Source organism: Rhododendron vialii, chromosome 4a, assembly GCF_030253575.1.
Source record: "Rhododendron vialii isolate Sample 1 chromosome 4a, ASM3025357v1".
Taxonomy (NCBI): domain Eukaryota; kingdom Viridiplantae; phylum Streptophyta; class Magnoliopsida; order Ericales; family Ericaceae; genus Rhododendron; species Rhododendron vialii.
The window spans coordinates 41,039,986-41,109,869 of NC_080560.1; the positions used below are offsets into that span (position 1 = coordinate 41,039,986).

The window sequence follows — 69,884 nt, forward strand, 5'->3', positions numbered from 1 at the left end:
CAAGAATGCTCGATCGTTCTACGAGCAATTCAATAAGACAATTCCGATCGAATCGGTATACGTATATATGAAATGGGATTTCATTAATTTTATCTCAATTGAAGTAACGAGCCTCCCAATATATGGCACTAGAAAGTGCGAAGGGCATATCTCAGTCCACAAATGAGTGTGTAAGAGACTAGTCGCGACTATATGCATACTAATCTTTCCTACAAGAAAGAGGAGTGCGCCCTAATAATTGTCTTTATAATTAATTCCCGTAATCTCTATAGAGCATTTCCAAACAACATTCCCATTAGAGCATAATATCAAACGCGAACATATATTTGTTCATCCCCATATCATGAGGGTGAACAATTATACTCACCAAACGTTATATTTGGTACAATTGAGTAGGCCTTATTTGAAAGAAAAAAAAAGAAACAAAATTTGAGGGCTCTATAGTCCTTTTTAGAGCCAAATAGCACCGGCATCTTTGAGCATTTTCTTGAGTGAGCCATTGAGTTGAAGGGTCATGACATTGTTGGCGGAGCCTACAAACCTACCGCCGATGAACACGGCCGGGACGGCAGGGTTGCACCCTAGCCTCATGAGAGCCCACTCCATCTCCCTCCCTCTCGAGTCCTCATCGAGCTCGTGAACCATAGGGCTCACCCCTTGCTCGTAAAATAGCCTCTTGATCGCGTGGCACATGCAACACGAACTCTTGCTGAAGATCACCACCGCCTTCTGCGATGCCAATTTCCCTACGCGATCCATCAAAAACCCTAATCTCAAAAAACCAAAAAAAAAAAGAATTTTAAACAAATTTCTATGTTGGAAAATTATGAGAGAGGGTCGGGATATAGCTTGTGATGGTATGTGTTTGAAGTACACATGAAGCTCTATATATAGAGAGAGAGAGAGAGGAGAGAGAGAGAAGGTGGTGAGTTTGCAAAGTGATCAAGAAAAGGAGATGAAAAGGTGAAGGTTCTTTCAGATAATTGGATATAGATGCTGAGCAGCTCAAGACACATAACCCTCGAATTTTGATAGGGACTGACTTGTGTGGTTTACTGCGTAAGATTACGCTGTTAATTTGTGCTAAGAATCAATGAAATTGTGTATAAGAATTAATTCTAATGCTGCCCCAAAGCACAACCATGTGGAAAAAAAAAACTTATATATTAATTTCTAGAAGAAAAAAAAAAAAACTTCTAGAATTTCAAAACTCAGTAGAGCTATGTTAATTTCTATTTATGCATTTTTTGGCATGAAGTCAGGGTGTTAGGACCAGCTTACGCGGGTCTCAACTACTAAACTCATTTTCGATCCGGTCAAAGACAAACCATTTACGCATGGTCTAGAGAATATTGTAAACTGTGCATGTTCATTTATTTTGAAGCATGGAGATAAGACATACACCAATTACACACCTAGGGGTTGCCCCAGTGGTTTGGGCATCCGCCCAAGCTTCGAGAGTACTTCTTAAGGTCTGGAGTTCGATTTCCCAACATGCGAGTACCCTGAAGTAAGTTGGGTTTGCCGTGACCGGTGTGGCCGTGCTAGCTCTCCCGGAGATTTGGATTGCATAATTGGATCGATATAGTGGCTTGGGTGTGAGACCGTTCCTCCGTTAAAAAGAAAAAAAGAGGACGTACACGAATAGTTACATCACATATATCTGACGTGCAAGGTTCTGCGCATATTTCGAATAGCATTTTCTATATAGTAAAGTTGGTCCAATATCAGAGCACTTGGAATCAATATTCTAGTTGTTTGTTAAAAGTGATTGAAAGAAACAAAATAAAATAAAATAAAATTAAGAAGGTGGTGGTAATTTAGAACTTTCAGGGGAAAATGAAAAGTGAATTTGTCACATGTCACCCTTTTGGATTGAGGGAATATAGCACAAAAGGTTCTCACGTTTTGGGCCAAAATTCTATACATGTCACACCTCTTCCAGTGACGATAGACTCAGCGAAAAGTAAGACAATGAGACCATAAGAGTGGTTGCAGGGTGAATGGATGAGATGCTCGAGGAATAAGTGACCACTTAAAACTCGCGTGAAAGCTAATCAAAAGTCTTTTGCACAAAAATCTAGAAATGCTATCACTGTTTAAAATCAATGTCAGTGATGGCTTAATTAACACCCCTTATTATTATTATTATTTTGTAGTATTTTATTAGTAGTTACGTAATTTTAAATTTTATTTTAATACTCAACACAGGACATTATGAACGCCTATAAGCTCAAATAGTTTCATAATTGAACACTTAATACTTTAGCACAACCAAATCCCATACATGACTATATTAACAAAAATTTAAAAAACACAATTGATTCTATACCTCGCAAAAGATAGCATATCTTTAAAAATTATCCGAGATAATCTATTCGCTACAATTTCCATTAAAAGAACAATAGTGGAATTAATAGGCTGGTTTGATTCACACTTGGCTTAAAATAAGAAAATTTGCCGAGAACAATTGTAAAATCTCATGGATCTTTAAGTTTCTGATCGCACTATTCATGTTGATATATGAAATTTTGTACACAGATCGATTATTGGTATTCGCATGTTGTCCGGGAATTAAATTGAAAAACATTTTTCCCATTTTTCTCTCTCTATCTTTATCTACTAAAAGCGAAAAAAGAAAAGAAAAGAAGAGAAAAAGCATAAGATGAGAACGTAATGTGTCATTTGGTTCTCATTCGTTCTCTTCCACTAACTTTTACATCTCTTTCTTCTTTTAAGGACGGAATATGATGATTGTGAGCTATATGTATAAATTGGTACATACTCTGTACGACTGTACCAAATGCATGCGTTTCCGTAATCAACTCTTGCGCTGCACTCGCGCTCTTAATATTTGTTCTCTTTGCGAATTCTGGTAGTTTGACATATAATGCAAAAATGCTTTCGCGCTCACTTTTTCGCTCACGCACGCGCACGAATTATATGGATTAGCTATGCCGCACCTCACCAACTCTTACAAGCAATCTGTTTCATGCCACGAACCGCCCTCGCATTCTTCTCTCTCTCTCTCTCTCTCTCTCTCTTATCTTCAAAAAGTTGACATTCTTTCTGAAGTAGGCCGTTGTACCCACCTGGTTTCTATGAGTTCTTATTCTCTCTCTCAATCCTAAATTTGATGCATTTTTTAAAGAGAAAAGATTTTATTAACTTCGAATATAATAGTACATCAAGCTAATTAATACAAGGAAATATTGCAAAGGATTTGTTAGCAAGATACCAACAAACAAGTGTGGGCACGCGCCCCTGGGAATTTTATTCGTAAAATTGGGCGCGGCCCTTTTTGTTGGAAGAGCGCGGCGAAACGCCTCGATTCGGAGTCGCCACTCGGGTTTTAGCGGTAGGAGCACCCAAGGAACCGAACTCGAAAAACGTTTGCCACGTTTGTTTGATTTTGAAAAGGCGTAGACCGGTCCGTCGTCACCTTCGATATCTGAGGTTCGGGAGCCATGTTACGAGAGGGGAAGGGTTTTATGGCACCCCTCTCGCCCAATCCGGAGATCAGTCTCTACTCGGGCGTTTTATAAAACATTTGCATTTTTCTCTCATTTGATCATTTTTTAGCCAGTTAGGGCGGGGGAACAGTTAATGGGGGGTTAAAACTTTAACAAGTTGCAATTAGGCGACAAAATGTTTATGGATGATTTTGATTGCAATGCTAAACATAGATTGAGAACAAGTACTGAGTAGCTTGAATAAACTGAAGTACGCTGCCCTGAAGGAACGTAAGCAGGTTCCGTCAGCATGCACTGGCCGAGCCACTGCATGCTGATTGTACATGCGCACGCCACCTCATAACTGGCGTACTCCACTTGTTAAGCTTCACAGTCCCTATTTGCAATCCTCTGGGCTCTGGAAAGGGACCAGCGCACACCCAGGACAAACCATGCAGTTAAATAAGCAGGATATATACATTTACAGACAGATGAGATGGCTTGAAGCCATGAAAATAGACAGGAAACCCCCTAAACAATGTGGGGACAGAAAGGAGGCCAGGATTGAACTAAGATGCAAAGGGCCAGCCACTGGATCCTAGCTTTAACTGCCGTACGCCAGTCATGGACTGTCGTACGCACGTTGGACCCTAATCCAGTGCTTGGCTTTTGCATCATCTGGGCTCTGGAGCGTGACCAGAAGGATCCCAGGGGCCTTTTGAGCAGATAAGAAGCGAGTATTAACTACTACATCTAAACAGTTCTAAATATACAGAAAGCGGTAAACTGGTTATTTAGCATGCAAGGGTGACTGACAGAAAGATAAAATAAGAGGAATGACGATCCATGATCCCCACGCCAGTAGTGCTCGTTCTACCATGACTGGCGTACGGCATATGGTTACTGGCGTGCGCCATGTATCACCTCATACGTTTGTCGTATTTTGCCAGTTTGAGGCCAGGACTAGTATTACTTACTAGCCTGGGCCTCACTGGTTCCCCTCAGGGGCCAAAAACAGAAAGGGACACAAAGGTGGTATACCTTTTTGTTTGAGGATTGAAGGTGGTATTGAACTTTAAAGCTTGGAGATGGAAGCTTAGATGGTGGCTGGATGTCAGCAGGGTGTGTGGAAGTGGGCTGTTTTCTTTTCTCTTTCAATGGAAGAAAAAGGGATAGAGAGCAAGAAAGGAGGAAGGAGAGAGCTTCTACTTCTTAATGAGGCCAACCCCTTGCAAATGAATGCAAGGGGGGTATTTATAGGGGGGGAAGACTGAGATCAGTTAGGTGCTAAGGCCTGTTTGGCTGGCTAAGGCAAGGTTGGAGCCTCCCATGCATTAAATGCATGGGACTTGCCTTGATGGGGGGTGTAGGAGAGAGAGGGAACGTCTCTGCCGAAAGTAATCATCAGGGACGCTGTAGCCGACGTCAGGGTGGCACAAAAGTCCCGCCCAAGTTGCTGAATAAAGTTGATTTGACTGGGTTTGACTGGCGTGCGCCACTTGTAAATGGCGTGCGCCAGTAAAAGCTAAGCCACTGGTCGATGACTGACACGTGGCAGATAACTGGCGTACGCCTCCAGGACACTGGCGTATGCCAATTGGGTTTTGCTGGGGCTGTTTGGCTCTGGTTTGAAGGGTTTTGAAAGGTGTTTGAGAGAGGTTCGGGACGCTCAAAGCTCGACCACACCTTTGTCCTTAAACTGTTTTCGACTAAAATCATCATTGGGGAAATATAAGATCGACAAATAACGTTATCTGGACAGTCCAGAATGGGGTGTCTACAACAAGGATTTGTTCGTAGATGGCAAAGGTGAGTGGGTTAAAGCTCCTCCCTCCATATTTGCAGTTTGAGTACGACGCTAAGTAAGGATTTGTTCCCCACCCTTGTGGGACCTTGACTAGTTTCGCGTGGAGGGCCCTTTTGATAGGAATTGAACTTCTTGTTCAACTCATAATGCCCTAGAGATCTTGAAAATTAGGATCATAGAAAATCGCAAGCAAACAGAAATAGTGTGTAACGAATAAGAAAAGAAAGAACACAAGATATACGTGGAAAACCTCAACGCGAGGAAAAACCATGGGAGCCACACCAGTCTATTATGAAATCAAATCAAGAGTACAAGTCTTCTCGCAATCTCTTTGAGACTTGCGTTTTCTCTCGCCTCTCTCTGTTTTTCTCTAAAAATACGTTAACCTAATTACATACAAACTGCAGTGTAATATAGGTCGGGTCCTTTGCGGAAATTACACCCCAAGTCCTTGAAATATCCTTGAAATTACACCCGAGCTAAACCACTGTTGAAGGTTGTCTGCACCTCGAACACCTTCTCCATCTAGTAGTACCTAGGTGGTGTTGTAGTGAAGTTTAGATGGCAAAGGTGAGTGGGTTAAAGCTCCTCCCTCCATGTCTGCGGTTAGAGTCTCACGCCATGTAAGGATTTGTTCCTCGCCTTATAGGACTTTGATTGGTTTCGCGTGGAGGGCCCTTCTCCATCTAGTACCTAGGCGGTGTTGCGGTGACAACCTATCATCATGGATAGTAGCTATGGCTCGAACTGGACATTCCACAACGGGTCGGAAATCTTATGGTCACTGCCAGAGGGTTGGTACGTATGTTAGTCGCCACTTCCCACCCTTTTCACTCATTGTGCATACCTTATGGTTAGCTGTACGTAGCTGAATCAATATATTAGAACCCGGTCGAATGGTTTTTGGCCAAGTGCATGTGTTGGTGGGAGGAGATATTCACACAAAATAGTAATTAAGCACACTTTTATTGATAATGCACAGAATGATTGCAAAGCTCTCACACGTCTCTCTGTCTTTCACTCACTCAACTCCCATACTTTTACAATACAAGAATTACATGCAACCTATATATAGGCCAAACAAGAGAAGAAAATCAAAGATATGATGAACTCACTTTTATTGTTCAAATCACGAAGCGTATTACAGAAGTTCAAAAAGTCTTCAAGTCTGGTAAGGAACAGTACGTGCTCCACGTTTTTCTTCTCCCAATTATCCGCTTGCCCTTTGAAGCTTATCTGACTCAATCATAATCAAGCTGACTTTTCAATGTGGTCATGAAATTACGGATGCAGGATTTGAGTGTGGGTTGGGCGACTAACAATATAACAAATTAAGTTTAGAACCTATGAAAGGCAACACTAATTGAGCCTATAATAAAAGTTGCAAGACCATTATGAGCAAGATTATCATTATATAGTTTCGATCAACCTCTACGATTACAAAAATATGATCGTAAATAAGTACATGCATAAAATATAGATTGTATAGTGCATTCATTTATATTCCAAAAGCACAATGCAAAACCTAGCATTCCATCACTATACAAAAGTAAGAACTTATATAAAGCTGCGCTCGTCACACATTTATGATGTAATTAAAATGCATTTATAATGGAATCAACGCCAAAGCACCATTCCATGTTTTTCTCAATGTAAGTAAGCATATTCATAACTGAAAAATGCTCGCTCTGTTGTAGCCATGAAACTGGTAAAATTAACACCAGACGAATCAATCTATCAATGAAAAAATAAATTATTGCATGACATTGTTGTTGGCATAACTTAGAAATTGTGGACAAATTCTGAAACTCCGAATGCTTCAAAACATCAAGCTCATAATTTTGCTCCTGAAACTTCAAATATAATTTTTCTTGCTCGGTGAAGTCTTTGGGGTAGCATATGCTTGCAAGCTTCCAAATATTATCAATATCTACAGGTTCTATTCTACTCTAATACTACTATTCATTGAAAATGATAGGATGATGGATACTCCATTAAATTTTCAAACTCTCTTAGATGAGCAGGTAAAAAAAATATTGGTTGGGTGAACAGATATAGTTATAATTTTTTTTTAAATTTTTTTTGGGAATGATTATAAGAAAATTTTAAAATTTGGGTAGAGCAATTGCCTGGACTCATCCGCCCTTGCGTCGGTCCTTGAAAAGGCTTGTCCTCAAGAGGTCACAAGTTCTAATTCCATGAAGGCCAAACACACCAAACCTTAGGTCATTGGAAGTTTGTCCGGTCATTAACTTTAAGATCTCAGAATTAATCAAGATGCACATAAACTGGTCTGTACATCTGGTTATTAAAATAGAAAACTAGGTATCAAGTAATGTGATATAAGATAAGGGAAAATGACTGTCAATGGCGTGTTTTGATAATTAATACATTCTAAGGACAAGCTAAAAACATTTGTTAATGCTGAAAATTTCCTTGAAGAGTATTAATTATCAAAACACGTCTTGGGCCGTCATTTTCCCAAAAGATAACGAGTAACACTACATGCATGACTCGGTAATTGGACAAGAATAACCAGGCCCATTAAACATCTAACGAGGCCTTCGCCAGCCCACATCACTTTGCATATCAATGGGCTGGATTCCAAACCTTTTCAGCATTCCAACCCAAACTAATAGAACTCAAATAAAGTACCTCATTTGGTGTACACCAAATGCACAATATGTTGTCTAGAACTTATTCCGAAATCTCACATAGATGATCATAGCCTCTCAATTCTTTAAAGATGATTTTTTAAGAATTTAAATAAAAAATCAACTCAGTCGAATATCTATAAAAACTTGATCAGTTATTTGCTCAATTTCCTAACAAGACATTGAGCAAGAATCGATCATGCACTTAAAGATATTTGACTGAGCTGATTTTTTCAGCAATACTTAAAAATGGTCTTGCTAACCTCCGCCAACTAGGTAGAGGATAATATGCCAATAATTTCAAAACAAGTTCGAATATCAATATATATCTCATGGATATAAATATACTTTCACAAATCTCAATACATCTTTTTCAGATATCTATGCACCTTTTACCTATTATGGTAAACCTTTTGGGTGGAGGTTATAATAATTTCTTAAAAAATTATTTTAAATAAATTGAGGGCTCAGACCAATTGTATGAGATCCGAGATGGGTCGTATTGATGGTCCCATTTCGTATTGGGCTTATTGGGCCCCAACATCAACCACCTTTTTAACTTTGCATTCAACACGTGATTGGAGGAGAAATATCCAGACAACCCAATCCCAATACAACCGTGGGGCCCACGACGGCCCATATGCCGCACGTAATAAATGCCGTCTCTCTTTCTCTCTCTTCTCTCCCTCTCTCTCCTCGAGTCACAAAAAAACACATACTTACCAAACGGTCGCCTTTTCCACTGAAATCAGGGGATTCGTGCGCGCCTCTATCACCCCCGGCGCAATATAGAATCGCGCGACAGTATCACGATGTCAGGGGCAGTAAAAGACGTAGGCCATGTGAAAGGAAAAGACAAAAACGAAACCGATGCTATCTTACGCAGTATGCGGAAAAAACAAACAGGTCAGTACGAGTGTATACAGTCTGTATCTGTATGTGTATCGTCGTGTGCAGCGACATTGCGAAGACATTGTTGTGAATCTTGTGAATGACAATGCAAATCTGAAAACCCAGTTGGCTGGACATTGTTTTCGTCAAAATCTTGGTAGGATAGGTATTCGGATTTCAGAGCCTGGTTCGATGGTTTGTTTCGGTGCAATGTGCGTGGAGAAGCCGTAAGGATTACTGTCAGAGTTTGCTCCAGAGCCTGAGGTAATACTTTTCATGAACTTGTTGCTTCTGAATTTGTGTGTTTGGGTTCGAGAGAGAGAGAGTGTGTGTGTGTTTAATTTAGAGCTTTTCTTGGATTTAATGGGTTTATTTCTTTGATGCCAATGCTCTGACTCTTGTAAATGTACTATATGCTTCTATTTTGAAAACTCATCCATGAACTGGTTGCTTCTCAATTTGTGGAGAGAGAGAGAGAGAGAGAGAGAGAGAGAGAGAGAGAGAGAGAGAGAGAGAGATTGGGATTATGATGTGTTCATTTCTTTCTTGCCAGTGCTCTGACTCTTGTAAATGATATATGTTTCTTAGTTTGAAAGTTCACCACGAACTTGTTGCTTCTGGATTTTTGGAGAGAGAGAGAGAGTGTGTGTTTAAGTTAGAGCCTTGTTGGAGTCAATGAGTTCATTTCTTTGTTGCCAGTGCTCTGGCTCTTGCAAATAAGGCTGTGTTTCTTGTTTCTGGGAGGGAAAATGATTTTGGGAGTCCACTTTTTGATAACCACGCTCCAAAATATGTCTTTTAATGTTCAAAATACACATAGCAGAAAAGACAAATCTTTGGAGTGTGATTATCACCAAGTAGGGTTCCAAAATCGTTTCTCTAGATTATATTAACCAAGCTTGGAGGGCTTACGTAAGTGATGTGGGATAAAGTCACACAGTTCTTCTCACGTCCAGTTCGGTAGCACGTGCATGTATGACAAGGTGAGGGAATTGGCTCGGGCATAAACTTGACCACGTGAGAAGAGGCCACCGAAAGACCTGGCTCTAATATTAGAATTCTTGGAGGGTTCCAAACTAAAACTAATTGGCAATAGGTGGAATAGCCGCTATTTATATTAACCAAGCTTGGGTGGCTTAGGTGAGCGATGTGGAATATAGCCTGACATTTAGTTACATTTTTTGTCTGTGCTCCGACTCTTGTAAATGCCATGTTTCCTGCTTTTTGGGGCTTTCATTCATGTACTTGTTGCTTCTTATTCATGTACATCTGTATTTGTGTTGATGTGTGAGCGTGGTTGTATATGTGTAGAAAGAGAGTTTAAGAGCGGTTTTGGATGACAGCGTGGCTGCATTTGTCACTGTTCTACGTGGTTTGATTCTTGTAGATGTGAGGATTTGTTCCAATGAAGTTTTGTTGGTTTGTTGTCATTTATGATTTACACAGGTTTTAACTGTGGAAACTTCTGTAGAAGAAAATGTTTGGATTCTCTCGCAGAAGAACGAAGCTTGGGAGGTAAATCGTCCACCCTCACACATATTCTCTCTCTTTTGTGCATGTATGTACGAATTTGTATATGCTATTACATGGGATGGAAACTTGATGTCGTATGGTGTTTTGTGTAAGAAAACGTCGATACTATGTTGGTTAGTGCGGGTAATCCTCATGATTCATAACGGGATACAGGCAATTTGTCACTCATGGAGGTTGATGAATGAGAAGATTCACCAACATAGAACCACCTAGTGGGTTAGAGTAGACCTTGTACACCTTCACATTGGTTGTCCTTTTTGTCGTTTTTCTCTCAAATTTCATTTAATCCGTATCCTCTTGAATATCTGTAGAATCAGAATTAGGTTGTTATGAGGAAAGATCAGGGACGTGCGGCTAGTTGAAATGGGATGTTGAAATCAGAAATTTGCACCTAGGTTTCCTAGTGGCAATGTGGGGGTCTCCATTGATTAATTTCACATTCGGTTAATTGTCAGTGGAGGAGGTTTTCTTTTGCCCATCTGGGTGCTTTTGGTTTCGTTTCCATTGAATTGGAGATGCAATGTTCTGAAAGTCACTAGGCGCTAGTCGGCCACCTTCGAGCGATTAATCGGCGCATATTAATTAGGAGTCGACGATTAATCATTAGTTGGACCTAATCGGATAGGTCCCGCCAGCGATTACTTGCCAATTAATTGTCGATCATTTCCTTGTTTTTTGTTTTAGAACACTGGAGATGTAAGAGGTGGCTTGGACTTGTTAGTGGTGTGGCATTGGTGTTGATCACAGTGTGATTGTAGTCTACCATGGAGGTGATGGTGGTATTTGTGATGGTCGTAACTCGTAAATACAACATGTCCCTTCTTTGTTGAGTTTCCTGGGGTAGTCGAATTCGTTTACTTTACTCTCCTGAAATTGTGCTTATGCAAATGTGGATGGTTGCCTGCTTCAGAAAATAGTTCTTAGTTACATTTTTTATGCTTAGGATAGAGTACATAACGCAACCCTTTGAAATCACAAGTTAATTCTAATTCGAATTATATTCTATCTTTATGTCTTGGAGCAGATTGAAAATCCACCTTTCAGACTCTGCTCAGGGAACTAGAAGTCCACTAAGAAAGCCGAAACGCGCGAACAATTCCAATGTAAGGATCCCTTGCATGTGCGGTGCATCATCACTTGCTATGTGTGCATTAAATTCTTGCCATATTACAGGGTGAAGCTGTTACACCTGCAATTAGTAATTCTGATGACTTCATTGTCACTTCAAATATAACAGGGTGGAGGTGTTGAACCTGCAGTTGGTAGTTCTGATGAACTCAATTGTCAAGGCCCATCTGCTGCACCTGAGCTTAACAACTATACTTCGGGGAACTCTGAGAATTGGATGGTGCTGTCCATTGCTGGGGACAAGCCTACACCTCGCTTCAATGTAAAAAATTCCGAGCCAGCAAGATTATAGATTATATTCACACATTTTTTAATCAAAAGTTGAATTGTACTTTTATTCGTGTATAGCATGCAGCAACTGTAGCTGGAAACAAGATGGTGGTAGTCGGTGGTGAATCTGCAGATGGACTGTTGGAAGATGTGCAGGTTAAGGATTTGACTTTTTTTTATTAGAATGCATTACATGTAACGCTTGGATTAATTGGTTCTTAGGGGGACATTAGTCAAGCACTAGAGGATAATCAATTATGTAGGATTTCACTAACATTCCTGGTGATGGATTTCACAGTGTGGATCCCTATGCCCTGAGGTTGTAGCCACTCTATTTATTCTGTGATATTTGGTTGTTTACTTGTTTCTCTTCGCAGGTGCTTAATTTTGACTCGTTCTCTTGGACCACGGCTTCATCAAAGCTTTACCTTTCACCAACCAGTCTACCACTAAAGATTCCTGCTTGCAAGGGTCATAGTTTGGTATGTTGGAAGGTTTCTTTAGAAGGCAACAAATTCTTCTCTCTTTGTTCTTTTGATAAACAAAAAGGTAAGAAATTTGGTAGTATTTTGGCAAGATTATTAGATCTAGCTTTTGGAAATCTCTCCAATCTTGTACAAATAGGAAGTGAAGAAAAGTCACTATAAACTAACTATACTAATTTTGACCATAAATGTCAACACTTGGATCATTATTTGTAAATGTGACAATCTAAGGTAAGGTGTTAGAGCCACTAGAGTTGCTGCCATGTGTTTTGTAGTTTAGTCTCAGAGTCCTTGCATGCTATCTTTCCTGAATGAGCGTATTGCATGATTAAACTTGGATATTGAGCATATTGCACGACTTTTGAGTCAACGCTATCTCTTTAAGTTCGTTAACAGAATGATGATGGCATCTTACATTGGAGATGTGGGGAAAGAAAACTTTGGATTTTCCCTTTCTGAAAGTTTGGTTTGTTGTCCGTTCTTACCAGGTTTCTTGGGGGAAAAAGGTGCTCCTTATTGGTGGGAAAACTGACCCAGCCGGTGACAGAATTTCAGGTTGCATATCTTTCTGTTTACCACGGTTGTGATTCCTATCTGTTCTCTTACATGATCGTAAGTTATTCAAACTTTGGCTTCTGTAGTTTGGGCATTTGACACAGAAACCGAGTGCTGGTCGCTTATGGAAGCAAAGGGAAATACTCCGGTAATCTGTCTGCATTATTTTGAGAATTTAGCAACTTCTTGTCCTTGGGTTTCACTAACATTATAATATGTGGAAGTATCTGCTGAGACAGACACGAATGTTAGATCTTCCACTTAGAAGGAACATATGTTTTAACTTGATGTCTTAGAAATGTTCAGAAGGCAACGTTGAGCTAGGATAACATTTGTGGTAGCAATTTCTTCTAGTTGGTTGGGACTTCGGAAACTGTTTTGGGGTGGGGCATCTTTCTTCTCTTGTTGGCACAGTATCATTCCTTCCTAGTTCTTCTTGCTTCATAAAGCCAATTACTATGCAGTACTTTTTAATAGTTCCAACACATGGTACATATTGCATGAATATTTTCTCCTACGCTGATTCTACAGGAAGATGTTAGGGTGATGTTCACTGTGTTTGTCGCTTGGATTTTGTCTTTAAGGCTACGGAGAACTACTTTATTAACATGCTTTCTATCTCGCAGATCTTTTTATCGGGCTATTAACTTTAGGATAGAACACCTCTAGCAGTTGATGTTTTATTTAACGAATCTATCTTGGCTATAAGCACTCGTCGTTTAACAAAATCTAAAATGCTTGCAGGTTGCTCGCTGTGGCCACACGGTAGTTAGGGCAAACTCTGTTTTGATTCTTTTTGGAGGTGAAAATTCTAAAAGGAGAAAACTCAATGACTTACATATGTTTGATCTGAAGTCCTTGACTTGGCTCCCTCTTCACTGCACGTGAGTAGTCCTCAGCAATTGTATCATTTTCTTTGCCAATTTAACTTCTAGTACTGATGACCAAATTTTTTACCAGTCATCAGTTTTAGTCTTTTAGACTTTATTCCACTACCTTGAGCAACATTCAATTCAGAAGCTAATAACTTGGTCTGTCAATGCACTGTGATTGTGCAGCGGGCAGGGACCATCTCCGAGATCTAACCATGTGGCCGCTCTTTATGATGATAAAACGCTTCTAATTTTTGGAGGAGTATCAAAAGCTAAGACTTTGAATGACTTGTATTCACTTGACTTTGAAACGGTGGGTTGAGCTTTTGAATTTTTTAGTAATATATATAAGTGGTCTTTATGGTCAAAATTTGCTTAAGTGACGCGAAATCACATCTCAGCTGTAACTTTCTGATTCATGCTTGAGGATGTTTTCTCCAGATGATATGGTCGAGAATCAAGATACGAGGTTTCCATCCATCACCCAGAGCTGGCTGTTGTGGAGTCTTGTTTGGAACTAAATGGTATATTGCGGGGGGTGGTAGCAGGAAAAAACGTATGCCTCGCAATCTGAGAAATACAGATTCAAACTCTTGTGATCTATTTATTTGTCAATGGAACTCTTAATGAGGATCATATTCTAAATGGCGTGTTTCTTTGATGTTGAACTAGCAGCTTTTCTTCCCACTTGCTGATGTTGGGTTTAATGGGACAGTTTGGCCTAATGCTACTCTTTCAGTCAATTATCGTCTTAATGTTGACCATCTCATTCTTGGTTTTTGGTCATTGAGACTTATTTAGTTTGGAAATATTAGAAAATAAGTTTTTTAAAATGGCAATAAGAAACATTACTTTTCAAAAGCAGTGGGAAAAGTGATTGAATACACATTAAGGATAAGTGGACTGTATTTTCTACTATATTATTTGGAGGACACTGTTGCGAGGGTGGTTACAGTTGCTGGAGTAACATTTTGGTACTATAAGCTTCAAATTGTGCTGTGGCTATAGCAGCAGCCACTTTTTCTGTGGTAATATCATTTTCACTTCTTTGAGTTTAATGGTGTGAACCTGTTTTTACTTTTACAGTCATACAGACTTGAAGCTTTTCAAGTAAGTCTTGGTGTTTGATGCATTCAACTGTAATGCCGATGAGGAAAGCAAATTATTTCCAAAGCCCTGGAGGCAGTAGGAGATGCTAATACTTGTAGTCGGATCAACATAGCTTTTTGTTTGTGGAGCAATGCTCATTTCATTGATATTTACATCTTTCATCAAACTATCTATGATCAGAAGCATGCATTTGCTACAAGTTTTCGTAAACTTCTTTTCATCACTTCCACTTTCTAATTGACTTCTAGTATAGTTAGAAGGGAATCTTCAATACCCTGGCTCAGCATGAGATAACAGCGTTGGAGGGTAATTATGTAGATTAATGAATCACAAAGAAGTATACCGATAAATGCCTTAAATGCTTTGCACCTTTCTGTTTGCTCTTTCGCAGAGAATCGTAACATCTCTATATCATTTTCTCTGTTTTCCAGGACATGTAGAAACGTTGATATTTGATGTTGTAAAACACGAGTGGTCTGTTGCTGTTGCATCTCCCCCATCTTCCGTCACCACTAGCAAGGTTCAGTTTGTTGGTTTTGGTGCTTGTTGAACTTTTATTATAGCAGCTCTTGGCAACATTAATTTTATAGTTTCCTAGTTATTGCATGGGCAATAAGGCATAACTTGTTTCTTCTACAATTAATTAGAAGTTGACTGGAAACTGAGTTATCTAGAACTTATTTGCCGACCTTTTTGGAACAGCCTTTTTGGAATGTTATTTCACAGGGGTTTAGTCTTGTGCTAGTGCACCACGGGGAAAGGGATTTCCTTGTTGCATTTGGGGGATCCAAGAAGGAGCCTTCAAATCAGGTTAAAATAAAAACTCCGCTAATAAGCTTCGCTTGATACCAGATCTCCTATTTTATTTTGTGAACAATTTTTTTTGTTTTATGACAGGTTGCACTTTTGATATTGGAAAAGAATGAATCATCTGTTGGCCGGCGACTCGCTCCCAGTAAATTTGTAGCATCTTCACTATCTGAGAACCTGTCATCAGCCACAGGGTTGGCTACCCAACTAGGTAATGGTGCTTTCCCTGGGCCAGTTGATGCTGTTGCGAAACACTATCTGGCATCTGCATGTGAAAAACATGGCTCCGGTAGGAGATCTTTGTCAGAGTCGCTACTTGTGGACCAAAATCCTGCTTCTGGTAATGTCTCGCTCCGCAAGCAATTTCACAATGAGGAAGACAACACGTTTGTGCTTATGACAGAGAGTTCCGATGATGGAAGTCCTGTACAGGTTAACTATTTGACTTTGTATCTTACTGCTCTATTGTTTAGTTTCATTATTCTTTGAATTTCTGAATGTGGATGTCGTCTGTGAATCCATTTTATGCACAATGCATCTGTAGATTGCATGACGTTGCTGGATTCTTTTGCCTTCTTTGTGTTTTCCTGACCTAGGATGTGTTCTAGGCTGAAACCCATGAGAAGTTGGACAGTCACGTAACCTGTTTCCATAGTGTTTTATCTATCCACTTCGTAGCTGTAATTCTTTCCATCTAATCCATCTTAGGAACTGAATGATGTGGATTAATAGATTGCAACGTGTTTATTTTTATGCTCTCCATCATGATTCCCATGCATGAATCACAAATTGTGTGTAAATGATGTGGCGGGATGTGGGCCTCTAGGAAGATGGTGGGCTTCTTAGATGGTTGAAGGTGGAGTAGAGGAGAGCTGAGGTAATCTTAGTGGAGAGAGAGAACGACAGCAGAGATCTTTGACAAAAGCTTTCTAAATTTGATGGACATTCCAATTATACGTAGTAAAGATCTAATATGCATTATGAGAAAAATTAATATATTTGCTTAGAACCTCAAAAAACGAAGTTTTAGCTTGATTAACGAAATATCCTTAACTGGCGTGACAAATATTTTTGGTTCAGGTAGCAAAGCAGAAAACAAAGAAACTTATTATTGATGATGTTGATGTCCGTACCAACGTTAATGGAGGCAAAGGCAATGCTGAAGAAACATCAAATTTGCTAAAATCAGAAAGTTTGAACTCCCACAACAGACACGGAAATGGAAATCTTCCACCTGAAAGTGATGATATAGTCGTGTTGTTGGAAACTACTGGTAAATCCGGAGGTCAATCAGTTCCTTCAAATATCTATCAAATGCATGGAGCCAAAATGGCTGACTTGATAAAGAAGAATGGAATTTTGGAAGGACAGCTGGCAGTTGCATCAGCTTGCCGTGAAGCTGCAGAAAAGAACTTGTCTTCTGTTCTTAAGAGCAGACAAGAGATGGAGAAAAAATTGGCAGACACGGTGAAGGAGATGGAATTGCTGAAAGAGAAGCTAGCTAGTATTGAGCTGGCACAAGAGGAGGCTAATAACCTATCAAATATAATGCACTCCGACAATGTAAGGCTGGAGCATGATGTGGCATTTCTGAAGGCAGTTTTGGATGACACGCAGAAGGTACAATTCAAATTGAAGTTTACATGCTACCGTGTAGATTAGAATTGTGACTTATAAGCTTTAAGGTATCATCAGATGCAGAGTAATTTTTAATAGTTGGATTATTCAACCTTTGTTTCAGGAATTGCATTCGACTAGAGGAGTACTTACTGGGGAAAGGGCTAGAGCACTACAACTACAGGTATAGCTGGCATTTACTACAGTTTCTTATTCCATTGTTCTGATGTCTAAGACTCTAAATGCATGTTAGTTGCTTCCATTTTTTATAAGCAAAATTTTTTAAACAGCTGATGGGTGAACCTTCTACACTCAAAAGGCCATGAACAGAACAACTATGAGCTCGACAGAAAACGAAATAGGGAAACAATAGTCCTCTCTCATTCAGAACAAAAAAAGAAGATTATAATAGATGTAGTAAAAGATCCTTCCATACCATTTATGGGTAGCTCTTTTTTCCAACATTTACGAACTGTTACATGGACATGCAAGTCAGACTACTCTAAACACTCGGATCTAAGGTATATAGGATTGCAACCGACATGTTGAACATCCCCCTACCAAGCACTTTTTATATCTCTGATAACCATAAACTATGCAGAGATCGAACTCTTATACTGTGCCTAAAATATCCTTGAGACCTGTAATAGGAGAATTTTGGCGTGGTTTGGTGTCCCTAAGATGAATCTGACACATGAAACCCATGAACTCTCAGCTAGTATGAAGTAGACCAGGAATCAACGTGGCAATGCAAAGTTCAAGTCCCGATCAAATTATCCACCGCTTTCATGCGAGCTCTCTTTGCCAGAAATATCTCATTAGTTTTAGTATATTAATTGTTGGCTCATGATGTGGTCTCGTGCGTTCAATTTGCAGGTCGAAGTTTTCCATCTCAAACAAAGATTGCAATCTCTGGAGGACCGAGCACCAACCCCTAGGAAACCTTACCATGTACAGTAGTCCTGTTGTTGTCCATGCCATAGCTAGTCTTCTTGTACATGTCTATTTACACGTGCTATCAGTATCTTTTGAGAAGGTACCGTTCCCTCTGTTGTAAGATACAGATCTATGACCTCTGGCACCTTGTATCATAAATAGCTTGCGACTGATGCTGAAAAAACACACGTTCAAGGAGCAAGCAATTGTATCCGCTTATGAGGTTTTATTGGTGTCTGAGTTTGTATGAAGTATAGGCTCATTGGAATAGAACTTTCTCCATTTTAAGTGGGGGTTTGTTGATGCCCTCTCGCCTAAACAACGCATCGAATATTAGAACGCAATCAATGAAACCTTATGGTACTAAAACTGTACCTTGAGACAATGTATCAAAAGGACAAACCAAGTCGAGGCCCAAATTTTATCTGCTCCTTCAATTGTTTGTCGTGGAAATGGACGAATTTGTAAATGTTTTATATGATGCTGAATGCAACCATCTAACAAGAAATTTGCGTAGTTGATCTCTACCTATGGACTTCTACATGGAAATTGAGAATTCTATAACAAAAGATCGGAAGTAAATCTATACAGAATTATATTAGTACAATGGCCCCAAGAAAATAAGTCTCCTCTACTTTCAATCCATCCTCACCTCTAGTTTCAAAGCTACTACTAAACCTCTTGTCCTGTTGATAAATCCAAACAAAGCCGTGAAGTTGTAATCATGGCAGTCCTCACACGAGATGATGAAAGGATTCTTCCATCTCTCAATCACAAAAGCTCGGTCTCTATCTGATCTCCATCTGCATCCTCTACCTCATTTTCTTCATCTTCTTCGGGGGCATCTGGATCCACGCCCTGCAAAAATCACCACTTTAATTTTGTTGTACAGCCAAAACCAGCATTACATTGGAGCAAAATAACACTTCTACACCAAAAGTGAAACCAAAACTCTCGGGATACACAAATCGAGCTGTGGAAGGGAAAATGGCAAAAACTAGAGAGGAGAGAGATGCATGTCTATCGGGCCATAGTAAAGCATACAAAGCATAAAACGGACCTTCATTTGCTTCTCCAAGCGTTCTAATCCCTTTTTTGCAGCTTCATTCTGTGGGTTTATCCTGTTAAGTAAAATATATATTAGAAAGGTGCGCATTCAGAATGCAAGCAAGCAGTTCACGGGGAGAGGAGCATGATTCACGTTCACATTGAGGACGATATAACAGAATTGAAGTGGCAGAAAATGAAAAAAAATGAAAAAACAGTAACCTTAGTGCAGCCTGAAAATGAGACAAGGCCTCTTGCAGCATATTTGTGGCAGCATATACTTGAGCCAGCTTAACATGAAGAGAATCGTCAGCCCAATCTTTGAGATATCGCTCGAGGAGAGAGACAGCATCCCCGTTTCTTCCCTCAATGACATGGAGCTCAGCTAATGCTAATGCAGCTCCCAGGTAACCAGGTTCCAACCTGAGGGCTGACTCATAAAACTTTTTTGCCTGAAAAAAGGAAGATGAAAGTTCAAAGCACTATAAACCACGCAGTTCTCATGAGAAGTTATCTAATCAAACACACAATCTAAATTCCATCGATAGTTTTGTATGGATGTAAAATACTTCGATGAGCATATCAATATTCTGGTTAGAAGTGTTACTGTATCATTTCACATTAGTAACAGCAGCAGCACGTGTATCCGTTTTTACTGCTATTCTCCTAGTCGTTTCTTTCTTCGAAAGTTGACACAATATGGTGCTCAAAGTTTGACCAGCCTCAACTAAAATAGTAAAAAGTCACTTTGTTTGGTTTACATCTTAGAAAGTTATTTTTGAGAGTTGAGTGGTAATGAGTGGATAGAGATAGAGATAGAGAGAGATTTATTGAAAACTGTGCCGAGAGTTAAAAGTTACTCTCAAAAATGGGAACCAAGCGGAGTGACTGTGAGATGCATTACCCAACTTCCACAGGTATAGAATGCTAAAGTAGTGAGACATTAACCAGCTTACCTTCTCTCTTCCACCAGAGTTACTAGCATGCACATCACCCACTAATTTTAAAGCTTTCGCCGATTGAGGCATGGCCTTCATTGCCTCCCTCGCTGAATGCAAAGCTTCTTTGATTTTCGAAAGTGCCAAATAAGAACGAACCAAACCTGAAATCAGATATAGTTTTCAATCACTCAGAGCTTCCCCCATGTGTAGCTAACAGCCTTCCAATTGCCAGCAACAGCTGCCAAATTTGAAAATCCTATTTTGTCTCTGCATCGCTCATGTCAAGGCCCACACGTAGTGTTCGCATTTGGCATTAATGAGGAAGCAGAAAAAAGCATCCGCACCATTATTTTTTGGTTTTTCGCAAAAGCATTTGCACCATTATTTTTTTTTTCTTTTGAAAAAAGCATTTGCACCAATAGAGTGACATTCCTAAATATGGCATTTTGACATTCTTCATTGCTGAAGTTCATCTAAGCTTGGCAGGCAAGATTTCATGTATGCTGTTGAAATAAGTAACAGATAATCTTGCGACATCCCATGTCAATACAGTAATACTCAGTACCCACCTTGATAAGAACGAAGATCAGGTCTCAATGCCTGAGCTCCCCTGAAAACAAGTACAGCTGCTTCTGGCCGATTCATGGATAGGAACAAATTACCCTGAAAGTTTCCAACAACAATTTGTAATTAACTCTATGACGACGAGTTGAAATACGTAGGACTCATGTTGTGCCACTTCAATCAATATGAGCCAGATCAAATTTTAACTTCTGTAAATCTAAGCCAGGTCGAATCTCAAGAGCAGATCATACTTATTAAAAAGGGGGCATGATAGTACCTTCATTATATGACCTGGTATGTGCCTCTCATCAATTCGAATGCTCTGGTTGACAAAGATAGAATATGAGACCTATGAACATGTCAGGATAAAATCTGGTCCGACAAGAAGTAACAAAACTACCTTCTCGGCATAAGATAAAGCTCCCCTCTCATCTTTCCTCTCCCATAAAGCAGACAAAGATACAAAAACTTCTGGCCTGGTAGGATCAATACTGAGCAAATCATGCACTAATTTGTTCAGCTTTGAATGATCAGACTTTATCTTCAAAAGCATCGCATACTCATCCATATATGTGACAAGGTATGGATCAATTGATCGGACCTGCAAAGAATCAATATCCTTTGTCAATTGTCTCCAAAAGTAATGTATATAATGCATCCTTACAATTAATGAACTCTTACCTTTTCAAAATTCATGATGGCTTCATCATTCTTTCCAATAATGGCTTCAACCTTCATGTGATGGTTTATGTAAAAAAGTTACACATAAAAAGAAAGTATTAAAATCAAGAAGTTAAGGTAATAAAACAACACTACACCTACTAACTGTAAGTTTGCAGTCAAATTCAACATAGCTCTGACACCTACAAATCACTAGAAGGATCAATAGCGAATGATCATCTCGCATGCTATGCTATTGACAACTAAAAATACTTTATTGGCTTATTCCTTTCTGAGACCTCTTACCAAAATAGAACGAAATGCCTAGATCTATAAGCAGGTATCAAATTTAAGAAAACACAAATGCATCTTATATGCAGTTGCTTTCGGATAATACTTTATCACAGAACTTCCTAACATTGACATTTGCAGTTTAAGCTCATGTTCATGAACTGAGGCCAACTCCTCCAACGATGGTGGGATTGTCCCATTAGGATGTGACATTAAGATGCATTCCTTCCTTTGAGAAGAAGGTAAATCTCTATAAAATCTAAAGGTTCTTCCAATTCTACCATAATAACTTTTAGAGGATCCAAGAGTTTAATTGGAATAACTTCTGTCAAATGTAAGGCTACACAAGCACAACCAAAACGGAAGCTGAGCAACATCTAGAAATGATATATACATGCATTCGTGACTTTACAATATTCACCAATGTAGATGCATATTTAGTATTTACCAATGTTTGACATTTTTTCATGTCATGCACCAATCATAGATAGAAGATACCAACATATCGTAGTCCAAATGTCCGAAAACAAAGGCCAGAATGGTAACTATTTAGCATCAAATGAAAGTCATCCAAGTTGTAGCCACTCCAACAAAAAAGTGAGCAAAGTATCAATGCATGTTTTGCGTACTCAACAAACTTAACTTCACAAAAATCCATCCCTAACCTTCGCCATTTCAAGTAATACGTGTATGTTATTAGGAAAACGTTGTAGAAGTTCAGTGAAGAGTTCCAAACCACCTGCCAACAAAACAAATGAACGCATGAATAAAAATTAATGCAAAGAACCCAACGAAATCAACCTTCATGCATATTCCCTGAAATTAATGAGCTGACATCATCAAGATTACATGCCCTCAATCTATTTTTAAGCTACATCAATTATACATTCTTTCTGGGACAGAATCTGTACATGATCATTATGAGGAGTGCTACATCTAGTCATGAGCCGATAATAGAGTCAAACTAACTGCTGGCTTGAACAGTCCTGTAGCTGACCCCTGATAAAACTGGACGTGATTTTCCACAAGCAGAACAGTTCGAAGAATTCAGTGATTAAGGACCACATACATAACCAAACCAAATCAAACCAAACCAAACCAAGCCTTACGTCCCAATCACTTGGGGTCAGCTACATGAATTTTTTTCCTCCATTGAGCTCTGTCAAGGGCAAGGACCACATACATGGGGATAGACAATCTAATTTTCTAGGAGTAACCTCGTTTTTCTGAAACATAAATGTAGATGTATAATCTCACATGATGCCATAAGGACTGTGCCATTGCACTGCATACAGTATAAGTTTAGGTTCCCCATCTAGAACAACCATCAGAGGCTCACAATAGTGGAAAACTTGGAGTAGAATTTTTCTCCAACAGATCAGCATGTTGAGGACTTGGAGTTGAATTTTAGATCAGCTTGGAGTTCGAATTTTCTCCAACATATCAGGTTGAAGATTTGGACTTCAATTTTTCTCCAACAGATCAGCAACTTAAATCTTATATGAATCATACGAATACCTGACATTAAAATGCCACTTTGCACATGCATGTGGATTTCCTCCGGCAGTAAAAGAGTTATGGATGATGCATTTGAAAGAGGGACTACCAATCATAATAACATCAAAAATCTATAATGTTAATTACCCACAATAACTTAATCACAAAAATAAAAAATTTGTTTGACCTTTGTAATCATTTGAAGCAATGCAACATTGGGCTTCAACATAACGCTGCGCAGAAAGAAGAAAAATGAATTATTGCAACAGAAAACAGCATTCTGTACACATCAATCCCACAACATCATGAAGATCTACAAATCCTGGTATCAAAGAAATATAGCTCAGAATCAGGATTAGCAAACTTGTGTTCAACAAAGTCTAGCTACTACCAGCACGGGCAATTGGGCTCCTAGATATTCAGTATAGAGTAATATTCAAAAGATAAAAACAAACTCACTAACAAATCATGTTATTACCTGCAACCAGCGACTTGAGTCAATATGATCAAATGGAGGTCTCCCGCTTCTATTTGGCGTCTGGAACCACCACTCAAGAGCATCAAAAGATATTTAAAACTAAAAAAATAGCCGCAGTTAACAAGAACAAATACCTACAAGAAGTTTAAGCTTAAACAGTCTATTAGTTCTTGGGCAGTAGTGGAAATCTACATGGACAACTTCATATCTATCAGCTATAAGCGTTCAAAATATGTTCCTTGCAAGGATTTCCCCATGTGAACATTGACTACCATACCCTCTGCAGCTAGCAAAGTTTGCCTTTTATACTTTTCTATGGACAAAGTATATTCTTGACAATAGCATGGGGAAGACATGTCAAAGACTAGATTATGAGCTGGGATGTGCAATCACTGTCTTTTGGCAAAATGAGGCAGCAGTTTGAGTTCGCTTTTAGGAAATTCCTGGCCTGGAGTGTATTCAAGCAGCTGGTACTGATCTCTTAAGTTAAAATTTGGCTGCACATCCAGACCAACCCATTTTGAATGAGTAAGCCAATGAACCCACCAATGAAATTGGAAAAAAAAAATCTAGAATAAAAAATCATAATGGGCAAAAAACTGGAAAAAAAAAATCTAGAATAAAAACTCATAATGGGCAAAAAACTTGGTTAAATAATCACATGTAACCTATTATTAGATTATTGATCGTCATATTGGGATGTCCAAATGTTTAACCTTGAACGAGGTTGGTTCAAGTGTGGACCTTAGCCTTTCCGTTCAGGTGGATTGAACTGTCAATACTGGAACTTGAAGTCTTCATATAGCATGGTACTATTTAGATTTATACCAAACACAGTACAAAATAATACTAAAACACTTGATTATGATTTAACCAACAAACCTGAGGAAATAGGGAAATAATATCTTTAGCAGGAACTCCCAGTTCAGCCAAGGCTATGATAGCCTCAATAACATAATGGCAATGTCTGCAACAACCAAAACGACTAATAAGAACAAGTATACCCATAAGGTAATATTTCATCAATAACAAATAGAAAAGAAAAGCTCATAGTGAATACAAGAGTCACAATATAGTTACAGTGACAGTTGTTATTACATTAGCAATGGCACCAGCGGTAACAGTAGATTTGAATATATCTATGGGGCACTCACAGTCAATTCGAAACTACAAGTCGACCTAAATGGAAGCCCCGGGCATAATTCAATAACAAGTTGTCCTGATACAGGCTTAATTCAATAGCAAAAAAGGAAGTATGACACAACTTAACATGCTGTGACCCAAAAAAAGAAGTGAAATGATATGTTATAGCCCCATAATGATAAAATAATATTCTGCTTCAGAAATGATCAGCCATATGTTTTGTTGAACAATTGATTACAATCTGCGAAGTTATAATTACATCAGAAAACACCAATAGTGTGGTTTCTGAAGAACAAACATTGTCTTGATTTTTCGTCCACAATGGCAACAAAAATCACAAAGCATGAGGACGTGTAATCGGGAATGAAGCAAATAGAAGATGGAAAGAAGGTCACCAAGCAAGATGGCTTGAACATGTCTGCAAAAGTCGCAAGGATTCATTCATGACTACTGACTAGCAATAGGACAAGAAATGAACGAGATCTAAGTATCAGCATGTCTTAAAGGGGGAACCATCCATTTCAACAGTTAACTGTTTATCTTTTGAATTTTGGTAGGCGGCTACACAGCATCTGAACGCTATCATCAGATACTCAACAGCTAGTTGCACATCACGTTGAGCCTCAGAAGCCCAGAATTTCCACATCCTCAAAGGTGTTTCTAGTCCACTCCTTCCATATAAACCCAAAGAAACCAACTGAAACAAAAAGGGGTAACAATGAAAGCCTCTCACATTCTATGTCTAGCACAACAATGACAAAATCACATCTAGTACGGGATGACCTAAACAATACCAAAGAGTATTTAACCACATTACAACGAGAAAGAAGGTGATCCCCTGTCTCCTTCACTATTACGGTCAGGACAGCAATTGCAAGCATTCTCCCCCAATCCCAATTTCAATGGTCAACATTTCCCGCAACACTGGCACATGCAGAAAAGGAGACATTTGAAGGCAAATACATGCCAAATGACAGAAAGTAGGTCTCTAATCACCACAAAATTAGAAAGATGTATTTGTTGCACTACCAGCTTAAAGTTCCTATCCTAGACCACCAAGGAAGATTATTATAAAGAACCTCAAGGCATTCTAACTTCCCAATGTCCACCAACTGCAGACATGTAAGTTTCTTCTAGAATATGGCTTCCATGTCACCTTGATCACTTCATAATTGTCATCTATTGCTTTGCAAACTATTCTCACATATGTCTACATGCACTGATATTTAAACGACCACATCCACACATAAATTTTCAACCTAAGTCACAACTAAAATTTTCACAAACATGTGAGGTCCAAAGGAGAAAAGGTTACAACATACAGTTTATAAAATTGTCAGATAATGAAAAATCAAATTAAGGCATCCAACTTGACAAACCTCAAAGACTCCTTGTAACAGGCAATGGCAGCACGAGTTTGTGCAGAATTTCGATAAAGCTTTCCCATCAGTAGATTCATTTGCAAATTTCTAGATTTGCTTGGAATCCCCTCCATCTGTGAAACAACCGAGTCAATTGATCATTTAAACAATGAAAACTGTAGAAGAGTACCAAGTTCATAAAAAATGTTTAGCAAACCAAACTTCCTCAGAATTCTCATCGTAGAACAAAGTAACAGACATCCTTACTGATAAATGGATAATAGAATTATTAATATGAATTAAAGTACATGGAATAAGCTACGGAACAAGAAGGCAACTGATGAAAGGGATGAGTACTGTGATTTCCTGTTGGCAATATGCTACGCAAATCTTAAAAATCTTTTTGCCCTCAACTGTCCCCAAGAAACTAAGGGGAGAGAGGAAGGTAGAGAAGGAGAAAGAGACTGTGAGAGACTACATCAATTAGCAACAGCACCTCATAAAAAGTGGCTTACAGATCACAGCGAGAATAATGCAAACAAAAAGGATGGTAATGAGATTGAGACCTCGACAAGGGCAGCTCTATTCTCATTCAGTGAACAATGACAAGATGCGATCTTGAACTTTACCTGTACCAAGTTGTTTATATTCAAGTTCATAAACAAAACTTCTTAGACCCAAAATTGATTTTAAAAAGGAAAATAATGAGTAGGGGAACATATCAATCTACCTCATTTTCATTAATCCCCAAAAGGTTAAAAGAATTAGGAGAGGACGACCTGTTTGGTGCAGACAATGAATTTCTAGCCACTGTGCTCTGTTTCGGACCAATCTTGCAGTGTTGCAGTGCTTGCTTGTATGTATGCTGTGAAGGAAAAGAAATATAAGATGGCATGTTATGTTCAAAAGAAGAAGTAGCAGCATCGTGGGAATGTAGCCATATACAAAAAGACCAGAACATAGACGAGGAATTCTGTCTCGAAAAAACAATATGTTGGATGATCTTCCGACAATATAAAATATTACAAAGAAAAGAATATGAATTAGTATCAGAATTGTAATGAAACATGTGATTGCTACTAAGTACCTTGAGCTTCTGTTTTTTGAGCCATGTTGGTTGGCCTACTTTCTATAAGGTATTAGGCCTGCAAGCGGTGGTTTGTAGCTAGAAAACCCTTTTGGTTTTTCAATCTAAAGACATGACATACTTCAACATTGAACACGAGGTAATGTGTTATCCAATTCCCACATAAATGTTAAAGTCAAAAAATGGGCAGAAGAATCATTACCAACAGCAACATCAGTTGACATTAATAGATATGTGCTATATCTCCACATCACCGGAGCCATAATTTGAACCCAGCTGCACTTAAACAAAAATGATACTCACACAACAATCCACACACAACACCAAACACAACCTCTCACATACATGTGGGCTCCACACACACTACTATGTGTGGGCCCCACATGTATGTGAGAGGTTGTGTAAGGTGTTGTGTTTGGATTGTTATGTGAGTAGCATTGTTGTCACTTAAAATGACACGATTTTAATTCTACTTTCCTAAAAGTCTTAACATCTAATCAAGTAGCAAGAAACCTATCAAGAAGAACTAAAGCCTCGTGAGAATGATCATTAGCTGTAATGTCTTTATCCATACACAAGTTGAAACGGGTACATGTACCGAAAAATGTTACTAGTTACCAATTATTCCAAAAGCTTAAGCTATTAAAAAAGGGAAAATGACGGCCCATAACGTGTTTTGATAATTAATACCCCGCCAAGAACATGCTGAGAACATTTTTTAATACTGAAAATGTCCTTGGCGGATATTAATTATCAAAACACGTCCTTGGCCGTCATTTTCTCATTAAAAAAAATTAGCCCAAAAATGCATCACAAGTTATCAACACACTCCTACATGAGCAAGCCCATCTCACAGGTGAAGATGCAAACAACCACAACTCAAATGAAGCAGAATGCAAAGGGGAGAAGCACCACATATAGAGACTTCAACCCCAAGACCTCCAATAACCAACTCTAATACCATGTTAAGGTAACGATTCTCCCAAAAGCTTAAACCTTTAGGAAATGGTCCACTAATATCAAACTATCCAACAAATTTATCCACAAGAATACGAACTCACAATTGCCCTGCGATACTCTCTCTCGCGGAACAGCGCATCGCCAAGGAGGACCTGCAACAAAATATAATTACCACTACCAAGCAATTTCACAAACGAAGACCATACAAACTACGTAATTCGATTCTCGCGTACCAAGTTTTCGGCTTTGACAAGGGGACTGGTATCGGCGTTTACGGTAGAAGATGAAACAAGAAAACAACCCTGTAGAGCAAATGGGTTAAGACCATTGCAGTGATTCAAGTAAATATAAGGGCAAAACACAAGAACCCTAGTGAGCATTTGTAAGGAGTGATGCGGGATTCTTCTAGTGTGGTGAAATTTGGATTGTATAAAGATGCGTACGAGCACTTGAGCTGAGTTGGAGAGGCCAAGATCGAGGAGTGTGGAGATTTGATCTTTCGGAACTTCCATTGCTGCGTCGCAGAATATGTACCTCTCTCTCTCTCTCTCTCTCTCTCTCTAGCGTGGGAACTTGGAAGTGAAGCAGGCAGTGAAGTACAGTGAAACCCGCAACCCCCGCTTTTTCTTTTGAAAACCCCCCCTCAAAATGATGTATAGGAATTTGGGATTTGTGGGCGTGTGTGGGGGGTTAACGGGCGTGTTTGGATTGGATTAGCGTGGAATGGTGGAGTTGAGCGGGTCTGGATATGTTTTGAATACCTTACCGGCCAGTATACTGGTTCTTCTGATACCGTATTAGAGCTGGGCAACGGACACGAGATACGATAACACGATACAAATCGGACACGAAGTTAGCGGGTTAGAGTTGAACATTTCTGACACGAAACACGAAAATGACATGACTCGAGAACACGAATTCTAAATGGGTTGGGTTCGGGTTGAACACGCGAAACACGAAATTGACACGACTAACACGGTTACTAATCTGTGTCACCCATTAACACGAACGTATATACATAATATATGGTATATCTGTAATTCTATATCGAGTTGGTCAGCAGACACGATAACACGACACGAACCGGACACCAAGTTAACAGATTAGGGTTGAGCATTTCTGACACGAAACACGAAAATGACATGACTCGAGAAACATGAATTCTAAATAGGTTGGGTTCGGGTTGGGTGATTTGTGACACGAACCCGACTAACACGACACGAACACGACCCGACACGACCTGTTACCCAGGCATATACCTAGGGGTGATACCGGTCCGGTTTCGACCGGTTTTGAATATTTTTTCGGTCGAAACCGGTTATCCGGTTTTAGCATTTTTGAAACCGGAACCGGTTGAAATGAAACCGGTCCGATTTCGACCGGTTCAACCGGTTTCGGTCCGGTTTATTCGGTTAATCCGGTTTTCATTCATGAGCCACATTTTTGGCCCAACACATCAAAAAATTCACAATTCAACCCACAAAAATTCATAATTCAACACTTTTTTTTGGCCCAACAAAAAAAGATCAATTTTGAGCCCAATACATCAAAAAAATCCATAAAAACAGATCTAGTGGGAGCAGTGAGAAGTGAAAAGTGGGAGTCTGAGACAGAGGGGATTGTGGGGTGCGGGTAGAATGAAATTTTCTTTGGGAATTTAGGGCTCAATTGGTAAAGGGGTTAATATATATATGTATATATTATATTATATATCCGGTCCGGTTTCGACCGGTTTTTAGAAGACGTAAACCGGAAACCGAACCGGAAAACCGGTTTGTAAAAATTTTAAAACCGGAACCAGATCGAAATTATTCAACCGGTTTAAAAAATTCGGTCCGGTCCGATTTTTCCGGTTTCGGTCGATTTTCCGGTTTCGACTAACACCCCTACATATACCGTATGTAAAGGTACCGATAACATATCAGGTACCGTTTTAAATTTAGCACAATTATCATTATATATAGTTATAAATCCATTATTTTCCCCATGATAACCAGTTCATCATAATTCATAACTTATCTTTCATTAGACTACAAAAAAATACGCCTTCATTGTATAACTCTCTTCCAATATAATAAAATAAAATAAAGAAGGAAAAGCGTTAACTCAACTATCAAAAATTTAAGAGGGGTTAGCTTAATTGGTCAGAATTTTTGTATCTTATTAAAAAGTCAGGAGTTCGAGTTTTTGCACCTGCGTATGAGTGTTTTTCCCTTAGAGGGTTTTTCCTTTTTTTTTCATTGTTTCTATCTTATAATGGACTTATTTCTTATATTGGTTGAGTTGTTAGACTTGGTTACCTCGTGAACTCTCATAATTAATGTAATGTCCCGAGTTTGACCTTCGTACTTTATAACTGATGTAAAATGATATCTTTTATCAATTGACAAAAAAAAAAACTATCAAAACTCGAGCTGAGCCTCGAGCTGCAAGTGACCAACTTTGATGCCCCATTATGCTAAAGTTCTTTTTTTTAAGTACTTATTTCTTACTATTTTACGAGAAAGTTCATTCTCTTACAATTCATCATCTTTAATTTAAAAAAATAAATAATTATTTAGTAGAAGTTGAACTAGGGCTGCAAACGAGCCGAGCCAAGCCTTACCATGTTCAAGCTTATTTATCAAGTTTTTAACTTACCCAAGCTCAAGCATGAGCTCAGTGAAAATGAGTCGAGCCGAGCAGACATTCGCTTGACTCGAGCTTGAAGTTTAACGGACAAACGAAAAATGTATACATATCATCGCACAAGCCTAATACAACAAAAAAATATTTTGATTGTAAAGGTATATATCTTTCATTTTCCTATACTCTATACGAAAACACACTCAATTTTAGAATAATAATAACATATAGTAATATATTTTTGTAAGAATTATGCACCAGGGTATTAAAATGCTAATGATAATTGTAGTAATTAACATAAAAAGTCTACTAAGTATTGGCTTGCAAGCCAACTCGAGCCAAGCCTCTACTGGCTTGTGTTTGGCTTGATAACGAAATAAGTCTAGAATTTGAGCTTGAGCTTGTTTATTTATGTCTCGAGTTGAGCTTGAACGAGCTTTTACCGAGCTGAATCTCAAGTCTGTTCGTTTGTAGCCCTAAGTGGAAACACACGCTGATTTATTTACGGCCCCAGTGGTACGAAAGGGCAAATACTATAAAAAAATTTAATTAGGGATGAGCTATTTGCAACCACAAAATCCCCCTAAACATAGTCTGTTTTTAAATAAACTACTTTCGGACAACAATGCCCTTAAAAATTGACAAAAATACCCTTAAGATTACTAAACACAACCCACCCCCTCCATCGCCGCCGAGAATTTTCAACAACGAACAGAGATTGACGAGATTCTACGAGCTTCAACTCCTTTTGTGCGAATCCTGTTTGTAGACATCATGAATTTTCAACAACGAGCAGTGGTTCATTCGATTTCAGATTAAGGGCGAGTTCATGTTCTACTCTCGTTGCCTAGAAAATTCCGGATACTAATTTCTAAAAAATACCCACTAATTCGGAAGTTAACTTCCGAAATTAATCAAAGAATTCGGAAGTTAGAGTCGATCGCGCATTACCAAAATGCGTGATGTCAATCGTGTATGCATGAAATGCTTTTACGGATGTTGGATTATGCTAAAACGCATGTCGTAAATGCGCCGCGCATTACCATAATGCGTGATGAACTTTAACTTCCGAATTCTTTGAATAATTTCAGAAGTTAACTTCCGATTTTGGTAGAAATTTTCGGGACTGGATATCTGATCGGAGGTTTCAAAGAAAAAATTATCAACCTCGTTGAACTCTGTTTGCCACGACCCACGACCGGAGTTTTCGCTGACCATGTAATCTTTCAACAAAAAATATAATTTTTTGTCAACCACAATTTAGGGAAAGTTATTAAGTTTTGGTGTTGTGTGGTGGTGTTAACAGGAGAGGAGAGAACGGGGAGAGAGAAGGGGAAGGGTAGGAGAAGAAGAAAAATGACTGGTGTAGTGGTGGTGGTGACTGGTGAGAGAGAGAGAGAGAACAGAACGGGGAGAGGGAGAAGGGGAAAGATGACTGGTGGGAAGGGTATTTTAGGAAGTTAATGGATATTTGTTAAGTTGCGTATAACAAATTGTTACGTTTATAAGATTTGTGAGTTCGGCTTAAAACATGCTAAGTATAAAAAATTTGTGATCACAAATAGCTCGCCCCATTAATTACAGTGATCAGGATAGATATTAGGAAATAGGCAAGGGGTGCAGACAGATTTTTCTAAATCTTTGGCCTGATAAACGGATAAAAACTTATTCACGGCTTCGCGTAATTTTATCCGTCCGTTTCAACAATTAACGATTGCGATATATTTTTAAACTATTACTGATACTAAATATTTGTTACCGTTAATAAATTTTTTTTAATCTGAATTATCCAAAATATTTTTGGACCCCCGAAAAAATTTACGGAGGCCCTGTTAGTAGTACTTTCTGGGACTTGCGGCACTTGCCTCCAAAATGCATTCGGGGCGGAGCTGACCAAGGCCCTAGATTTTATTATTCCATATTCATCTGAATTAGTAGGAGTATTAATTTCCCTTCTGGGAGCATTTTCAGTGTAATTTGATCCGTTTCGTTAAAGTTTTTATTTTATAAATTAAATACGTATTTAAAAAAAAAATTACTTATTATTCTCGCTAAGGAGTAAGGACTATACGTAGGATTACTCTTCCACGTTTCCAGCTCCTTTTTCAAGCGAGTCGTCTTCGTCTCCGTCATCTCCCTCCCATTACAAACATCCATGGAGTCGTCGTCGTCTTCTTCTTCTTCTTCTTCACGAAGACCACTCCACACGCATCCAAAACCCACACCCGCTCGCCAGAAACCACTACCCAACCGAATCCAATCCGCAATCCGAGGCAAATCGTGCCCAATATGCCTGACCCACATCGACGCTCGCACAGCAGCGGTGATAACCGCCTGCCTTCACGCTTACTGCGTCGATTGCATTCGTAAATGGAGCCACTTGAAGAGAAAATGTCCTCTCTGCAACCTGGACTTCGATTCTTGGTTTTTCAAGATCGACCCCTATTCTCGAACCTTCCTCCGAGAGAAATTGCCGGGTCTCGGCGAGGGTAGAAAGGTCGTTTCCGAGGGGTTACGGCTTAGAGCGAATCATCGTCTTGTAGAGCAAAGGTGTGTGGTTTTTCATTATTTTTGAGTAAGGATGCAAACGAGCTGAATTGAGCTTCGTCGTCATGTTCGAGCTCGGCTCGTGTACTGTCTAAAGCTTGAACTCGGCTAGTTTTTAAATCAGCCGAGCCCTTAACAGGCCGACTTGGCTAATTTACGTAATGAGCCTTTTTAAACTAGTTAGAGCTTTGGAGGGCGGAGCTGGGCTCGTTTGGTAAATGAGCCGAGCTGAGCTGCTCGTTAGCAGCTTGGTTCGTTTGCAGCCGCATTTTTGGGCGATTGTTTGTGGGGCGAATAAACGAGCAAAATGAGGGTGAAAGAGGGGGCTAACTTTCCTTGCTCACCTTTAGCTTGCTTATGTGTTAGTTGATCAATTGAGGTTTAAACGAGCTGAATCTCAAGTATTTTGATTTTGTTTGTATTATAAGCTGTATGAGCTAGAGCCCCGTGGTAACTTGTTCGAGTTTAAATTTGATAGATTAACCAAACCAAATCGAGCCTTATGTCCCAATCACTTGGGGTCGGCTATAATAGATTAACTAGCTTCAGAAAAAGAAAAAAAATTAAAGCTTGGAATATTTATGTAACCGTTCTTGAACCAGTTTTTTAGTGAGCAAAAATTGGATTGAGTAGCTTGGTTCATTTATCAGTCGTACTTGTTTGGTTGATGTGGAAATGCAGGAAAAGAGATGAAATTTTGCAGGCTTGGTTTATTTATATAAAACCTATCTTCAACAAGTTTTTTAACGAGCCAAAATTGGATCGAACCGAGTAGCTTGGTTTTATCAATCGTACTTGTTTGATTGATATTGTCTTCCGGCAGTTGGAGCTTGATATAGCTTTTGGACTCCAGTGAAATGTTATGTATATAGCTGGAAGCTTTGTGTGACCTTTGTCTTGCTTGGGGCCTTAGTACTAAAAATCTTGTACTAGCTATTGACCGTACAGTACTTTTTTGTCCTGCTGGTAAGTTTTATGTAGCTCAGGTTCTGTTCTGAAATCTGTTGGTATGGTTTGGATTAGGGCTTCGCCCTTTTGTTTTGTACCTATTTCTGCTCATTTCAATGAGTTGTAGAATTTATGAGAGAAAATGGACACACACACGATAAGCTTTACGCTGCGCCTGTAGAAATTTTCAGTAAGCCGGGGTGTGGTTGTGATGTTTTTGTCTTGTTTGTTCGGTTGGTGGGATATTTGGTGAGAAGGAAGGAAATTTTGTGGTTATTTGGTGTAAATTAGGGGAAAATTCGAGAGTCCAATATTTTGCTATTAGACGGGTTTTTGTTTTTTGATGGTTTTGCCTGTAGGATTGTGAATAAACTTTTAAATTCGGCATGCTTTTAGGGTTATCAGAAGATCAAGGGAAGAATTCAATTGTTTCAGTGGGCAAACAAGGCCATTGCCGAGACAAAGATGGTTTGGAAGGTCAGAATCAGAGTCGTCTGATGCTGTTGCCCAGAGAGTTCTTCAGTGGCGCGCTAGGTATTGTCCATATTGTTCCCCTTCCCCGAATTTTCTTATTTAATCCGTACTCGGTTTGATTTATCTACTTCAAATATGATATCACTGCTTTAACTTGTTTTCTCAGACATTTCTTTAGGATAGATAACAGGTTTCGGAAACAACTTATTGCAAGTTGTTATGATCTGGTTGAATGGTGTTTCTAATGTGAAATTGATTCTCGCAGCATATATGAACAACACTTGCAAGCTGTTCCTTTTTCTTCTCGGAGTAATCAGGAGCAGGTATGTTCATCAGCCGAAGTTGTTGTGGTTCATAGAGAAGGAAACGGACATAATTCTTTGTGTTCAATTTGTTCCAAACCTTCTTCAAATGAAATCCAGTAACCGACATAAAGAATATCTTTGGGAGAGTATGGAACCACAAGTGCTTTTCCCAAAACCTTTTTTTCCCAAAGAACTAACATGGATACATATTTTTTTTTGCTTTTTTTGTTCAACATGTACCAATTTAGACGCTTGTGTACTCAAGATTGTTGAGGTTTTTCAATTGTCATATGATGTCTGCAGCTGTCCGTCATTGGATCTCAAATAAGTGTGCTCCATCTATTTTTTTGTGTGGAGGGTTCTTGTTTGTAGATACTCTATAAACTTGCTCCGATTTGTGCATCTTGGATAGACAGAGTTTGTCTATGGACACTTAAATGTCCCCCGGCATAAAGAATTTAGGGACAACCACTTACATGCATGTTATGTACTCAACTGTTTTCTTGGTGATATTTCAGTCAATTGTTCCCTCAGGATGTTTCTGCAAGACTCCTCCAACACCCTCACACGGGGAGCTTTTGGAAAGGGCTCCTTTGTATTGCACATTCTTTACCAAATAATGTCTATTTGTGATACTAGTTTAAACGGAAGTCTTTGGGTTTGTCGAATGGAATATGGAAGCATTTGATTCTTGGGGAAGAAGAGAGAGAATATAATTAGTTTATTTTTGAGGGCTGACTTTCCATCTTCTGTTTTGATCTACAGAACACGACAAGGAATAATTGTGCTCAAGAAAGGATAGAGAAGAAAATAGAGCCATGGATTCGAAGGGAACTGGAAGCTATCCTTGGGGATCCTGATCCGTCTGTAATTGTTCATGTGGCTTCCTCGTTATTCATATCAAGCTTTGAAGAGAAGCGCGAGGTCTCTTGCGAACAATCTGATCTTGTGGATAACTATCTTGAACCTTTGCGACCTTTTCTGCATGAAAGGACCAATATGTTTTGGCATGAACTTAGGTACGTCATCTGCGTTCAACTGACGGAAGATTCCTTATTGGACAACTAAGGGTGCTTTATCTGTTGGACTTCTTCTTACATATTATATAGCATTTGGTTTAGGTGAGAATATCTGTATTCAGTACTCTAATGAAAAGAATTGGATTTTCCTTAGGTGTTTTGCAGAAAGCCCATTCACCATGGAGACATATGACACGGTAGTCGAATATAGAAAGTGGTCAGAATAAGTTCAGAAAAGAGACTTCAATTCAGCTCTCTATGTGCTGCTTTGTTGCAACCAGACATGCTATCTTTGGTTAGGTGGAAATTTGAGAGGTCACGTTCTTCGAAGAACTTTGGCTTCAAAGGATTATGCTCTAAAGTCAACCCATGCGTCTAGCCGCTAAGATGGATGTTGATATTGCGCTTATGAGAAGAGTGAACCATCGGGAACAAGGTAGATCTGAGTTCCATTATGTTAGCAGGAAGCAAATCAGTGTTCGCAAGTGGACTGGTGCCCGATACTTTTCAAAAAACTCAATCTCGATTCTCGACAATGGGTACAGCAAAAGTAGCAGAAACACTGGAGGAGTTCCTCACTGAAGACTTAAAAATTCTCCACATACCACAGGGTGTTTGATTCGGCTTCTTACCCTGCCAGTATTTCAGCCAAATACTTATCTTTAGCCTTAAACTGGATATTATTGATGTCAACTTTATCAAGGCGGCGAATTTTTCTTGTAGTATTGAGCAGAAGTAGGGCTGCAAATGAGCCGAATTGAGCCAAGCTTTATCTCATGTATAACTTGATATTCTTCTTACCAACAAAGTGAGCACTGGCAAGCTGTATCTTTATACAGCTTCTTAAACCTTGTATTGGTTGTCTGCATTAGGATATTGTCTTATTTTTCTGTACAAATTCTTTCACAACTCCAAGACAACATTTTATTTCTCATTATGGATGCATCCATGTTGGCAACATAAACCTAGCTTGCAGCTCGTGCTCAGTTTGGAATTCTGCATTCTATTGGAATTGAGAAAATAGCCGTTTAGGGAATGCGGTGAATTGGAATAAGAATGTGACTATGCATTCTATATCCAACTTGAAGTTACATGAATTACTTATATCCTGTATGATAAATTATCATTCCACTGTTAATCAAGCAAACGGAGCATAAGTGTAGAGTGGTTATTCGGTGCTCTTGCAGCAAAGAATTATTTTCCCCGAGTGTACGGTAAATAAAGGGCCAACCCTAGGTGTAGGCCCAACAAGCGACCGCCTAGGGCTTCCAATTTTTGGCCCAATAATAGGACCCCAAATTCAATTTTTTGAATTTGTGCAGAAAAAATTATCCCAGCAGACTCAAACTCACAACCAACGGTGCCGAGAAGTTGGTACAAGTGACGTGCCACTAAACCACAAGGTAATATTTCAATCTTATATCAAATAGGTAATATTGGAGTTTTCTACTTGATTGGCATATTTGCCAATCAAAAGTTGGGTCTCTGATGGGCCCTTCTCCTTGATCCTTTTAGTCTTTGTAAACCTTCAAAGATTAATAAATTTGTTTGCTGTTCAAAAAAATAAATTAAAATAGCTAATTTATATAGACAAAAATGAGAGACCCCATTTTAAAACCTCGCCTAGGGCCTCAAAAATCTTAGAGCCAGCTTGTGTACGAACTACATTTTCATATGGCCCACAATACCCAATACACCAAGGTTGAATATATGTTTTTGGACATTTGTTGTCTGGATACTCACTCCTCTTGTGGTTGAAGTCCAGTCATATAAACTTATTCTAAAACGAACTATTTTCCATTTCATCTGAAACCCTTCCTACCCCATTTTGTAACCAAGGCAATTCCTTTGCTGCTTCGCTCCCTCTTCCAGCACGCGGAGTAACGAACACCAAGGCTTAATGTATTATTCACTCCTCTATGAGAGCATGTAAACCAGTTGTGAGAAAAAATGCTATGAACAGTACATTTTTTTACTTTACCAACCCATATTTTCCTCCCATACTGCAGCAGTCTCTCTACTTTACCTGCCCCATCCCAAACCCCATCCCCGTCAATCCTCAACCGCCCACTCCCAACGACGGCCGCCACAAGACTCACATCCAGAACCATCAACCTTGTCCTCCACAAGACCACATCCAGAACCACCATCCTCGGCCGCCACAAGACTTAAATCCAGAACCACAAATTCTAGGGCTTTTTTTTTTGGTACTGTGTTTGAAGATTGGAAGGTTTGAAAGAGGATTGGAAAAGCTTTACCAGTTTTTGAAGTTGTTTCGATCTGCTCAATTAGAAGTACCAAAATAGATCCGAAAGAAATAAAAAAAGATACTACCATTTCAGGTTCTTGATTTTCAGCTGATCGACCTGCTCGATGATTTCACAAGCTTCGATAGAGGTTCTTGATTTTCGGAGCCATATCACAGTACATCGGAGAGAGAGAGAGAGAGAGAGAGAGAACAATAGTTTAATGGTTTACTCGTAAAGAGTTGATCGGTAAAAGAAGTGAGCATTTTTTTAAAAGGAAAAATAGCTCCCTGTTTTGCGAGGCTGCTGTAAACTCATTTTGTGTCTTTAATTAGGTAAAATGGCTATAAAGGGTGTTTTTGCTAGTCTGGTATACATGCTCTGAGGAATTCCTGGATCATCACTGGCCAAACGTATATCGTCAGGTGAAATCTGCCATCAGTTAAGACAAAAGAGAAATGATTCTCATCAAATTTCAGGCTCAAGAAATTATCTGATTCACAAAGTTATATGAAGCATCACTAGTCCTCAAACAAAACAAAAATTTTAACACAGGGCTGCAAATAGAAGATAAACCACAGGAATGCCAAAAAACAAATCTCTTTCCTCCACATTACCTCCGAATTTTATGACAAGACCCAATTCGGAATCAGAGGAAATTAATTTCCATAACACATGCATGGAACACCAGAGTACAACTTTACCAAACCGAGCCTTGTGTCCCAAATCGATTGGGGTCGGCTACTTGAATCCTGTTTTCCATTTTCATAAATCAAAATGGGAACTACCCAGTCTATTCAAAGTTTCTCCATCTGGGCAAGCAGCAGACATATGTAACAAAGAAACTATACTCTCTTTAGCTCATTTACTCAGAGGTGACCAACAACTTAGCACGGATTTAGTGTACAGTGTCATCATTTACAATTTTCCATGCTTAAAATGGCAAGATGGAATTTCTTGAGATCATCACATTAATGCAGAGGCAAGAGCCAATTGAGAGAAGCCACTATGTTCTCCAAATAATCAATCCATTTGGAAATGAAGTCAAACTTTTTGACAGAGGAAACATAAAACTGTATAACTATTACAAGGGGCAGATGAAGCATACTGGCACAAGGTTACCTGAAAGCAACTGCCTGGTTTGCAATCAAACTAGAACTTAGCAGACCAACTTGCTAGAGAATTTTGACGAAACTAAACACAAACCTCTAAAGCCTTGTCATGAACATACATGCACGTTTAGGTACAATAATAACGATGAAAGAAAAATGTAAATCTTTTCCTATACAGATCCAGAACCTATTTCACCAAGAAGTGCTAAATTGCTAATTTCTACCTTTCTATAATGGCATCAGTGGCCACATTTCTGTTAAGTCTGGTAGCTCGGGCACTTTCAGAAAACTGTTCATATCCGTGAAAGTAATAAAATTGTGGAGGCATTATCCCTGAAAGTTTCCCTACGTTACCCTGGCACCTGTGAAAAGTTCCACTGGCCCGGTTTGGTACATGGAGTTGATGGGAGAAAGGTTATGCAAATGATTTCACTCACAAAACCCGAGTGTTAAATAAAACTAAAACTTGCAAAAAAACGGTCATGCATCAGGAAAAACGCATGGGAAATCACATTTATAATTTATCCTTGCTTCCCTCCTATTTCCTATTTTTCCAGCTTTCGGTGGTAATAAAACGAGGAAAATACTTCCTGTAAGCTAGTATCTTCCCTTCCCTTCCTACCTGAAAACATAAAAAGAGCTGCAACTCCCGCAAGTTTATTCTATGACCCACAGATTCTTGGCAATTTTCCTAAACAAGTTTCTGGGAAATATGACATGGGCTTCACCCTAACTAAGACCCTGGAACTGCAACTCCCTTGATCTAGGGTTTACAACAAAGAAAGAACAAGACGTTTTCTGAAAAGAAGACTAGCATAACTCATCACACCTCTTTCCAACGTCCGAGATGCAAACGACAGTATGGTGCCTCCAAATGCATTTTATGCACAAGCCGCAAAACAACTAAACACATCACTTTAGTTGTTTTGTCCTTTTTTTTTTTGATAAGTACATCACTTTTGGTTTAGTTAATGGGGCATGATAATGATAATGAAAGAATGCAGCACTTCTCTGACTCTTAGAGAAGGCCTAACAAAGAAAGATCTCAGCCGTAAAGAAACCACATCATGCACAACTATTCTCTCTCCTTCGGTTAAATCTTGCACAAAGCTATTGCAGATTTCCACAAATCATGAGGAATGATCTTATTTAAGTATCCTCACTAATGGCATGCCAGATAATTGGTCCAAACCTTTCAAACCTGATGCATTAGAAATCATGATTTCCCAGATTGTCAACTTTTCGTTACACTTAAAATTAAGAAGATGGGCTGGGCTGGTTTCAACTTCAGCTCAAAAATTTATGCACTTCAGCAGGATTGAATTGAAGTTAGAAATCAAAAACAACAAGAGAATCTTAAGTGAAGACCTAAAGTAATCAAAGTTGCACAGAATATCCCATCCTGACCAACTTAGCTAGCGAGGAGTAGTTTCATACATTTGCGTCTTAACGTGGGACATATGACCATTCCATTCTAACGTTGATTCCATCGAACCAAACATATAGTACCGTACCGTACCGTACCAAAACACCCTTACGGTACCACACCATACCATACCAAAACACCCTAACGGAACCAATCAAACGTTGATTCCATTGAACCAAACATACCCTAATAATTATCAGTTAAGGTAGAAGGATGGAAGATTAAGAGTGACCTGTTACAATGGAGTGAGAGAGAATCCTTTTTCTTTTCTGCTGAACAACCTCTCCGGTGACGTCCCTTCGTCGGAGTTATTATTCCTTTCCTTGATAAAATAAATTTGATACAGTGAGGCCAAATCTTTTTTCATGAAAAACAAATTCACTTTGAACATCTCCGATTATGTATCAATCAACATTCGATTCAAATGATCTTTGACATTCTATATCTTCTTGACAAGCTCCACAACCTGAACAATTTTGATCACTGAGATAAATCGAAACCAGATCACAATTTTGACGAAGGGCCGAGCTATTTGCAACCACAAATTTCCTATACGTAGCCTGTTCTAAACCTAACCCACAAATCTTATAACAATTTCCTAAATGCAACCTAACAAATATCCCTAAACTTCCAAAAATACCCTCTCCTTCCCCCCTTCTCTCTCTCCCAGTTTTCTCTTCTCTAGACTTATTGTTCTAATATGGTGCTTGATATTAAAGATTAGAGGGTTGGAGATAATAACTGCGATTCGAATGTTAGTGAAGGAATAGTAAAGTTGCGAGTCAACGGAGCATGGCATTAGGATCATCTTTGGGGAGCTTTTGCTTGGGTATTTAGTTTAGTTTACTAGGTCTAATTTCTAAGGATAAGAGATCCAATACTGGCCCATCAAAAGAGAAAAAGGAAAAAAAAACAAAAAAAACAAAAAAAATTAGAATGCCAAGTTCAAACATCTTCAGCCAAACGTGGATTTCGAACATTGATTATGCCATTAAGAGCTATTACCATGAGCACATCACTCCACTCCAAAATCTTGGTCAAAAATTGAATTCGACCATACCACAAAATAAGATACTTCGAGTAGCGCAATTGCCGAATTAGTTTAAGACATTTAAGTTCAACCAAGTACGCATTCCAAACTAGATTGGTTTTCAGACCGTTGACAAAATCTACAATGTAAGGATGGTAAACCAAATCAAAGTCATCAACACCAAGAAAATCAATTAGTTCCACTCCTACAAAATCTTTGAATGGTGGAGACTCAACAGGAGTGCTGACAACATCTATAGAATTCTCATGAGGAGAACATTGGACATTAAACTCATCATGGCATCCTAACTCTGGGTTTTTTTTCAAATCTAAACCAACCTCTTCAACAATGATGAGCGGCTCTATTTCCTCTTCCTCAACATTTAAGTTGGCATCTTCAACATTGACATCATAAACCCAAGATTTAGAAAGGCTTATAATCCCGTCCCATCGGATATAAGAAAGGCTTAACCAAACAAATATAACCGCCACATGCATCCAACATGGCAAAGATAAAGATATAATAGTAGAAAATAAAGAAATAAGCCTTGAGAGAGAGATTTGCTAAAGAATACTTACAACTAAGCGAGTCAATTGAGCCTTTTCCACTTAAGTAGCTGTTATGCTGACCAAAGGCTTCAAAACAAAATGGAAGAAAATCCCAAACAATTGGCAAATTCCCTATAAGAAAACAGAGTCAACAGACACAGTCAGGTAGAAGTAAAGTGATACTGGCCACATCATTAAAATTGGATCAATAACAGACAGACAGGAGGATAAAACACAGACAATAAAAAAAAAGGCCAGCAGGAGTAAATTTACCCTAAAAAACTCAACATTGACTATTTCCAGCTTCTGCATAAGCCTCTCATATTTATCCATCAACCTGTAGTGAAACAACATTCAGCTCACTGCATCCATGGACATTTTTCAAAAGTTCAATCACACAAACAAAGATATCTCATTTAAGAAGACAAAGTGATGATCCTGTTTGTGCTATCACTTCTTCACCATTACTATTGAGCTGAAAAATTTCTTGAATGATTGGACTTGGAAATCCGACTTGGGAGTTGACTATCTTTGTCAAGAAAGTCTACATGAAGATCTTCATTTTCATCTTCTGAGACGGTATTAGTAGTGTTCTAAAAGGCGGGATTAATTGCCGATTAATGGGCGATTAATCGGAAATTTGGGCTGACCGATGAGATTAATGGCTAAAAGGTTGAATTAGGCGGCTAGAAGATTAATCGGACTTTGGCGGCAATTAATCGCCGCTTAATTGGTCGGCGTGTAGGCGGCGATAGGCGATTAATCGATTCATGGGCGATTAATCGGCTAATGGGCGATTAGGCAAGGTAAATATGAATTTTTAGAAAACGAAGGGGGTAACTGTTATACTCATACCAGGTTATTTAGGGCTTCGAATTACTGTGTTAGGGCTCTCATTCGATCAGCCTCTCATCGATCTGGGTTTGGGAAGAAACCCAGTCATCGCCTACTGCCGACACCAGTACATCGACGATCGCCTCTCATCACCGACACCGGTCATCGCCGACGCTAGTCATCGCCGACGCCTTTCATCACCATTCACCGCCACTGCGCCTCATTGTTGACTGTTGTAACTCTCGATCCCTCTCTCTTGATCCCCCTCTCTTTCTAATCTCTCTCTCTCTCTTTGTGTGTAATTTCTCCCTCTCTCTCTCTCTCTCTTTTTGTAATTTCTTGATCCCCCCCTCTCTGTAGTGTGTAGTATTTTTTTTTACAAAATTTAACACTTGAGTCTGAGTAGCAGAGTAGTGTAGTATTGTAAATTTATGGTTTGGACCGTTTGGTGTAGGCCGTAGCCGTGTAGACCGGTAGACGTGTAGTAACTAGTAAGTATTGATGGTAGAGAATATATCACATCAACTAGAAAAACTGTGATTATTGATGGTAGGGAGGTTGTAGAATATTTAAAAAAAAAAAACCCGACTAATTGCTAAAAGGCGATTAATGGCCGATTAAAAGGTCTCGAAGCTTGAAGGTGGTCGGCCGCCCGCCTACCGCCGAGTGCTTTTTAGAACATTGTATTAGTTCCATTTCCATGACTAGCATCATTGTTTTTCAGCTGAAACATATCAGTGTGAAGATTCTCATTATTTATTCCACTAGGTTCTCCAGAGTCTGACCCTTTAGGTGAGAAGGAACCATTGTGCTCTTTGGCACTTAGTTTCACCAAAATTGGGTTACCACTTTTAAGCCAGTATGAAAATCCACTCTTGCCCGTTTCAATTAAATCTGCTGGCTCACTGGATCGTAGGACTCTTTTATTAGGAGAGTTACGGTCAGATGGAACAATCAGGGCTGCTCCATCACCGACAAGCCCAGCAAAACTTACAACTTGTATTGTTTCTGGTGGCAGTTGTAACCAATTCTCCTTTTCCAAAACCCTTTTTAGTGCCTGGAAATAAGGGGTTAAGTCAGTCATTGTATGATTGCATTCAGACTAAATGCAATGCAATGCAATACAAAGAGTACTATTACTGGTATAATTAAATAATAAGAAATGGGCTTCATTTTTCATGCAGCTTACAAGGTAGGCTGTTGTTTGTTTCTCTGATTACATTGTTCATAAAGCATAGCAAGTTTTAATCCCATCACTTGGAATCTTGAAGTTATGGTTAAATAAGTACTTAAATCTGTATTTTTTTCTCTTTTCTACAACCTACATTTTCACTTTCTTTCATTCTCACTAACTGGTTATTTATGCATACAATCTTAATCCACCTTCGCCGATAATGAGGTAACCTTTTTGGTTGCCTAACTGTGAGAGATGTGCATTCCAAATAGACTTCAGTCCATATTTAGGATGAATCACATACATTATGTTGTCTCATATTACAAGTAGTTATTAGACTAACAATATGCACCGTCTTTTATTTAAGTGATTTTTTTTTTCCCGAGTAATTGCTCATATACAATAATAATGTATAAGGGATTATCAAAAGATGGAAGTGCAAAACAAGTTTAAAACATGATTGGTCTTCATACTGGGTCATGCTGTTAGATCAGCAATGTAATTGTAGCACAACAGTGCAATTTCAAAAGCCAACTGAGGCATCAGTGTACCCATAAGGTATTGCCTAAGTTCAAAACGCGTAACGTTATTGGTATAACACTACAGAGGAAAATTGGAGAACGCTCATGATAATTTCCTATGCTCTCTTTCTTCTTCTTTTCTTAGTTGAATATGATAATTTCCTATGCTCTCTTTCTTCTTCTTTTCTTAGTTGAATATGATAATTTCCTATGCTCTCTTTCTTCTTCTTTTCTTAGTTGAATTGAATGCCATCACTTTTCTCCTGCTCCAGTGACGCAGCTAGAAACGTGAACAAGAATAGAATCACCCCCACGAGTAAAGAACAACTCTTCCACAATCTAATAACCAGCAGATTACTAGAATTATAGGAAAAAAGAGATACTCTCTCTTATGAAAACACTCAATATATTAATCAACTCCCCTAGCCAAGAGGCTTACATCCATATTTATAAAAGTAGAACTCCTAAACCTAGCCAACATTCCTAAAATACCAAAAAGGAAATAAAATCAATCCTAATTTTCTTGACCAAGTAACCTAGAGAATAGAAAACCTCAATCAAAAGAAACTAGGAAAGTAAATACTTTTAGAATATTTTGACTAAATTAAAACTAATAAATAAAAATACTAAACCTAAATTAATTAGAATAAAATGCAACTTTCTTGGAATTCACCCTGCATCAGTTGATGCAGGCCGATATTTTGATTATTCTAGAAATATAGGAATCTTAATTTATTATTTTGAGTTTAGCATTTTAATAGGAATGTTTTATTTTAGTCAAGATTTTTTACAAGTATTTAGTTTTCCTAGTTTGATTTGATCTAGTATTCCTATTTTGAATAGGTTTCTTGGTCAAGGAAAATTATGATTGATTTTATTTCCTTATGTTTATTTATTTTCCTTTTTAGATTTTAAGAATGCTAGGTTTAGGAATTCTATTAGTATAAATAAGGTTGTAAGCCTTAGGGCTAAGGAGTTGTTTTATGAATTATTAATGAAAATTTGAGAAGTTTTCTCAATATTGTGTGTTCGTAAAGGGAGTACCTCTAGGCTCTAGTTCATACTTATTCGTGTTTGTCCTTGTTGCACATTCTTCTTTTTCGACACGCCTCCCTGCATCATCCAGCATCTTCCTTTGACACAAATCCTTACCTAATCAGCTTCTCTTACACCGAACATGAGTTGTCTAGGATCTCTAGGTAAGCTTTTTTTTTTTTTGAAGATGTGATCTCTAGGTAAGCTGAATCATGTACTAAGGACAAAGGTAAATTCTAATATGATTCTAAATTTGATTTTCAGACAATAGCATCTAAGCAAAAAAATGAGCAGACTGTAGTAATAACTGCCACCATAAACCAGAAGTCACCAGAAACCAAACTGCATTTGTTGATACAAGTATGTCAACATGCAAGGATAAGTAATACAATGCGGAAAGAATTTTGCAGAATGTGAAGCGATAGTGGAGCACCAATATTCTTTAAGCTCCAACAACCATCTTTTAAAATCCACATAAATGGGAATAAGGTTGAATATGGTTTTGATCAACGTATATAGTCCTCTTGTATGCGGAACAAAAGAAGGGCACAAAAAGGGAGTAATGCACAGGTCCTCAGCACGTAGCAGTACATTTTATAAGTACACAATGACACATTTCAGCAGCTTGCAGAAATCATAAAATATATGAACCCCATATAGACATATTTGTGTATGTATACATGTAAACATCATTAAAAAAATGCAGAAAAGCTCTGGATATAATGTTGGCCCTCCCAACAGAAATGTTGTCTACTATAAATGAAGAACCCAAAACAGAAGTTGAACAAAAAGAATTCTTGTTAAAGAGAACCAAAACGACAAACTCTCACTAGAATAGAAGATAATTTTTCCAATGAAAACAATGAACACTGTAAGGACTTACATATATATTTTGCCGATGAAAAGCAGCAAAATAGTTTCCACAAACGGCCTTCACTTTCTGCCTGAACTCAACTGCTTCAGAACCACAAAAAGCTTCCCCATCCAAGATGAAGACATTCAGATCTTCATAATTTCTCAAAAATTGATGGATGCTCAATGAACAAACAGCAGCAGAGGAAAGCAACACTGATACGCGGCTTCTTGTTAGTTGCCAACGATTCTTGTGACCTCTGTGCAAGGTCTGTGAAACAAATACTGTAGCATCCTTCCTCAGCTGGAACAATGGGGATCCACTGTTTGAAGCATCACTCCCACCATTCCTTGACTCATCAATGGAATCAGGAGATTTTGCACACATGGAACCATCAGTTTCAGTAGCATCAGCTGAAGTGGCGGTAGCTGTCATGTCCACTCTGTGCATAGATTCAGAGTGCGAGACATCATCTGCATTTGGACTATAAGAAATTCCATTTACTGAATCAACATGCTGAATATCCCCAAGAATATCATCTTGCTTCTGCTTTATTTGTGGTGCGTGGCAAGATGAAACGTGTAATAAAAAGCCTGAGAAAAAATCTAATATATGTGACATCAACCATCCAGAACTAGATTAAAAACTATCAAACAATCAGCAAAACCCCAATAAAGCCCATCAATCACTAAAAAAAGATGAAGTGTTCATATCAAAGTGGGCAAAGAATGACTTGAACAGCACAAAGCTGAAAGCAACAGTATACAAGAAGAAAAAAAAAAAAAAACAAGAAATTCTATTAAAAAAGGTCAAGGCACAAATTAAGTTGTACATTGCTTCTGTATCCTAACTTCTTTTGATTTCATATCCTTACTTTATTCACTTTAAGCAAGGACCAAGGCCCCAAACGTGTCTTGCACATTTCATTCAGACATAAAAATGCATGTCAAAACCATAATCTATTGACAGAAACAATCAAGAAACTACAAGACATCTAGTATATGTGTCACTGCGAATCTAAAACATGTTGATGCATATCATTTCCCAGACATATGCACTCCTTAGGCTTCTAGTAAAGCCATATCCTTAGGCAAGTCCAACTCTATGTTATGTGGATAGCTCGGGTACGAGGAACGGGACAAGGACATGGTAACTTAAGTACTCTAAAGGGTGGTACAAATGAATGTTTAGGATAGACTTGTACATTTTATTCTATAGTAGTTAAGGTACTTCTAGAGCAGTCATCTCCAAAATAATCAAGAAAGTCACTGGCATGTGTGAGGGATGTGAGTGACCAGTCGTGTACAATCGCTAACTTTGTCTTAATCGAAGAGCGGTTAACATGGGCGACGATGCGGTTTTTATAGAGCTACATCGCGATGCTAGAAGGGAGGCTAGAAGGGAATGAGGGGAGGATAGGGCGGTTGGCCTGAAGGCTGCAATTTGAGATTGCAAGGCACAGATGACTGAGCTGGAGGCAGGCTTGCCACCACTTTAGAGGCAACTTTGAGTTATTGAAGCGGCAACTTAAGGAGAAGATACGGAAATTTAAATATGGTAGAAGCACCATAATAATAACATGTCATGATGATGTTAAAGCGCTATGGAAGGCGCTGAATTTGCTAGCTAGTAGTATCAAGGTGAGCTACAAATGTTCAGAGCACGACAGGTCAGAGATATTTGGCGGGTTACTGCTGGGTGTGGTCTTGCTGGGTGTGGTCTTGCAATGCTGGTGGAGTAATTGAAGTAAATGGGCTTGCTATTATGAGAGGTGGATTCACTTCTGGTTTCTGAGGACGAGTCATGCCCTACAAGTCATGCACACCCTAATAAATGAGACCCACCCTCCTATTTATAGACACAATTAAAAAATTCTAGACCAGGACAATTATAGACAAAGATTCCTAGGTATAGTACAAGAAAGTTGTAGATATATGTGGATGGTGAGGGAAAGATGGTGGAGAAATCTAGAAGTTTGAAGGATTGGAAGTTTCCGGTAGGATTTGGATGTATTCGGACCGGCAGAGTCCCGAGGTTTCCATTGTAATTTGGAATCCAAAACATTTTGGAGGAACCCAAAAATTTCCAATATCATCCAGAAAGGCGGTGATGACTTCAACATTTTCCTTTACCTAACGTTATCATTGGAATTGAAGTCCAATTTGATCTTAGGGGTAATGGGGTGAGGGTTGATGGAAAGAGCTGAGTTTCTGACACTTGGCATTCCGTTCATGAGAACATGTGTCCACTTTATAGAGCTTTCTTTTCGTGTCGTCACGTGCGGGATACTCTCTCCGTCCCAAAATGTTAGACCTTTTTGGGATAGCGTATCATTTTCAATGGTCTATATCTTTTAATGTGAATGTCAAAAAATATGCAATATAAATATTATTTTTTTAATTAGCTCTATTAGACAAAGTTTTCAAAATCACATAAAACTTTATGAATCGAAAGATATGAGCAATCTAAAATGGCAGGCAATCCCAAATAGGTCAAACATTTTGGAACTGAAGGAGTATTTTGTTTTCATGTTACATATCTTCCACCCGCACATATGTGCATGTTGTGTCTGAGTGATGTGAGACCTAAGTGTGTGAGACCTTTTACTGTGACTAGGTTTACATTCGATGCAAAAATTGAGTTTTGGGGGTCAAACTAGAAATTCACGAACCTTGGGGAGTTGATCGATATTAGTATGAAGCTAAAGGGACCTATAGTGTAATTTTTTCCCTGGGGAGATCGGCTCCCCCATTTTTCCCATTTCCTTGGGTTTTCTTTTTATCTTCTTCTTCTCTCTCTTGATTCCTTCACTCTCTCTCTCTCACTACATACACAATCAACCTAACAAATCAAGTAGATTCTGGAGTAATTCACTAATTCAGCTAACCTACTCCCCACAACACCACCCCTGCCCCCCAAAGAGAAAAAATTGAAAAAGAAAAAGAAGATAACTCACCCCACCAAGCACACAAAGTTGACTGAGAAACCAATAAGGTTGACAAAAGTGATTCTAATTCAAACGGTATGGGTATTGTTTCAAAGGATTCAGGTACTAGTCATTTTATGTGATCAAGAAGAAGTCAATGACCAGAAGAACAATTCAGTGCCTCAAAAAGAACGTGAACAGTGATTACCTCAGAAATAGCAACACAAAAAATGCAGGAGCAATCTGTTAAAAAGTCTTGGTCCAACAGTTTTCTGGTCATGTACCTGATGGAGACATGAATGAGTAAACATACTGCCCACTGAGTTGTCGAACAATATAACTAGAAAACCCAAACAATTACCTTTCCTGGCATATGGTGAATGACATCATTACAGTTCGGTAGGACCCAATGTTGTCACGAAAGGAACTACTGAGGAGATAAAAAGACGACCTCTTCAACCCAATTTTGGAATCACAATTCAATAGTGACCGCCGTCCTCATCCTCCACCGGTCCTTCATGCCAAAGCTGCACTTTCTTGGCCTTTAACATGCAATGTTACAACACTGCCATGGTACTGATTTGTCTAGCCAAAGTTTTTCTCAGTCCTCAGTGACAAAACTGCACCTTCTTGGCCTGTAATATTCCATGGTGCAACGCTGACATGGTATGGGAATCCGGCTGAATCCCCCTAGATATCATGTCATTAAGAAGGGTTACAGCCCTATCCGCATATCCCCGACGACAATAGCCACGTAGGAGAGCTGTGTACGTCACATTGTCCGGTTCTAGACCTCTATCAATCATTTCATCAAAAAGGACTGCAGCATCCTCAAGGTTGTCTGATTTACAATGACAATCAATCAAAACCGTATACGAAATAACATCAGGTTTTTGTTCAATCTCTTTCATTTCACTCCACAAAGTGGCAACCTCATTCTGTTCTCCTTTGCTCCCTTCTGCATTTGGAAGGCAGCGGTCCTTCTTCATTTTTTCTTTAGAATGCCCATCAATTAAAACTGTGTAAGTGATAACATCTGGTTCAATACCCCTCGCCTTCATATCCTTGAGAACTTCACAAGCTTCCCGCATGCAATTAACCCTACAATAACCATTTATCATCATGGTGTAGTTAATAACATCAAGAGTTATCCCAGTTCGAACCATTGTATCAAACACCCACTGGGCCTTTCTCATATCTCCAGAGCTACAAAAAGCAGCTATGAGTTTGCTGTACATTATTTTACAAGGGGCATCATCTGAAGCCAGAACTGCCTCAAATAGTGCAAGAGCCTTATCATTCTCACCTTCTATACAAAGGTTACTTAGAAGTTTTAAGCACGAACTCCTACTCAATGAAAAACCTTGCTTGGGCAGCTTAACGAAGAGTTCATAAGCCTCTCTTGTATTGCCTGCTTCACAGTAGCCATTGACCATGGCATCACAATGGCCTAGACACTTTTCTTCCAAACCATTAAAAAACATTTCAGCTTCCTTGACCTTCCCTCCTGTGCATAAGCCCTCAATGATCATTTTATGGGTAACAATGCTTGCTTTCAATCCTTGTCCCTCCATGTAATCCAAAAGATTTAAGGCCTCTTGTGCAAGGCCATTTCTCGAAAGCCCACGAGCCAGTACATTGTAAGTAACTATGTCAGGTTTCAAACCTTTTTGCCTTATTTCCTCAAATAGTTTCAAGGCATCAACAAGTTTTCCTTGAAGACAGTATCCACCAATTAAAGTAGTATAGTGCACAACATCCAAACTCATCTTCTTACCCTTCATCTCATCAAGCAACTCGACTGCTGCTTCTAATTTTCCCAGTTTGCATAATGCATTAACTACGATATTGTATGCCACCTCATCAAGGAATATCCCTAACTCCTTGAAGTTGTTGAACTGGTCCACTGCCTCATCAGCCATGCCCATTTGGCACAAGCATTGAAGAATCACACCAACAATCACGCAATTGGTTTTGATACACTTTGCTGCCATTTCATTATGAAGTGCCAAAGCTTTAAGTATATGCCCAATCTTACAATACCCACGGATTAAGGAACCATAACAGTATGCATCTGGAACCACACCATGTTCATCCATATCAAGCAACACACACTCAGCTTCTTTTAACTTCGACTCGTTAACAAATCCACGAATAACTACCAAATAAGTAAACACATCAATTGGAATATTTTGCTCTCTCCATGCTTTGAGCACTTCATAACCCAAGTCTGACCTTGCTTGCGAGCAGAGCCCCTCAATATAGGTTGTATACGTGAAGGCATTTGGGGTCAAACCAGCTTCCTCCATCTCTTGAAAAATGTCAGCAGCCTCTTCCAAACTACCTTTTCTGCAGAGTGCCTTAATCACAATGCAGTAGCTATAGTCATTGGGGCTCAAACCAAGCCGCTTGAATTGCCGAAAGACAGCCACAGCCATATCATTTTTTCTGCTCTCAATCAAACGATTCAAAAGAAAGTTACAGGTCATTATGTTAGGAATTAAACCACGCCTCTTCGTCTGAAACAAAGTATCAATGGCTTCATCGAAGTTGCCAATGCTAACGTAAGCCTTTACCAATGCATCAAACGCCCGTATCAACGACTCCGGGCCCTTTGCTTCAATCCACTCGATTAGTGCTTCAAATAAATCAGAAACTTTGAAACTCAAATGTTTGTCGTTGGATTTGATAACCCCCAATAAGATAGAATCCAACCTTGTATCCATACCCCAATAACACAATATCCTAATAATGGCCATGTAAGTGCTAACATTGTGCACAAAACCTTGTTCCTTGAGCTGGTCAAAGAATGAGAGTGCATGGCATGGTTCTTCTCTCAAACTGTTCAAGATTTCAACAACCTTGCAAGTATCCAATTGCCCCAAAGCGTTACCCACGCCATTGCCGCTGTTTTTATGGGTACAAATTATATCTTCGTCTTCGTCAGAAGCAACTAAGCCAGGCAAGTAGTAAGGAGGAGGCCTCCTTAACTCGGAAGCAATGGCTGAAACCGCCGACTTGAGCCTAACAAATTGAGTTCTACCAATAGGGTGAGCATGTGAGTTTTTTATCAATTTCGCACCCCAACAATAAACCAACCTTGTAGTAGTAGCAGCAGCAGCAGTAGGTGGCCTTCCAAACATCTAAATTTAATCAACCAATCAACTACAAAAAACAAAACAAAACAAAACAAAACAAAAAAAAAAAAAAGCCGCCCCAAAGATCAATAAACAAAAACTATGAATGCTGTAAGGAATGCTATTAGTGCTTGGAGAGGTGTTAAACGTTAGGAATAGCTATGAAAATAGGATTACTTTTGCAAAACATGGGAGTTGTGACAATAAGCCGGCCCTGAGCATAAGTCATGGAAGCCAAACAGTGCTAAAACGAAGAGCCCCTAATGAGAGAGAGAGAGAGAGAGAGAGAGAGAGAGAGAGAGAGAGAGAGAGGTACCTGTTCTTATCGTTGTTGCTGGAGTCGCCGTAGTTGGGGGAGGGAGCTGTTGATGTGCTCGGTTCAAAGGTTTGGGCTGCTTCTCATTTGTGATTGACTACTTATTTAGGGCTGAAAACTACTCCTACATGCATCCTGGCTTTTACAAATACGGGTGAAGTCAATTCGTGAGCACAATATATTTCATCTTTTTAAAGTTTTGCATGACAGTCCTATTCAAAACTCCATAAAAAATATCTCTCTATGTACTATTGTTCAACCATTGGTCATTCATTCCATTCCGATTTTTCACAATGCTCATGGCCGAAAATACCCTTTCCCTATTTTCCACAACGTTCATGGCCGAGAAAAGAGATGTTAGAACATAGATGTATATCATACATATTGTATATATTATATCTATGGGGAAGGCCAGTATGTAAATTATATATATATATATATATATATATATATATATATATTGTATAAATATTATACCGACGGTCCGCCATTCAACTATTCAAGCCACTGTATTCATACATATACACTGATATTGTGATACAGAGAGAGAGAGAGAGAGAGAGAGAGAGAGAGAGAGAGACCTTGGTTTTGGGAATCACTGATTCAGTGACGAAGCAAACCGGCGACGATGAAACGGCGAGGCGAGTGGACAGTGGTCCGTCGAGTTCTCCGTCGTGAGGGAAACGGCGAGGCAATACAACGAAATTTGGGGGTTTTGGGGAGATACTGGGGTCCGACGACGAAACGGCAAGGGGAGCGAGTGGTCGTCCGTGCACTTTCTTCCCTCGACGATAATAATTTAGGCGCACAAACGTATTTTGGACGGTCTGAATTCTGCGAATAGATAATTTAAATTTGAATCATTGATTGTCGAAATGGATAGTTAAATTGCAGAAGGTCATAACTAACTCTCTCTCCAAACCAAACCAAACCAAACCGAATCCTATGTAATCATTTGGTTTGGCTACATGATTCATTTTCCTCCATTGAGCCCTATCAACGACAACTTGTTCACACAAACATACTATACTCATGTACTCATATCTTTGCGCATCACAATCCACTCTCACCCTCACTGCGTATCCACCCTCATTCTATATTCACCAAAACGCGACCCTCATTCTATATTCACCAAAACGCGACGTAAAAGAACTGCTAGGTTATGATCATTATGTGTGAGAGACTCCGGAATGAGTTCTACACAACGCATTGACGGTACTGTGCATTTGTGTACACCAAATGATGTACTTTATTTGGGTTCTATTAGTTTGGGTTGGAATGCTGAAAAGGTTTGGAATCCAGCCCATTGATATGCGAAGTGATGTGGGCTGGCGAAGACCTGGTTAGATGTTTAATGGGCCTGGTTATTCTTGTCCAATTACCGAGTCATGCATGTTGTGCTACTTGCTATCTTATCACATTGCCTGATACCTAGTTTTCTCTTTTTTAATAATTAGATGTACAAACTAGTTTATGCGTATCTTGATTAATTCTGGGGTCTTAAAGTTTACGGCCGGACAAACTTCCAACGACCTAAGGTTTGGTGTGTTTGTCCTTCGTTGAATTCGAACTTGTAACTTCTTGAGGGCAAGCCTTTTAGTTACTTCCACGGACTGACGCAAGGGCGGATGAGTCCAGGCAACCGCCCTACCCAAATTTCAAAATTATAACTATATCGGTTCACCCAACCAATATTTTTTGTATATGCTCATCTAAGGGTATTTGAAAATTTAATGGAGTATCCATCATCCTATCATTTCAATGAATAGTAGTATTAGAGTAGAGTAGAACCTGTAGATTCATGCAATAATTTATTCCCTTGTTGATAGATTGATTCGTCTGGTGTTAATTTTACTAGTTTCATGGTTACAACAGAGCGAGCATTTTTCAGCCATGAATATGCTTACTTACATTGAGGAAAACATGGATCGGTGCTTTGGCATTGATTCCATTATAAACGCATTTTAATTACATCATGAAAGTGTGACGAGCACAACTTTATACAGGTTCTTACTTTTGTATAGTGATGGAATGCTAGGTTTTGCATTTTGCTTTTGGAATATAAACTATAAAGGATGAATGCACTGTACAGTATATTTTATGCATGTACTTATTTACGATCATATTTTTGTAATTGTAGAGGTTGATCGAAACTATATAATGATAATCTTGCTCATAATGTTCTTGTAACTTTTATTCTAGGCCCAATTGGTGTTGCCTTTCATAGGTTCTAAACTTAATTTGTTATATTGTTCACTGCCCAACCCACACTCAAATCCTGTATCTGTTATTTCATGACCACGTTGAAAAGTCAGCTTAATTAGAATTGAGTCAGATAAGTTGGTATTGCCTTTCATAAGTTCTAAACTTAATTTGTTATATTGTTCGTCGCCCAACCCACACTCAAATCCTGCATCCGTTATTTCAAGACCACATTGAAAAGTCAGCTTGATTAGGATTGAGTCAGATAAGTTTCAAAGGGCAAGCGGATAATTGGGAGAAGAAAATGCCCATGCACTTTTTTTGGTCAATGTACTAAACCATAGTTGTGTATATCACAAAATGAACAAAATCTTGGAAAAACTACGGCCACAAATTCGAATACTCGGGTAGCCAAACAGAAATGGCAATGTGTTGACAAGTGACAACCTTCGCTTGCGTTCACTTCAGTTGAATTAGCCAGTACCGGGGCACCCAAATTTGTCATACACACACAATTTGCAGATTTCAGAAGTATTCCAACAATAATTTCTCCCATGGATTCCACCCTAACAACGCTAGGACAGACATTCTATTACAACATTAATAACACAGAAATTGACACGAGACAAACACATGACCAGCGGCAAACTCCTTTGCATATGTCATTCTTCTTCTGGCTCTTCTTCTTCTTGGAGAAGATTCTCTCTATTGTCATGGGCCCAGAAACCACGCACATCTATAAGCATGCTGGCAACAGTTCCGCCCTGTTTACAACCCAATAGATCGGACAGGGTGATCCTTAGAGGGTCAACTGGTTTCACCATATCCCAAATTTCATCTCTAACATCCTCGATGCATAGCTCGTAGTTCCCTCCCTCAATCCATTTCTGGTGCACATCTCTGTTTCACACCAAAGGGGAAGAAAATTGGGTTAAATATTTGCTCAGAAGTTACTAGAACATAGAGAATTTGATTGACCAACAGTTTACAAAACCTGTTTCCAGGAGAACTCTTTAAGAACAGTCAAGCTTCAAACTTTGGAATTTATGGTCAATAAAAAAATTAAGTACGATATAAAGATTAGGTTTGCGCATTTCTGAAAACAGTTTCTAGAAACCATTCTCCCAGAATGATTTTATAATACCGACCAAAACAGAGCCTAATAGTTTGGTTCATGTATCTTGTAATTTGAGACTTGCTGAACCTTCTTGAGTCCCACAAGCAGGAAATTACAGAGCTTTTATGTAGGAAGATTGTATCAGATAACATCGCAGCTTGTGGATGCCCCCCTTCTTTTCTTCCATGTCGAGATTTGAAAAGAGAATTCCGAAATTTTCTACTATGTCAATTTAACTAAGCATAAGAGCATATCCTCAACGGCGTAACCAAAAGTGGATAATCAAAAGTTGCCAAATCATCTTTTGGTTATCCATTTAAGTGGGTTGCTAATAAACCCTTGACAGAGTGTATGGTGAAAAAGGATCGATTAGGGTATTAGGCTTAGTTTGGTTTGGTACTCTCAACAACCACAATAAGCATGGAAGAATAATTGAAATGATTCAGTTATGAGTTTTGTCGAGAAGATATTGGAGGGGAAAAAGTCTCCAACATTATTTTAGTTGATTGCTAGAAAGATTTTCACCTGAAAAGAGAGTGAATATCAGCGGTTGTGAGGTATCCTCTTCCTTGGAGATCGAGGCAACGAAACAAATAAGTTAACCCCTCCGGAGCGTCTTTGTTTTCTAGGGCCAAAACAAAGTCTAGAAAGCTTTCAAAATCCATCTCCCGAGCATTACCGACTCCAGTTTTGCCACGACGGACATGCTCATCAAATGCTGCAAACGAATAAAACCTTAACAAAACGAACGGCAAAACAAAATAATCTGAACGAAAATATTGTGCTAACGATTAAGAACAGCTACAGCCTAACACATCTGCTTGGGCGGGGGGGGCGCGTTTGGGTTCAGTGTTCAGTGAGATTATGTAATGTCTATGAGAATCGATTTTACTTCTATTCAACCACCAAATGACATTTAATATTCTTAAAGTTGGTCAACATTGCAAAAAAATTAAAAGCAACTCATGAAAGTAAACAAACAGTGTAGTTTTCAGTATGAACTTATTGAGGATGACTTAACTCCCACATAGTTGGCAAGCCACAAAATACCATAAAACAATATATCATAGAACTTAAGTGCATCACTGTGTAGAAATTTCGACAGACAGCATAGCCATGAAGTTCAACCAACATCCTATATTATTTAGGGTTTATAAAAGGGTTATTTTCAAGCAATTGAGAAAGAAGACATGCATGCACAGATTCGTACCCCTCTCAATGAAAATATCTGTCAAAGTCCCATCTGCATATTCTCGAAGTTCCTGTTTGCTCAATGTTCCATTCATATCTTTGTCAAGTGCAAGAAACATATCTGTAGAAGTAAAATGATAGCTGTAAGCTACAAGAACAATATTAACAGCAGCTACAAGCTATATAAGGGCAATAATTACAACTTTTGAGCTTAACATTGCATGATAAATGCATAACAAATACCACCCCCTTATATGTCACTGGAATTGAATACTGTAAAATCACCCTACATGATCCATGAAAGAGCAAACTTAATGTCTGGGTTGTAATGATGATGATAAACTCCCTCTCGGGTAGGTGGCTTACACGAAACAACATATATCATCTTCTCCACAATAAATTGTAATTGAGGTCACTCTACACCTAAACTTTCAACAAGTTTAAGCCATTTCCAGAATCCAGGCTACAGTTGCCGGAGTTCCAATGAGTTTTGTTTTTTATTTGTTTGTTTTAATTTCTGGTGGAGAGAGAGAGAGAATAGGAGTAGGAAAATCTGAAAAGAATGTTATAGTCATTAAGAAGTTTTCCTTTATGAATCTTTCTTTTACAACAGGCCACCTGTACATGTACTTCACACTTCTCTCCACTTACCCCAAGTTCAACAAGGCTTTGACCACCAACGGTTGGTGGACATATTTCCTCTTGTTTATTTTTCTTTGGAGTCCTATCCTTTAAGATAATTTACAGTAGTCAAGCCCATCCTTACTGCCCCATATTCTACTTGACTTCTTCTATGTTGGTTACAACCACCCATGCGAATCAAAACTACTACCTTATTTCTTCTACAATCTGTAAATAAACTCCAAACGACGAAATGTACTTGAGGTATACCAACAATTAGATGCAACAAATATTTGGCTTTTCCGATCTACGCATTGTTGTGCAGTACATTCTTAAACTCACATGGTGTCAGATTGTCAATTGTAGTACTAACAAGCTCAGGTGCTTTCATGGTGTACAAGCAAAAAAGAAAAGTATGTCATCGGCTCTGAGAAAATAGAAAAGTATTTGGTGCACTTCAGTATGATCAATATAGCACAAGGTTCATGTACAGATTATATCAATTCAAAGAAAAGCATAGGAAAGAAGTAAGATACCCTGAGAAGAACACTTATCAATCAGATTCAAGGAACCCACCACAAATGCGTTGAGCAGATGTCAATGAAAACCAGTTTTCAGCTTGTTCAGTGTCAGTGACTTCTTCCTCACTTTCCTAACATAGATCAAACGTAAGAATGCAATAGTCAGCTTCTATTTAATTGTTTAACAAAAAATGCATTTTAAAAATGCTTTATACTGTTTCATTTATGATTAGATTAAAACAAGCTTACAAAAATAGTTCGGATTCCTTTTCGTATCAAAATCATTATCAGGAAGAATGACTGCTATTATACGATGCAACACATGTTTTGTATGGATTACTCCTAGAATTTTGGTTACCAAAAACTATTTTCACCATTTTTGTCGAGTCTAGAATTGCCAGAGGCATTTTACTACTCCAAAATTTGTCATCTGAGCAAATATGGATTTACAGAAAACAAAAGTCAACTCAACTTATTTTCATGCTGGAAAATGTGGTATAACTTTTCAGGAGAGCTGGCAACACACATTTTTATAGTGAACTGAGAACAAGCAGATCTTTCTCCAATTTTATATATAGTGAAAAAAGATCAATATAGACAACACACATTCATTCAGCCTGCTCAGGGGAATGAACCACCCCGACTGCCAATCAATGAAGTACCTCCTTTTTCTCGGCAACAAGTGAATAACCTTTGCAGATGGAAACAACATCATTAAAATGACGAGAGCCTTAAACTACTTTCTTGTCCAGAGAGTGAGGCCCACTTGGCAGCAAAATGTCACTGCACCATACATCAATGACTTCTATTTCAATCAATTAACTTTACAATTTGATATTCTTCAACTAAAACTAGCTACAATGACCTAATAAGGATTATTTATAGACTAAGAGTACTAGACTACTAGTACACTTGGCCCACAAGTAACACACTTAGGCATAGACTCATTATTCTACTGAATGTCAGCATCGACTACAACCCCTCGGTCATTGTACTCCGAAAAAGTAAAAGGAACAGGCACAGATCTAGAGATTAACAGAAGTATCAAGGCCGACAGAAACATCACTATGTTCATGTTTTGGTGGACAGTTGCAAACGATCTATGAAACAAGCACACAAAATTACCTGGTGCAATTCCATTAGTTCCTGGAGACAATTACTTAGCAAGATCTTCTTTATGCAAGCCTTCCCTGCAATATAAACACAAGTTTGAAACATTTGACCATCCAAGAATAAAATGAAATGAGAATCCCCGGTGAAGGGAGTTTGTTTAGTTCTACAAGAGGCCAAAACAGTCTGGATTTATATTGACCAAAAGACAACTGAAGTTAGACCCACAAAAACAGGATGGTGAACTACGATTCATCTAGCTTGAAACCACTAGCTTGAGTCAAAAGCTACTGAATAGATTTGATAATTTGTAGCCAAAATTAAGAAAAAACTGATGCCACATGAACTGGTTCAGTTTCTGAAACTTCATAGTTGACAAGGCCATGTAGACCCATAATTGTGGGCACACGCCCCTGAGAATTTTATTTAGGTATAAATCGGGTGCGCCCTTTTTGGAAAGTGCGGCGAAACGTTACAATTCAGAGTCGCCACTCGGGTTTTGCGGTATGCACCCAAGGAACCAAACTTGAAACGTTTGCTACGTTGTTTGATTTTGAAAAGGCATAGACTGGTCCGTCATCACCTTCGATATCTGAGGTTCAGGAGCTAGGTTACGAGAGGAGAAGGGTTTTATGGCACCCCTCTCACCCAATCCGAAGATTGGTCTCTACTCGGGCGTTTTATAAAATATTTGAGTTTTTCTCTCATTAATCATTTCTTAGCCAGTTAGGGCGGGGGAACAGTTAAGGGGAATTAAAACTGTAACAAGTTGCATCATGTGACAAAATGATATATATGCTTTATCTAAACAATTAGTATAGATCGAGAACAAGCACTTTTGTGAGCAATTTAGACAGACTGGAGAGCGCTAATCAGGGGTGTCGTGCGCAAAAGGAAACCTGCATGCACTGGTTGAACCACTGTATGCAGAGATTACTTGCGCATGCCACTCACTGACTAGCGTAGACCAGTAAGCCTAAGCCCACAACTCTTGTTTTCAACTCTCTGGGCTCTGGAAAGAACCAGTGCACACCTAGGACAAACTATGCAGCAAATATAGCAGAATAAATACAGTTACAGACAGCAGAGATGGCTTTAGAGCCATAAAATAAACAGAACACCTCATAAACAGTGTGAGGGGATAAACAGAGGCCGAGGCCTAGTTGCCATGCAAGGGCCAACCACTGGGCTAAATAAGACCGCCGTACGCCGGTCATTGGAGACCGTACGCCCGTTTCGTCTTTTGTCCAGTGCTTGGCTTTGCATTTTCTAGGTTCTGGAATATGACCAGAAGGATCCCAAAGGCATTCCAAAGCAAATAAAAGTAAATATTGAAAAACTACCACTACACATTTCTAAACACAGAAAGCAATAAACTAGTTTTTAACATGCAGTAAGGTGATAAAATGGAAAGAAAAGCAGAAAATAGCTAACTAGTAATCCCCACACCAATACTGCACGTACTGCCATAACTGGCGTACGGCTTAAAGTTACTAGCATGCGCCACTGATAGCCATACACGATCTTTGAAACCTTGCCAGCTTTAGGGCTAGGACTGGCATTAATTACCATCCTTGACCCTGCCAGCCCCCCCCTCATGAGTCAGAACAGAAAGTTACAAAAGTTGGTATACCTTTGGTTTGGAGGTTGATGGAATGTTTGAGGTTTGAACTTGAGGTTTGATGGATGGATGATGAGTGTTTTGGGTGTGAAAGGTGTATGGAATGACCTCTTGCTTACTCTTTCAATGGATGAAAGAAGAAAGAGAGCAAGAAGCTAAAGAGAGGAAGAAGGAAACTTGAAAGTTCTTTATGAGTGTAACCCCTTGCATATAAATGCAAGGGGGTATATATAGGCCAAAGGGGTGAGAGAGGGGGTGTGGTAACCAGCTGAAATCCAGCTGAAATGGCTGGTTGGGTTAGTGAAGGAGCCTCCCATGCATTAAATGCATGGGACTAATTGATGGAAGGTGTAGGAGAGAGAGGGGAACAGCCCTGCACGGTTGTAATCATCAAAAGACTGTTCAGCGTACTGGGGGTGGCTCAAAAATCTCGTGCACGTGGTTGAATAAAGGTGATTTGACTGGCTTTAACTGGCGTACGCCGGTCTTGTACCTACTTGCACCAGTGGAAACTGGATCAACGGTCGATGATTGACACGTGGCAGTTTACCAGCGCACGCCAACACAGTACCAGCGTAAGCCAGTAGGGTTTTGTTGAAGCCATTCGGTTCTAACTTGAAGGGTTTGAAAAGGGGTTCGAAAGGGTTTGAATGAGGTTCGGGACACTCAAAGCTCAAACACACTAACAATCTCGGGATGTTCTTGACCGTATTCATTATTGGGGAATCAAAGACCATAAGTAAGCTAATCCGGACATTCCAGAATACGGTGTTTACAATAACCAGCAAGGACTAATGCAAACTGGGTTTGAAGAATTCAATCACAGGCTTTCAATGCAGAAGAAAGCAGAATAACTCCTAAGCTCTAGCCTGCCCAGCCGCTTCGGGGGTAGTTGATGCAAACTCCGAATTGCCAACATACATTGTAAGTGAGGCATAAGAGTCTTGCTGCCTATGGTGGTGGAGGGCCCAGGGAACTTAAGAGTTCAGTGCTATTCTGCAGTGGCACTGTCATGGGAGCATCTACCGAGAAGTAAGGGTAATTGCTAGGAGACTAGGATTTTGTTTTTTCATTCTTACATTTTGTGGTAATAGGAGGTTACAGTTATAGGCTAAGGTGTTAACACATTAGATTTGTTGAATCACTAGCATCTGTCTTGCTATTTATATCAATCTATACCAAGATGATTGGGCTACAGTTTATCATTTGCACTCTTGAATTACTACAAAAAGTGATTATAAGATTTATATCGTATCTAACTGTTAAAAATAAAGATTTATATCATATCTAACTGTCAAAAGATAACTGCTCTACAACTACATGCAAATAGTCCACTCAAATTATTAGTTCCCCCCTATAATACCACCGTTTATAGCATGATACTTACCACATTCCCATTCTCTTTCGTGTTACATTATCACGATGGTCGACATTCCAAGTCAAATAGGGCTGCCTGGGACATGTCTCGGGCCCAACTACGAGGGAAGAGGATTCTAAAATGAGGCTGCATCTGCCACCACATTGATAACCATTATGGATCATATTGTGCAAACTCAGCATGAAAGCCCTGCTGGCTGGCGAGTGGCAGCCCAACTGCATTGAAATTAAACTCAAATTTGCAGACAAATTCTGCTGCACAAGCACACTACAAAACCAAATCCACTCTAACTGGGCCAATTGAAACCAAACCTCAACTTTAAAGTACCTACTTGATCGCAATATGGCTACTAGCCCATCTTGCTCCCACCTAAGCCAATGTCACACCTGGTTATCGCATACTTAATATCACCTAGGCTACTTTTTCCCTAAAGACTATCATGATATCAACTAGATTAAGGAGAATGCCCTCACAAATCAGTATTTACAAAAAATAACCACAAAACCTAATTACAAAGGAAAAATCTATATTAGTAACTCTTTCTCTTGCAATATTACGCACCAGTACACCACTACCTCAGTCCCTACAGAAGAAACAGATAAACCATTGAGCATTCTCTCTTGCAAATTCGCCTTAGTCCTTTATTCTCCAAAGTCCAACCTCATAATTCATGCTCTAGTCTAGACATTCTGAAGGGTTTCTCACTGTCCACTGCGGTTTCCCTTTCAGCAGTTAAGATGTTCAAACAAATCACTTCTTCAATATTCAGCTTCCGATTAGTTAACCAATCTCCTAGACCATCTATGCATCGTCTACTAACCACCTAAGCAGCCAAGTTCCATAGCTGCAACTAGCATCCAACACAAAACACACACATACATAGTTACATACACTCACCTCTTATGTATGTCCATGTACACATATGTATGTATCGATGCAAACCAAATCAAATGGATAGATTCATAAGAGGGAGATAAATCCCTAAAAGGGATAAAAGGAGCAAAAACTCTCAATATTCTTTAATCAATACATCAAAACAACCTAATGAGGACCCTAATAACACTAAGGACACCAAATTGACACAAATGACTCTAGATCCTACTGCATCATGTATGTACATATAATATCTCAAAGTAGTGAGAAGGGTGCACTGCTTATGCAATGGAAGATACAAAAAATTCCATAGAACTTCAATTACCCGTTTTAACAGGTTGATACACTCCAATATGTATCCAGCCAACAGTGCAATCGTGTCAAATAAAATATGTGATAATTGGAGTGAATCAAACTATTTAAATTGAAATATGGCATAGAAAACTTATGATTGGTGCTTGAGAATAGAGTAGGTGTAAGCATGGTATAACACCTAGAGGAACATACTGGAGCTACAAAAAGATAACAGTCACCAACGCAATTTCAGTTCACTACATGAAACACGAAAAATTGCATTGAACTAACTTCAACTAAAATAATTGCCATACTCTCAACTCTGTCACTTGAATAAAATGAATAGGATTTAGGACACGGCATACCTCGTCTATGGGGATCGCAAAAGAAAAAAAATTTGTGCGCGGCTATGCGGCAGTACATTTGAACAAAGGCTGAAGGCATGTCCCGAAGTTGTGCCAAATTAGGGATCAATCCTCGTATGTATGACTCCATTTCCTGCAAATATTACATAAGAATTTTGTATGTCAAGGATAAATTGCATGCGAAAATGAGTTAATTATACGTAAAACCATATCTACAACTTAGTTCTGGGAAATTTGACGTCTAAACATGTAAAGAGTCATACATGAGACTGTAGGAAACCATCAGAATCCTCGTCAAGCTCACTCATGTCAATTCTGGCTTGCGTAAGTGAAACCTGAACAAAAAATGATAGTATCACTTGATGCACGCGCACACAGACACAGAGAGAGAGAGAGAGAGAGAGAGAGAGAGAGAGAGAGAGAGAGAGAGATTAATACAAGCCAAAGTAAATAATTAATCAAACAATTAGGAAATATTTAAGTTTATCACTTCTATTATTAATGGAACATTTATGCTTTGTTTGCTTTACAACTCAAAAAGAATTTTTCAAAAAATTCCCCCTAGATTCTCCCTAGATTCCCTCTACTTCCAACATTTCTCTCTCTATATCTCTCCACTTATTACCCCTACTATTTTTTTTAAAATAAAACCAATCCAAACAAGGCATTAATGTAGACAATAAGACAAGCACTTTAGAAGTCGGGAACAATGCTTCTTTTAATGAGCTTTTTGTCTGCTTTCGATTTCTTATCTTTGGGGCTTTAGTGTAATTGCAATGCAAGGCTCATGGACACATAATAATAAAATCACAGAGCTCTCCCCTTTTCCGAATCACTTTAGCATTCTGCCAAATTGCCAAATCAACAAAGTCACCCATTGATACCTTCATTTCTGGGATTTACTTTATTGTATCGACGGGTATAAACTCTAAAGGGGCAAGATATTTCTTTTGCCCTTGAAATGCAATATGGGGAACCTTGCACCCGCAAAGGCAGGTTGGTTTGTGTGGTGCGTGGCCCAAGAGAAGATTCTCACCATTGATTATTTGTTCCAAATACAAATAACCATTGTGGATCGGTGTTACATGTAAAAAGTAGGCGGAGACCATGTCACATCTTATTCTGAGCCTGGAGGGGTGCTCCATCTTCTCTTGGTTTAAATTTAATTGAGTTTTTGGCATGGCGTGATAGAGTTCTACATGCTTGGAGTGGCACCAAGGAAGAGGAGAAGAAGTCTACAGGACTGATCCCCTTAGCTCTATGTGGCTTACTTGGCAAGAAACCAATCAGCAGCAGTTTGATGGGTTCAAAACTCATTTTTAAAAGCTTAAAAGTTTTCTTGTCACGGACTTCTTAGTTGGAGTTGGAGGAGTGCAATATTGCTCTCGATCTTTTCTTGATATAATTTCTGATGCAGTGTATAGGTGCATTTTTTATGTTGACCTTTACATGCATACCAGAGGCATTCCCTTTATGCCTTCTTCGTCTCTAATATAAGTACTTATCCAAACAAAAGTGGAGACAAAGAGGTGATTTACAATACCTTTGACTTGAATTTGGTGTTAATACATGTCCCTTTAAGAAGTTGAAATTCCCAACAGGACTAATGAGTGGGACGGAGGGAGGAATAGTTACTACAATATAGGCGACTTGGTATTAATGTGCCTTTATTGTATAGCTCAACCAAAATGAGGAGCACACATATAGACAATAGAGACTCAACCAGCACCAAACACCAGTATAAGTTCCATTGGCAGAATGAAGGATTCAGAACCACAGATGTAAACAAACAGCAAGCAATTGGAACTCCAACAAGACAACAGCTTCTTTAAAACACAAAAGTTAAACAAACAAGCAAACCAATTCTTTGTTAAGCATAAAAAAACAAGACCTACCGTACGCATCACATAAAGGTAAAAGGGCAAAATTGCAATTCTTCCTGATTCATCTTTCTCAAACTTCATGAAGTTTGAAGGACTGAAAAAACGACGACATTTAGGGCCAATTTGTTCCGTGCATACAGAGGCAATATGGCAAAAGTCTTCATAGTTCATCTAAAAGGACGACAGAAAAGAGGTATTAGTATCATTGTAGTTAAGTATCAACAAATTACAGAAAAATCAGACTGTTGTAACTAAATTAGGGATCAAATATTAGAGATTTTTACCAGGGTGATAAAATATTTGCTCTAGAAACTAGATCAAAGGTGCCAAACTATTAACTTCAAAACTAGCGAGCTGAGAGTCTTAGACAAGCATTTAGCAAGAATTTTTGTACTAATGACTACGTGCACCACAAGCGGCAATACAAGTCGAATCAACACTTACATAATTATAGGTAATGTAACGTGGTTTTAGTTGTGGTTTATATTGGTCGTAGGAGTCAAATGTATAGTTTCCTATTTAGCAGTTTAGTTGGCATAGGAGATCTCTGAAGGCCATACCGGCTATATAAATTATGGAGAATTTCATTAAGCATCCAAAGCCATTTTATAGTTGTATGAGGCAATTAAGCCCCAAGTGCGATGCTAAGGCTTCTAGGAGTGATTCCAAGAGTTTTCTAGTCACTCTATAGCATTACAGCCAGATCAGTTTAAAGCTCTAAGTTGCCCCTTATAACAAGTCCAACAAGTAATCTTTCAGAACCATTATAGATTATACTCTATCAGCATACTTAGGACCATATGTCCATCTTCACTATGTCGTACCACCTGTGGGGTCAGCTTTTGCACTTGTAAGGTGAAACAGGAGTCAATGATGAGCCCATCACATTCTCCTGAAGTTAAAGCCTAAGAGCATTCGCAATAGTAATAATCAAAACCAACAACCAAAATGTGTCACGTCAGCATTTGATTATCCATTTCAGCCATTGTCAATCTCCATTCAGAAGATCATCCATCACTGATCTTGATTCAAGAAAGATTGCATAACCAATATCCTGTCAAAGATCTCCTATCGAAAGTGATCCAGTATAACTTCCACGTGCTCTCAAAACAGGCGAACTAGAGATGAGGGGCATCAAGGTCCTCGATCCATCCCGTTGGGTGGCTCCATGTTAACTAGTCTTAGGATGAGAGGCATGTAGACCAAGATAAAGACCTATGTAACCTATCCTGAGATACGACTCCTGAAGTCTATTATGGTTTAGTACAAGGGCAGAAAACCTCTGGAGTACAGAACCGATGAGATTACGCCACCGGTCTGAGGTGCGCTCCCCCGAGTCTCTTGCCCCTGATAGAAAGGGATCCCTTCACCGACCACAAACATCAAGACGCCTTGAGACTTCACGCTCTAAGGCTCTCTAACAGTGCAAGGCATCAACAGCGCCACCCTCTCTATCTCTAAGAGGGCTTTAGCGCTCTCCTTCTGCACCTCTGGAGATCTCCAGCCAGCACAAATGCCACCATCTTCCTATAAGGCCCACTCTAGCCACCTCACCACCCCTGGCACCCCCTATTCATAGCATAGAACCAAAAATTAAATGTCGACTCCGCTACCGCCTACCAGAGTAATGTCTAGAACGCAGTAACAACCCCAAAGCGTTCGCCAAAACGTCTTACTTTCATCCTCAAAGCCCACTTCCTAGAACAGTAAAATCCCCATATTCTACCACCCAGCTTTTAAAATATAGATAAGCTCAAATTTTCTGCTGGTATAATTGAGTTTGGGGTGACCACTTGTATGAGACTGCACCCTGAACAACTTTTCACATTAATTTGTTTTCCATCAGCAGATTTAGCACATACAGAATCAGAAGATGGATGCAGAACAACAAATCATGCTTAAATATCGTGATGAGAATCACCACATGCAGAATCAGAAGATGAATGCAAACAATCTTTGTCCCTCTTATGAAATGTAATATCAATTCCATATCATGCATAAGTAACCGTGATGAGCCAGAAATCTGGAAGAATCTCAAAATAAACAAGTTAACTACTGCAAGCGTCTAAATTCGCAAAGAATCAAAACAAACAAAGTGAGGGATATAGTACATAAAAATGGTAGGGTGCACACACCTTTTCAGCTCCAGTGGCATCATCAATTACACAATTTTCTCTTAAGCAAACCCACATGGCGTCCAGATCATCAGCATTTAGCAAAAGATCGGATTGCTTCTGCACATGTGCAATGATAACTACACTTAGCTATTGCCGATGGAATCTCAAATAAAACCACATAACCAATAGCACAACGGAATGAAAAGCCTACTGAAATTTGTACAGCCTAATACTATCAATATTAAAAAACTGATCTAGGAAAAGAACAAAAAAATGGCGATATGGAATCCCAAATCCCAACATACACCATAAAGACAGAATCTGCTTTACCATACTTGCTTCAATCGCCAAAAAGATGAAATGCTTTAAGTCATGATAGATAGCAAAAGTACATCAACCGATGGAAGAAGTGTAAGCGATACCTTCAAAAACCGATATTTAGCCAGCCTCTGGACCCTGTTACTGATGGACCCTTCTTCAGGTTTCTTACGAAGGGGGAGTAGTTAAACAAAAGAAAACGAGTCAAAATAAAGTATTTGGAAAACTATATTAACCAAACAAACAAATTCATAGGCGGATAGTGGATGTTTACCCTTCAGTAATTACAACAGAGGTATATTGCAAGTAAATATCAGAAATAAAGAAAAGGAAAAAAAAAAAACTGACAAGCGTCTGAAGAAAAACAAGCACCAAGAAAGGTAGCAAAATTACTAGTGTTTCTTTCTAGCTGGGCACAGAGTCTGTAATAACTCCATTTCCAGAGGAACAATGAGAATGCTTACCTTCTTATAGAAACTCGGTATGGTACCAGCTTCAGCACTCTTTTGCTGCTTCTCTTTGAAAATATCAAATAAGATTCTCTTTGTCTCGAGCTCTGTAGATAAAAATCCCAATGTATATTTATATATTGCACGACAACATATACTGACAGTAACCTAGGTCATGTTTGCATCATCAGTGTAATTTTACTAGTACATGCATGAACTGCTTATATCTGTAAGGATATGGTGAAATGCCATTTGAGAAACTCAAAGGATTGCAGGATCAAGGAACCAAGGACCTGCAACCCTCGAAAAGGGAAACAAAATTGTAAGGTCATACATTAATCTGAACAATCAAGCGGCGCAATCCGAAGGCAAAAGGCTCCTAACAATCAGTGAAGGGCTTCACCAGGTCAATGCAAATCTATCAGATGAACTCAAAATGCTTCACCGCCTCTCCTCACGAGGGGTAAAACGCATTTCCCTGCACACATGCCAGTCAATACACTGGCAATTATAAAGCAACACAACCATTTCTTGGCCCCCGGGGTATGTGACTTAAGCAAATGGAACGTCCACAATTCATCTAAAGGTGATGGACAATT

At 39.0% G+C, this 69,884-nt stretch overlaps 7 protein-coding genes and 1 non-coding gene across 17 annotated transcripts in view; 2 read left to right on the forward strand and 6 right to left on the reverse strand.

Moving 5' to 3' along the window:
- Nucleotides 1-243: 243 nt before the first annotated feature.
- Nucleotides 244-875, reverse strand: LOC131322082 (monothiol glutaredoxin-S10). The gene has a single exon (XM_058353220.1). It carries the CDS (start codon nt 757-759, stop codon nt 451-453), a length of 309 nt encoding a protein of 102 aa, XP_058209203.1. The 5' UTR covers nt 760-875; the 3' UTR covers nt 244-450.
- A 7,770-nt stretch (nt 876-8,645) lies between these two features.
- Nucleotides 8,646-18,390, forward strand: LOC131322083 (tip elongation aberrant protein 1). 3 transcript variants are annotated; one of them, XM_058353223.1, is made up of 18 exons: nt 8,646-9,068; nt 10,251-10,319; nt 11,362-11,440; nt 11,575-11,727; nt 11,814-11,891; nt 12,113-12,217; nt 12,709-12,775; nt 12,862-12,923; nt 13,520-13,659; nt 13,834-13,960; nt 14,089-14,203; nt 15,189-15,277; nt 15,460-15,567; nt 15,655-15,999; nt 16,648-16,818; nt 17,092-17,187; nt 17,309-17,368; nt 18,061-18,390. In XM_058353223.1, exons 2-18 carry the CDS (start codon nt 10,282-10,284, stop codon nt 18,142-18,144), a joined length of 1,917 nt encoding a protein of 638 aa, XP_058209206.1. In that variant the 5' UTR covers nt 8,646-9,068; nt 10,251-10,281; the 3' UTR covers nt 18,145-18,390. The 3 variants fall into 3 exon arrangements, with proteins under 3 accessions (XP_058209206.1, XP_058209205.1, XP_058209204.1); XM_058353222.1 differs by having other exon boundaries at nt 8,651-9,068; nt 15,484-15,567; nt 16,648-17,187; XM_058353221.1 differs by having other exon boundaries at nt 8,652-9,068; nt 16,648-17,187.
- A 139-nt stretch (nt 18,391-18,529) lies between these two features.
- Nucleotides 18,530-28,798, reverse strand: LOC131322084 (anaphase-promoting complex subunit 7). Its single transcript, XM_058353225.1, has 18 exons — nt 28,593-28,798; nt 28,383-28,451; nt 28,251-28,301; nt 26,833-26,967; nt 26,669-26,731; nt 26,121-26,236; nt 24,481-24,565; nt 23,599-23,658; nt 23,308-23,353; nt 22,289-22,362; nt 21,354-21,404; nt 21,073-21,273; nt 20,950-20,994; nt 20,678-20,771; nt 20,124-20,269; nt 19,390-19,619; nt 19,181-19,241; nt 18,530-18,978 (listed from the first exon to the last, which is right to left on the reverse strand). The coding sequence occupies exons 1-18, from the start codon at nt 28,659-28,661 to the stop codon at nt 18,892-18,894; spliced, it is 1,683 nt and encodes a 560-aa protein (XP_058209208.1). The 5' UTR covers nt 28,662-28,798; the 3' UTR covers nt 18,530-18,891.
- A 4,041-nt stretch (nt 28,799-32,839) lies between these two features.
- LOC131322085 (uncharacterized) lies at nt 32,840-36,918 on the forward strand. Of its 2 annotated transcripts, none has more exons than XM_058353227.1 (5): nt 32,840-33,324; nt 34,675-34,803; nt 35,009-35,066; nt 35,814-36,067; nt 36,222-36,918. In XM_058353227.1, the coding sequence occupies exons 1-5, from the start codon at nt 32,930-32,932 to the stop codon at nt 36,292-36,294; spliced, it is 909 nt and encodes a 302-aa protein (XP_058209210.1). In that variant the 5' UTR covers nt 32,840-32,929; the 3' UTR covers nt 36,295-36,918. The 2 variants fall into 2 exon arrangements, with proteins under 2 accessions (XP_058209210.1, XP_058209209.1); XM_058353226.1 differs by having other exon boundaries at nt 32,844-33,324; nt 34,666-34,803.
- A 5,613-nt stretch (nt 36,919-42,531) lies between these two features.
- Nucleotides 42,532-50,271, reverse strand: LOC131322087 (uncharacterized). Of its 4 annotated transcripts, XR_009198689.1 has the most exons (6): nt 50,134-50,271; nt 49,981-50,056; nt 46,877-47,439; nt 44,258-44,320; nt 42,703-42,766; nt 42,532-42,561 (listed from the first exon to the last, which is right to left on the reverse strand). XR_009198689.1 is itself a non-coding variant. In XM_058353235.1 (4 exons), exons 3-4 carry the CDS (start codon nt 47,294-47,296, stop codon nt 43,937-43,939), a joined length of 804 nt encoding a protein of 267 aa, XP_058209218.1. In that variant the 5' UTR covers nt 47,297-47,319; nt 49,981-50,056; nt 50,134-50,271; the 3' UTR covers nt 43,632-43,936. The 4 variants fall into 4 exon arrangements, 3 of the variants coding, with proteins under 3 accessions (XP_058209218.1, XP_058209217.1, XP_058209215.1); XM_058353235.1 differs by lacking the exons at nt 42,532-42,561; nt 42,703-42,766 and having other exon boundaries at nt 43,632-44,320; nt 46,877-47,319; XM_058353234.1 differs by lacking the exons at nt 42,532-42,561; nt 42,703-42,766 and having other exon boundaries at nt 43,632-44,320; nt 46,877-47,330.
- A 10-nt stretch (nt 50,272-50,281) lies between these two features.
- LOC131322086 (pentatricopeptide repeat-containing protein At2g26790, mitochondrial-like) lies at nt 50,282-54,014 on the reverse strand. Of its 4 annotated transcripts, none has more exons than XM_058353229.1 (3): nt 53,807-54,014; nt 53,226-53,360; nt 50,282-52,915 (listed from the first exon to the last, which is right to left on the reverse strand). In XM_058353229.1, the coding sequence occupies exon 3, from the start codon at nt 52,913-52,915 to the stop codon at nt 50,381-50,383; it is 2,535 nt and encodes an 844-aa protein (XP_058209212.1). In that variant the 5' UTR covers nt 53,226-53,360; nt 53,807-54,014; the 3' UTR covers nt 50,282-50,380. The 4 variants fall into 4 exon arrangements, with proteins under 4 accessions (XP_058209212.1, XP_058209211.1, XP_058209213.1 ...); XM_058353228.1 differs by having other exon boundaries at nt 50,282-52,937; XM_058353230.1 differs by having other exon boundaries at nt 50,282-52,937; nt 53,226-53,364.
- A 1,843-nt stretch (nt 54,015-55,857) lies between these two features.
- The window catches only part of LOC131322090 (probable serine/threonine-protein phosphatase 2A regulatory subunit B'' subunit TON2), a 15,184-nt gene continuing 1,157 nt past the window's right edge, over nt 55,858-69,884 (reverse strand). Inside the window, exons 2-12 of the mRNA XM_058353239.1 lie at nt 69,301-69,392; nt 68,941-69,003; nt 68,537-68,635; nt 66,414-66,572; nt 64,782-64,853; nt 64,519-64,651; nt 60,003-60,067; nt 58,933-59,008; nt 57,755-57,856; nt 57,070-57,262; nt 55,858-56,327 (exon numbers count right to left, since the gene is read on the reverse strand). Of these exons, the coding sequence (XP_058209222.1) occupies nt 56,090-56,327; nt 57,070-57,262; nt 57,755-57,856; nt 58,933-59,008; nt 60,003-60,067; nt 64,519-64,651; nt 64,782-64,853; nt 66,414-66,572; nt 68,537-68,635; nt 68,941-69,003; nt 69,301-69,392 (1,292 nt within the window). The 3' untranslated portion in view covers nt 55,858-56,089. The remainder of the gene's footprint in view (nt 56,328-57,069; nt 57,263-57,754; nt 57,857-58,932; nt 59,009-60,002; nt 60,068-64,518; nt 64,652-64,781; nt 64,854-66,413; nt 66,573-68,536; nt 68,636-68,940; nt 69,004-69,300; nt 69,393-69,884) is intronic.
- On the reverse strand, nt 56,600-56,717 carry LOC131324978 (small nucleolar RNA snoR104). The gene has a single exon (XR_009199554.1). It is a non-coding gene; the product is annotated as a small nucleolar RNA snoR104 (small nucleolar RNA).

Bases quoted from the DNA above. Each gene is read 5' to 3' on its own strand.
- LOC131322083 (XM_058353221.1), top strand. From the start codon at position 10,282: ATGTTTGGATTCTCTCGCAGAAGAACGAAGCTTGGGAG. The intron at 11,728-11,813 runs GTAAAAAATTCC...ATTCGTGTATAG, and splicing joins AGCCTACACCTCGCTTCAAT to CATGCAGCAACTGTAGCTGG. The intron at 12,924-13,519 runs GTAATCTGTCTG...AAATGCTTGCAG, and splicing joins AAGCAAAGGGAAATACTCCG to GTTGCTCGCTGTGGCCACAC.
- LOC131322086 (XM_058353231.1), bottom strand. From the start codon at position 52,915: ATGTTTGGAAGGCCACCTACTGCTGCTGCTGCTACTACTACAAGGTTG.
- LOC131322084 (XM_058353225.1), bottom strand. From the start codon at position 28,661: ATGGAAGTTCCGAAAGATCAAATCTCCACACTCCTCGATCTTGGCCTC. The intron at 26,237-26,668 runs GTCTCAATCTCA...GTTGTTTCACAG, and splicing joins ATAGAGCTGCCCTTGTCGAG to ATGGAGGGGATTCCAAGCAA. The intron at 21,274-21,353 runs GTAAGAGTTCAT...GATTCTTTGCAG, and splicing joins CCATCATGAATTTTGAAAAG to GTCCGATCAATTGATCCATA.
- LOC131322087 (XM_058353235.1), bottom strand. From the start codon at position 47,296: ATGCACAGAGTGGACATGACAGCTACCGCCACTTCAGCTGATGCTACT. The intron at 44,321-46,876 runs GTAAGTCCTTAC...CCTTATTTCCAG, and splicing joins TTCATCGGCAAAATATATAT to GCACTAAAAAGGGTTTTGGA.
- LOC131322082 (XM_058353220.1), bottom strand. From the start codon at position 759: ATGGATCGCGTAGGGAAATTGGCATCGCAGAAGGCGGTGGTGATCTTC.
- LOC131322085 (XM_058353226.1), top strand. From the start codon at position 32,930: ATGGAGTCGTCGTCGTCTTCTTCTTCTTCTTCTTCACGAAGACCACTC. The intron at 34,804-35,008 runs GTATTGTCCATA...TGATTCTCGCAG, and splicing joins GTTCTTCAGTGGCGCGCTAG to CATATATGAACAACACTTGC. The intron at 35,067-35,813 runs GTATGTTCATCA...TTTGATCTACAG, and splicing joins CTCGGAGTAATCAGGAGCAG to AACACGACAAGGAATAATTG.